General features: G+C 28.4%; 2 protein-coding genes and 1 long non-coding RNA gene across 3 annotated transcripts in view; 1 reads left to right on the top strand and 2 right to left on the bottom strand.

The window, feature by feature from the left end:
• LOC101235191 (cytoskeleton-associated protein 5) overlaps positions 1 to 18,903 on the top strand; it is an 84,093-nt gene extending 65,190 nt beyond the window's left edge. The window contains exons 38-42 of the mRNA XM_065791662.1: positions 9,415 to 9,568; positions 9,659 to 9,709; positions 12,583 to 12,650; positions 12,869 to 12,952; positions 18,468 to 18,903. Of these exons, the coding sequence (XP_065647734.1) occupies positions 9,415 to 9,568; positions 9,659 to 9,709; positions 12,583 to 12,650; positions 12,869 to 12,952; positions 18,468 to 18,554 (444 nt within the window). The 3' untranslated portion in view covers positions 18,555 to 18,903. The remainder of the gene's footprint in view (positions 1 to 9,414; positions 9,569 to 9,658; positions 9,710 to 12,582; positions 12,651 to 12,868; positions 12,953 to 18,467) is intronic.
• Positions 18,904 to 39,435: 20,532 nt separating this feature from the next.
• On the bottom strand, positions 39,436 to 40,374 carry LOC124812054 (melanopsin-B-like). The gene has a single exon (XM_065789889.1). It carries the CDS (start codon positions 40,372 to 40,374, stop codon positions 39,457 to 39,459), a length of 918 nt encoding a protein of 305 aa, XP_065645961.1. The 3' UTR covers positions 39,436 to 39,456.
• A 5,681-nt stretch (positions 40,375 to 46,055) lies between these two features.
• On the bottom strand, positions 46,056 to 58,177 carry LOC136076576 (uncharacterized). The gene is made up of 2 exons (XR_010636392.1): positions 58,106 to 58,177; positions 46,056 to 46,247 (listed from the first exon to the last, which is right to left on the bottom strand). It is a non-coding gene; the product is annotated as an uncharacterized LOC136076576 (long non-coding RNA).
• Positions 58,178 to 64,581: the final 6,404 nt, after the last annotated feature.

Here is a 64,581-nt window from a genome sequence, read left to right as displayed (position 1 = left end):
CAAGCAAATACGGCACTGCTGAAATTAAAAACTATTTATCAGCCAAAATTATCTCCCTAGAGCATTCCTTGGGGAAACTTTTATACCTTGTAACATACTTCAAGTTTCATCTTATTGTTGCTCACATTCTATTCAGTTTATATTTTTGAATAAAATAAATAACAATTTTTGGTAAAAATTTCCAAGACAAAATAATTTATCCAACATTTTCAAAAAAGTAAAAATGTTAAGAAAAAGCTAATAATCATAAATTAATGTACCTGTAATGTAAAAATAAAAGTTTAAACCAATATTTTCAGGAAAATTGTTCATCTTGCTACAATACCCAACTATAATTTTAATATTCCAATAAATAAATATTTTTAGGCGTCTTTAGAAGGGGTGCCGGAAATTATCTTCTTGCCAAAATTACCCTACTTTACCCAACTACATTTTCAAAAGATAAAATTACAATTTAAGACTAGATATAAATAAGAAATTAAAATTTAAAGACATTACAGAGAAGTATTAACAGACAAGTAGAATTGTTACAAACCAATAAAAATTATAATACCAATTATGATACCATAAATAGCATAAAAAACAATAAGTAAATAAAACAAACTAGATTGACAAATTTATATTATATTGACTAGTTTGTTTGTTTAAAGATCTATCCCATTTAATATGGAGTACTTCTTTAATTTTCAATTTGTTTTTGTTAGAAACAGTGTCTAAAATTTTAAAACAACTATTGTTACTTAGATTTTTACAATTAACAGATAAAATTAAATGCTTATAAACATTAGATTGTTTGTCACTTGTAAGATGCTCATGAATCCCTGCCTGTTAAGTGTCCGGAGGTTTCTCCAATATAACTGGCATTACATCCACACAAGAAAATTTGTAAATAACATTGGATTTGAGCAGCTTAGGAAGTGGATCTTTTATATATAAACTGTTTTGTAATTTTTTTAGTGAAAATTAAATTATGACATCTTTACAATATTTTTTAATGATTTTATTACCTTTAGATTTAGTAAAATTTGAGTAAAATCCTATAAATGGAAGCTTATAATATCTTATATTAGGGTTATCAATACTATTTATATGAGATGGATTTGACTTAATAAAAGAATATCATTAATGCAAGCGTTAACAGAATGGTGTTCTGCAATTTCTGGCTATATGCATAAAAAGTTCTAGGATTTAATCATGAATAACTTATGAATGAATAATTTATATTACTGGTTTAATAAATATTATGATTTAATTTGATTAAAATAAAGGATGCATTACAAATTATTAATTAAAATAAAGGATGTGTTACGATTTATTGATAAAATAAAGGATGCATTACAAAGCCAATTAAAGCTTTATCAAGTTGTTTAAAAACAATTTGTGAACTTAAAGTATTAAGTAATTATGGTTTTAGTATGATTGTTTATACCAGTCTAATCCTATCTTTGGATCTATTTTTATTTTTTATTGTTTACTTTTTTTTTTAAATATGATTTAAACTGAAGTTTGAATTGAATAGTTTATCCTAAGTTTATGATATAATTTCAATATTATATATATATATATATATATATTTAGAATATATATTTAGCAGCAGGCTATGCTGCTAGATATTTTAGGGTATGCTATGGATAATATGTCAAAGGAGTGTTGCTTCATCAACTGAGAGTTGAGCATGGGGCTGAAATCTTTTCTTTCATTATTCTTTGTTTGTTTATTCTTTTTCTGAAAAAGCTATATGCTAAAAAGATTAGCAAAACTAGTAAGCATTTGCTGATCTATATACTCTATATGATAGCCTGCCTGATGGCACTGCATATAACATGAAATTTCCAATTGGTTTAAATTTCCCAAAGGTTTAAAAGGTCATAGTAAAAAACAAAAACTATATCAGTCACAGATTTAAGGTATTAACGCTAAATAAGTAGAAAATGTAATTAGTATGCATGATAAAGAAATTAATTAAGTTGATTGATTTTTTTAATATGAAAAAAGGCGCTGTTGTTAACTAGCAAGATCATTCATTCAAAAGTTAAGAAGTTTTTATTTTTTAGTTGATGTCAGTTATTCTCAAGTTTAGATGATTTTTCAATGTGTTTATTAAATTATTTTTTTAATTTTTTCTTGTTATTCAAAAGTTCTTTATTTACATTTTTACTGTTTATCTTAAGTTAAGAATTTTACAAAAATCTTTGCATAATAATAAAAAATACACTTCAATATAAGTTATTAGCATTTTTATATTAAATGAATTAAAAATACTTTCGGTAAACTGAATTAGCTGTAACAGTGCACCAAAAATAAATTAAAAAATTAAAAAAAAAAAAAAAATTTGCAATAAAATGTATCATTTTTGTTATACTTGGGTAAAATATAAAAGAAGATAATAAGATAGACATAAATTTTTATGATATTTTTCAATTTTATTTACAAATGCAAAAGTTCAATTTTCAAAAATAATATTTATAAATACTTGGTATTTAAATGCACTTATTGAATTTACTTGTTGCCCTCGTGCAGTGAATGAATCTCGCTTTTCCCCTTAAATGCTTTTGTTGCTTATTTAAATTAATTCTATTATAGCATATTATAGAATTAATTTAAATAAGCTTTTTTTTTTGTTGCTTATTTAAATTAATTCTATAATAGCATATTACAACGAAAGTTCTTTTAACTAACATTCTATTTAATCGAAATTCGGCCTGCCAAGCATATTTCTCATTTAAAAGCTATATAGAGCTATTAAAAACTTTCTCATTTAAAAGCTATCAATTTAAATAAGTTTGTATACTGTTTATCGCTGACAACATTTTAAAGCCTTAAATATCATATTTAATGCAGTTTTAATTCACTATAAATTTATTTAAATTTACACATAAAAATTTATTTAATAACAAAAATTATGAAATTACAATTAACAAAAATACAAATATGTAAAATAAATTCAAAAATTTTTTTTTTGAATTTAAAATTTTTAGTTTTAAAATACTAAAGTTAAAAATTAAAATTTAAAAGTTTAAATATTCAAAAACTTTCCATATAATATGCAGCATTTTTATCGACAATTGTCAATTAAAAAGTTGTTTCAGTTATTAAAAAAGTTATAAGAGGATTGTGGAAACTGTCAAAATAGTTTTTTTAATACTATTATAAATAGATAATAGATAATAAATATAAATATAAATAATAGAGAAAAATAAATATAAATAGTAGATAATAAATAGTTTTGTTAATACTATTAGGCATTTTTGTTTACATTTATAACTTAAAAATGGTATAAAAATAAATTTAAAAGACAACATATGTAAATAGTTGTTTAAACTTTTTAAAATAGTATTTAAAAACGATGTACGCAATTAAAATAGATCTAAGTATCAAATCCATTCATTCAAATTTTAATTGCGAACAATTGTCTTTCGCTTGTCTTGCTTTCTTTACTATATCACACAAAGACGAGAAGTGATTTAAATATGAAAAAACTTATTTTACCAATTATAATTTAACATTTACAAAATATAAAAATATTCCTGTTATGAGTAACTCACCAAAAAAAAAATTTTTTAAATGTATTTATGTATCTAAAAATGTTATGTTTCCACTAATGTGGAACCTTAATTTGCTTGTATAAATTAGAGTATAAAATAGAGTTAAAAAACCATTTTAAAATGGTTAAAATAAAAATGTCAGAATGATATATATATATATATATATATATATATATATATATATATATATATATATATATATATATATATATATATATATATATATATATATATAGAACCCTTAGATGTTGTCCGAAAGTTTTTTCCATATTTTGTTGACAAAAAGTAAAAATTAAAATGCAAGACCGGAATTTTTTTTTTTTAATAATGATAGACTGCCTGCCCCAACCAAACCCTCAGTCGATGTAGCAGCACTCCCTTGCGGGTCAGGCTATTTGTCAGTCGATGTAGCAGCACTCCCTTGCGAGTCAGGCTATTTGTCAGTCGATGTAGCAGCACTCCCTTGCGAGTCAGGCTATTTGTCAGTCGATGTAGCAGCACTCCCTTGCGAGTCAGGCTATAAGATAGTCGATGTAGCAACACTCCGCGCATGATTTACAGTAAAAAAAATAAAAATAAAAACATTTTATTAAAAAAAATAAAAATAAAAACATTTTATTAAAAAAAAATTTAAATAAAAACATTGTTTATATTGTTAAAAACATTCAAAATGTTTTAAAAACATTCAGAATGTTTTTAAAAACATTCTGGTCAATTAAATTTGCGTTTTTGTGGGTTTTTTAAAAAACGATTAATTTGTAATTAAATTAATGGTTTTTACTTTCGTCCAACACGGAAATGTTGGACGAAAGTTAAAAGTAATTAAAAGTGGCGTATATGTTGGCGTAAGAATCACTTTTTTCCTTCCGCTCTTCCCAAAGCCAACAAACTATAGATCTATATATATATATATATATATATATATATATATATATATATATATATATATATATATATATATATATATATATATATATATATATATATATATATATATATATATATATATATATATATATATATATATATATATATATATATATATATATATACAGTGGTGTGAAAAATAGTAAGACCACCAAGAAAAAAAGCTTTTTTTTTAGTTTATACCACTTTTTAGATTCTAAAAAAGTTGCAGCACTACTTTATTTTATTATAAACGTGCTGTGGGTGTGGCTGAGTATTGAAATTATTAATTTTAATTTTAATTTATTAACTTTTATTGTAGAGTTATGTGTTTTAGTAAACATTTGGTATATTTTGCCTTGTGAAATGTAAGTTGCAGACAAGTGAATATGTATGGTTCAAACGAACTATAAGTGATTTTTGTTAGATTATTGCTGTTGTTAGTGATACAGTTTAATATTTTTCTGATTTTAAATATGTGATTTTGATTATTTAAGCATTTTTTTTTGTCAGATTATATTATATTTTCAAAATATGGGTAAAGTTGCTGACCCTAGTCCCAGAAAGCGAGGCAAAGTTGAAGCATTATTAAAGTTGGAAACATTTTCACAACGGGAAATTGCCAAGAGATGTGGACTAAGTAAAACAGCAGTTTTTACCATCAAGAAACGATTGGACTTTGGTTTTACATCCTCTCCAAGACGTTCCACTTCAGGACGAAAACCAGTCATGACGCCACGTGCAAGAAGGGTTCTGCTTGCAAACGTTCGAAAAAACAGAAGAATGACCAGCAAGCAGCTCCAGGGTGTGCTGCAGGAGCACCAGATCAATGTCTCAACAAGTTGTGTTCGGAGATGGCTGATACAAGATGGATTTGTAGCACGTCGACCGCGCAAAAAACCGCTCTTGACCAATGCTCAACAAATGCGACGGCTGCAATGGGCCATGGATCACAAAGATTGGACCACAGAACAATGGAGAAAGGTATTTTACCCTTTACCATTTTTTATATAAGAGCTTACAATCATGTACTTTAAGTTGAAGCAAAATGTAACATATTTTTTCATATAATAATGATGTTTAATATCATTACCCACTAGTGCAATTGTTTTATGTATCGAACATTGTAGCAATGGCTATGTTTATTGCATGAATTCAAAATGAATTGAACATGTAACCAGTGATTACAGGATGTTAATCTAATGTAAGCTCAAGGCTTTTACAGTGTGTTTGTATTTTTAGGTTTGCTTTAGTGACGAGTCTATGTTCGAGATACTCGATGATAAATGTCAGTACGTGCGCCGTCGTTCTGGGGAAGAATTTCATCCGCAATGTCTGGTAAAGACCGTCAAGCATCCTACCTCAGTAATGATATGGTCAATGATAAGTTCCCATGGTGTAGGAGCCCTTAGAATTGTTGAAGGCAGAATGAATCAACATCAATACATCAACATATTAGAGAAAAGCCTTCTACCTCAACTTCCAATTCATTTTCCTGATGGTGATTTCTTTTTCCAACAAGACGGTGCACCGTGTCATCGGGCACTCTCTGTTACAAACTTTTTGAATCGTAATAATGTTCCTATCCTACCATGGACTGGTAATTCACCTGATATGAACCCGATAGAAAACTTGTGGATGATAGTCAAAAAGAGAATTGCCGACAGAAAACCAACAACAAAAGTCGCATTGATTGAGGCGCTCATAGAGGTTTGGACACATGATCCAGAAATACAAGACATGTGTCCAAGACTGATTGATGGAATGCCTAAGAGGGTTGAAAAACTTATTGCAGCTAGAGGAGCATCCACAAAATACTGAACTATGCCCATTTTATGACATTGTGTGCGTGTCTTTAAAGGAAATATTCAAAAAATTTACTTTTTCAACAATGGTCTTAATAATTTTCACACCACTGTATATATATATATACACACACATATATATATATATATATATATATATATATATATATATATATATATATATATATATATATATATATATATATATGTATATAAAGAGTGTTTTTTTTAGAGGTATAGAACTTTAAGTTGGCATTACTGTTCAAAATGGCGACCGATTTAACAGGTGACAAGTGATTTATTCGCAGTTTGGTTTGGCAATTCATCATGAATAGACTTACGCCTGAACAACGCTTGCAAATAGTTGAATTTTATTTCGAAAATAATGGTTCTGTGCAGAATACGTATCGCGCTCTACGTCCATTTTATCCTCGACAAAATCATCCATCAAAGCAGTTAATTCGATTAACCATGGAACGTTTTCGCACCACGTTTACTCTTATTGATAACTTGCATCCCCAAAGACGCCGTACGGTGCGTACAGAAGAAGCTATTGCTACTGTAGAGCGTAGCATTGCGGAAGACCCGAATGAGTCTATCCGCCATCGAGCACAGGAATTGGATCTGTGTCCATCCACTGTATGGAAGATTTTGCGGAAGGATCTTAGTATGCGTGCTTACAAAATCCAACTCGTGCAAGAATTAAAGCCAAACGATCATCAAGCAAGGCGTAGATTCGTCGAATGGGCCCAAAACGAGATTGTCGTTGTTCCGGATTTTCATAAGTGAATTTACTTTAGCGATGAAGCGCACTTCTGGTTGAATGGTTACGTCAACAAGCAAAACTGCCGCATTTGGAGTGAAGATAATCCTCAAGTGTATGTCAAAACACCGTTACAACCAGAAAAAATGACTGTTTGGTGCGCTTTATGGGCTGGTGGAATCATTGGTCCGTACTTCTTCGAAAATGATGATGGCCAGAACGTTACAGTCAATGGTGATAGGTATAGAGCCATGATTACAAACTTTTTCATTCCTGAATTGAACAACCATGATGTCCAGGAGCTGTGGTTTCAACAAGACAGCGCAACATGTCACACAGCTCGTGCCACAATCGATTTATTGAAAGACACGTTTGGTGACCGCCTAATTTCACGTTTTGGACCTGTGAATTGGCCTCCAAGATCTTGTGATTTAACACCGTTAGACTACTTTCTGTGGGGCTATGTAAAGTCATTGGTCTAAGCGGATAAGCCACAAACGCTTGACCATTTGTAATACAACATTGGCCGTGTTATTGCCGATATACGGCCACAAATGTTGGAAAAAGTCATCGAAAATTGGACGTCCAGATTGGACTACATCCGAGCCAGCCGTGGCGGTCATATGCCAGAAATTATATTTAAAATGTAATGCCACAAGGTTATCTTTCTAATAAAAAAAAATTCTTGTCAATCGAATAATCCATCGTTGTTTTATTGCAATTTAAAGTTCTATACCTCTAAAAAAAACACCCTTTATATATATATGTATATATATATATATATATATATATATATATATATATATATATATATATATATATATATATATATATATATATATATATATATATTAAGAAATATGCATGGATTTAAATATAAAAAACAGCATAGATGTTAATATGTTTAACTTTTTTAAAAACGATTGCCTAAAAGAAAAAACTTATATTTAATGTTTTAATAAATAGTTTTTTTTAATAAAAAGTTAAAATTACACTTAATGCTTATTCTGATTAGTTTTATTTATTCTGATTAAGGTGGTAGTACCCTTAAAGAGGAAAAAAATTTAAAACTTGATATTTTTTAAAGGAACATTTATGTTTTTCTGAAGTGTTAAATTAAATTATTTCAAAAAGTAACAAAATTAATTTTTTTTTTAAACCTCCTGCTTGGTAATTATGCGCATAAATTAGCAAAATTTAGGGGAAAAATGGACTTTTTTTTAACAAGAATATCTAGGAAACCATTCATGTTTTACAAACCAAACTTTATAAGTAGTTTTATATATGTTCAAAAAATGTGCTGAATTAAAAATTATACAATAAACAACATTTAATAACTTTAAAATCATTAAATTATATCAATAAAAAGAAAAAAGTATAAGTACAGCTTGCTAAAATTCAAAATTTAATACTTTAACATTAAAAAAGTTGATTTTCTTTGGTTCAGCACATCACAAGTACACTCAAGAGTAATTGCTGAAGATTTAAAAATTTCATTGAGCGGTTAAAAAGTTATCTTTGTTAAAAAATTAAAAAACGCAATTTAAAAAAATGCTAAAATTACATTAAATTTTTTACACAATAAAAACCACCGCTACTGTATGCAATATCTTCTTCTTTATTATGTTGGTCAATAAAACCTTTCTAAGGAACAATTTAGTCATAAGCACAAAAAAAAACTATAAAAATTAGACTTGTATTTTTCAAGATATTGCAAGAAGTATATCTCCAAGGCCCGTTGCTAGGGCACTTTATGATACAGTACCTAATCTATTCAGGCCTTTTAACTTATTTTTTTAAACTTTTTTTTATTATTATAAGAGTAGACATAATAAATGAAGGAAAATTGTAAAAATTTAAATTTTGAAAAAAAAAAATTTCAGCCGGTTTTTTGGGGTACTACCACCTTAATTTATGCCAAAACTATTTGATTCAAAAATAAATATGTTTTTTAAAAAGCAAACTTGGACTTTTCTAATTAAAGCTATTCTGATTGGACTTTTCTGAAATGTTAAAACTATTCTGATTGGATTTTTCTAAAATGTTAAAACTATTCTGATTGGATTTTTCTAAAATGTTGAAACTATTTTGATTGGACTTTTCTAAAATATTGAAACTATTCTGATTGGGTTTTTCTAAAATGTTAAAACTATTCTGATTAGATTTTTCTAAAATGTTAAAACTATTCTGATTGAATTTTTCTAAAATGTTGAAATTGTTATAAGAAGCTTAGAAATAACTTGTTTTAAATATATAACTCTTTTGTATTGAACAAATTACTTGCTTTTGTCAAGAATTTAAGGAAATTCTCTATTGAAACTTAAAGTTTTATGTCTGCCTTCAATCATTAGCATTCAATGTATATGTTTTTTTAGTTTTGAATAATGTTGTTTAGGGTATACTTGAACTCCATTACTTTAAACAGCAATATCCAGATTATGATGTCAATCCATATATAAAAAATACTTCACCATTTTTTCAAAATTTTATTGACCGTTCACTAAAAACTATTGCTACAGAAGAAAAATTAAAACTAATTAATAATAGAGGTATTGATTTTTTACTATTAGTATTATAGATTGATATTGCATGGTATTTTGTGGTTGTATTTTTTTAATCTTAAAAAGAAATTTGTTTAGAAAATTCATCTCAATCTGCATTTAGCTCTTCTCACACAACTTCAGGTTCAGGTTGGTTTTATGATTAAATATTTTCATTAAAGTTCAACTGCATATATATATATATATATTTTTTTTTTTTTATATATATTTATATATTTAATATATATATATATATTTTTTTTGTTTTTTATATTTGCTCTTTTTTTATATTCTTTTGGTATTTTTAAAGAGAAAGAAAAAACAGAGATTCTTTCATAAACAATGAATGTACCCTGCTCGAATTGTTTCTTGTTGCAAAAGCCTTTTTCAACTAGGTTCACCCAGGATCTTGTTTATTTATTTTTGGAGTTATAGGGTTGTCTAGGTTTCTAATAAAATAACATTAGAATGCAAAGCAGAAGTAGCATAGTGTGGCACAATGTGTGTATTAGGGATTTAAAATTTAAGTTTAAAATTTGAAGTTTAATCAGGTGGGGTAATGTATATGCATATAAAATATTAACTTATGTCATTAATATTAACAGTTTAACATTTACGTTTAAAATTTATTTAGTTCGCAAAAAAGAAGAAACTTGTGTATTTTTTTTGACAATATGTTTGTATTATGATTTATTATGATTTATACAAGTTTATTTAACTTGAAATTTCATTTTTTTTTCATAAAAATTAGTTTAGAAAGTATTTTTAAAATATCAAGAATCTACAATTGAAAAATAGAAACCAATTATTTATTTATAAAAATGATATTTATACAGGTTAAACTTTTTTAATTATACAAACTGTTATCAACATGTATCTTGTTTAAACATGAATTTAATTATACAAACTGTTATCAACATGTATCTTGCTTAAACATAAATTATACAAACTGTTATCAACATGTATCTTGCTTAAACATAAATTTTTTTAAAATAACAAAAAGTATAAAAGTATAAAATTATTAATTAATTAAATTAATTAATTAATTAAAATTAGTAAAATATGTAAATAAAATAATATTAGTACAATAGTGGAAAAGGCTATTATAATAGTATGTTAGTATATAATGCTGTTTATTATGCTGCTAAAGAATGTTCTGTACCAAAAGAAACATTAAGACAAAAAAGAAAGGTTGAAGTGAAGGTTGAATTGAAAACAATGAAGTTATAATTGTATCTGCTGTTCATTATTGACAGTGTTATGGTTTTCCGCAAGATTCTCTTGTATTTTGTAATTTGTAATCCGTAATCTGATAGTGCACATTAATAAAGATAATTTTTTTAAAATTGGAATTGAAATAATGATAATAAAAAAAAAAAAAAATTGGAGCAGCATGTAGATGAATGGAATATTTTAAAACTGGTATTAAGACTGGTAACTAGAATTTCTATATTATCTAATTTATTATTTATTTATTTTTAGATTTTTTTTTTATTTTTTATCTATGTATGTAAACTGAATAGTCTTTGTTGTTAAATATGATACTTAAAAGTATGTAAAAATAAAACCATCTTCAATTAGGTTAGATAAACACTTTATGCTATTTGTTGCCCATTCAAAAACAAATCTTGATCTATAATGATTATGGTAGTCATTAACCTATGATACCAGAAAAGAAGTCATCAACATCCATGTCCATAAAATTTGCCTATGATCAAACTGCACACAGCAATTACAACCGTTAGACAGACATGTGATTGCTTTTTCTACAGACAGGCATGTGATTGCTTTCAGACCATTAAAGAGTTAGTAAAGAAAAATCTTAAACCAGTAAAAAATACAAAACAAAAATACTTATAAGAATTATAAACATCAAAATCTGCTATGTGAAAAGTCAATCATATCTCTAAATGTATCTACTGAAACAACAGTAATAATAGAACAACAGAAATAATAAATAAAAATGGTTACAGGAAAGTTGTGGAGAACTACTTACAAATAAGTCAAGCAACGGTTATGGAAGGAACAAACAGCTTGAAAGGTTAAAATGGTTTTTATAGGAAACCAAGTAAAAAAAAGGTACAAAAGTAATACCTCTGGAGTTGCTTTGCCCAAAAAAGATCATGATCATAAAAATACAGATATTGGCAAGATAACCCCAGTAAGCGAGGTAATGTGACTAGGGTCTATATAGAGCTAAATACATAAAAACTTTACATTAAAACTTCATTCAAAACTGCTTCCTAGAACTCTTCAAAAAAATTTTTTCCTTAAATTTACCTAGTAAAAATAAAAAGCTTTTTAAAAAAACATGCTATAACAATCTCATGGAGAAACTAATCTGTGTTACACAAAATTGTTTGTTATGTAATATTAATCATATATTTTTTTTTTTTTATTAAACAACTTCGCTTCCAACAAGGCTGCAAGCAGCCACTAATTAAAGTTGGAAGTTACTGAAAGAGAAAAGATGAAGATTGCAGAGCAAGATAGCGATTGACGGACGACTTAAAAGATTGCAAATTAAATGAATCAGGAAAGCAAGATGAAGGAAGCGAATTCCAAAGAGCTGATGTTCGAGGAAAAAAACTAGACGAATAAGCGTTTTTGGAGCACTTAGGAACAGTCACAGAAAAAGGATGACACTTAATTGAATGACGAGTAACACGAGAATGAATTATAGTAGATGGAGTAGATGGCACAAGAGACGCTAGTTCTTTAGAGCAGTGCCCATTATAGTATTTGTAGAAAAGAGAAAGAGAAGCAACATTACGACAATGTGATAATGGTTGGAGGTTGGCTGCGAGAGCAGGTCCAACAATGTTTACAATGCATTTTTGCACCTTGTCTAAAAGAGAAAGGGCATAAATATAATAACTATAATTCAAAAATATAATAACTATATTTAAAAAAAAATATTTAGTAAATGATTATCAACAATTTTCATGTTTCTAATTAAGTCTTTTTCTAGTATTTGTTTATTTTATTAAATTATTTTTGTATTGATTCACTTCAATGTTTAGAATCAGAAAAATATATGGATAGATTGCGGATTTTAAAAGAGAAATTTCAAAAATCAAGTCAAAGTCAGGTAGTGAAATTAATTATGAAATAAGGTTATTAGCTGCAACTATTTATAATGATGACCATGATGATGATGATGATGATGATGATGATGATGATGATGATGATGATGATGATGATGATGATGATGATGATCATGATGATGATGATGATGATGATGATTGATGATGTTGGTTTTATGGAATATTGCAGTATAAATAATACTTGTTTTTAAATAAAATCTAGCCATCCACCAGTTCTATATCAGATGAAATTCTTAACGAACCCCAAGTTGAAGTTAATAAACCTGAAAAAGAAGATCAAATCAAGGTTTTTTTATTTTGTTTTCATTATTAATTAATTATTTTGTGTAGGATATCAACTATTATGCATATTTATTAACTATTTTATATATAATATTAAATTATTTCAGATTTTAATGAAAATCACCTTTATGAAGTAGGTTTCAAATAACAATTTTTGTTTTTAAATATAAATTTTTTTTAAACCTAAAAGAGAAAGCACTAAGATAATCATTAGCAACAAGCATCAACATTAGATGAATTTTAATATTACAATATAATTTTAATGTACTATAACAACCTTCGGAATTAGTAAAAATAAGGTCGGAAATAAATTGCCGACCTCAAACTGTTAGAGGTCGGCAAAAAAAAATTAATACAAAGGGTTTACCATAAAACATAGAAACGAGGTCAGCAATTTTTTGCCGACCTCAAACACTTTAAGGGTTAATTCCGAGGGTTGAGTTAAAAGGTTTCTTCAATGACTTTACAAATGTTGACAATAGAATGCAAATGCTTGAATCTGTAATCAATGGTGAATTTGTTTCTGTATCTTTTTTATTGGTCTTTAAATATTGATTTAAATATTGTTTTGAAATGTTATTTTTTTGTTTCAAAAATTTTATGTTCCAAAACATAAAATTACAACACTTCTGAAGAACATGAATGCTATCTAGTTTAAAATCTATAGTTTAAAATGTGTTTTTTGTTCTTTGAGATTTTTCGTTCTTTGTGGTATTTCAACATTCTTAAACAATAGGGTGTCCCAAAAATATTTTTTTTTTGAAAAAATGAATTGTGCTATTACAAAATAAACCAGAATGTTTAAGTTTACTAGTTATAAGTGCATGTTTAAGTTATTTGCTGGAAAATTTATGTTACATATGTTGAAGAATGATGGACAGAAAAGTTAAAAATATATAGCAAATTCTTTAAATATAGCTTAGCTAGGTTTTAGTTAGATTTTTTAATTTTTTGGCTGGTTCGAGGCAACAGGCATTCTGCTTCATTTTGTTATGATATAATAAAGTCATATTTCTGAACAGTCACTGATGACTTCCATATGATTTACAGATTATCTAAGTGTTCCAAAAGTGGAAAATCTCTTTTTGCTGCCATCTTGATCTGGGCATGGGTAGGAAGTGATCGGGGCCCTGCCCCGACTCAAAATGAGACTTTTTGCAAACCCGGCCCCAGCAAAATTATAAGATTTACCAGGGGTTGATAGCTGGAGCTAGAAAAAAAATTATAATACTTTTTATATTATAATTTTATACTTACATTTACTGTTTATTAAATACTGGTATATATTTATATATTTTTAAACTCTAATTTACTTCCAACAAGATTGCAAGCAACCACTATTAATTTAGGAGTTACTTTAAAACAGAGGATAGGCTAAAATACTAGGAAAGAGTTAACTGAAGACTTAAAAAGTTGTAGGTTGTATAAAAAAGAAAACATAAGATGGGTAGAGTTATAATATTTTTTTGATGTGCAAGGAAAAAAGCTGGGTTTGTAAAAAAATTTTATAACATGAAGGGACAGATGCAGTAAAAGGGTGCAACTTGTTGAATAAGAAGCCAAGGAAGAATGAATTTTTGGTTTATCAGAATAGAGATGATAGCTCTTTTGAGCATTGGCCATGAGTAGAGAAACAGCATGATGATGATGATGATGATGATGATGATGATGATGATGATGATGATGATGATGATGATGATGATGATGATGATGATGATGATGATGATGATGATGATAGAGATAATGATGATGATGATAGAGATAATGATGATGATGATGATGATGATGATGATGATGATGATGATGATGATGATGATGATGATGATGATGATGATGATGATGATGATGATATGATGGTAATGATGATGGTAATGATGATTATGATGATCATATTGATCATAATGATGTTTATATATGCATATATATACAAAATACAACACCAATTTTGAATAAAAAAAAATATATTTTAGAATGTATAAATGTTTATGCAGCCCCTGTCAAAAACCCGGCTTCGGCCCGGGTTAGATTTTATCAAACCTAGCCCCAACTCTGGTCAAATATCAACCACGGTCGCTTATTAGGCATGGGTTACCTGGGCTAGGAAAAACAAGATCCAGCTTTTGTAGATAGTGCAGCTAGTGTTGTTGACAAATAATCTATTCTAGGTAATTCTAGACATTTTAGACTTGTTCTTCATAAATTCCTTAGAAAATAAAAAAGTTTTATCTACTTTTTCTTGACTTGTACCAACTAAAGCCACTTTATTATTTACTGTTAACTTATATGCTAGGCATTTTTGCATGTTTTTTAGTAGTGATTAAGCAAACTCAGGATAATCTTTACTTAAATCAAACACATTCTTAGAAGCTGCCAAATCATTAGCTGGTGCTTTAAAACCTAAAGTAACCAAATAAATTGCATCTGCCATAAACCTTGCTTCTTCGCAAGCTTTTGGCTGATGAGGTTTTTACCTGGAACATGTTCACTAAGGTAGTAAACATAGAGCTAACAGAGAATCTTGTAGTTTTCTCTCTTGAAAAGCCTTCTGTAACATAAATTCTTTTTCTCTGTGACTTAGTCTTAATGCCAATCAGTGAGTCATCAAATGTGTTATATGTACTTCAATATTATGATGGCAGCGGCAGATTTGTCTAACAACATTACTCTCAATAAAAAAACTTGCTTTTTACTTGCTTTTTAGTCCAGTTTGCATTTCTGGAACTCCAATTTAGTTTATTTCATCCTTTCATTGTATTTCATAATTTTATTGTATTTCTCAGTGAGTCTAAGAATCTTTTGACTAAAATATTATTACATAACTGAAGTTACTAAAAAAGCTAAATATAGAAATAATCCCTATAAACTGTAATATATTACTAAATGAAAGTAAAAGATTATCACTTTCTTGAATAATAGTTATACAATTCGGCCTACATTTTTATGACAGGTACATTTCAACTATTAAAACCTTTAAAAAAATATGAAAAAAATTTACAATTTTTAAAACTTCCGCGATTTACAATAAGCTCTTATACTTGTCTAAAATCAATATTTTTTATATGTTTTGACATTTGATATTTTTGATATATTTTGACATTTGGTATTTTTGATATGTTTTGACATTTTACATATACAATAGCGTGCAAAAATTTAGAAACGCAGAGTTTTTTTAGATCACATAACTTTTCATAAACTTTCAAATAAGCTGAAATTTTTACCAAATGATAAATAACTTTTCAAATAAGCTGAAATTTTTACCAAATGATAAATTACATTACATTACAATAAACATGATTACATGAGAGTTATCATTTATAGTTACGTGATAAATAGTTATATTATTTCAATTCAAAATACAAAATATAAACCAAAGAATTGTAAAATTTAACAGTTAATTAAAATTTAATTGTTTTTAACTAATTCCTGGTTGATTTCTGAAGATTCTCAATAGGACTGAAATCTAGGCTCTGTGAAAGCCATTCAAGAACTTTGATTTGTTGTGATTTAAGATATTCTTTGGCAAATCTTGCAACATGCCTTAAGGTGGCTCATATAGAAAAAATACTCAATAAAAAAAAAAAAATTTAATTTTTTTTAATATACCATTTGATTCGAAATTTATAATTCTTTCAGAAAATATATACATTTTGCATAAAATACTTAATAATATTACCTTACTTAAACTTTTTTTATTGGTCAGTTTCATTTTTTTGCTAATAACTTCTATTTATCGGAAAACTTTGGTCATGATTTTCATAGCTTTTAAGTTTTATTCTTTTTTTGAACTTCAAAACATGATATCTCGAGATTAAGAAAAGCTTTTTGGCTGAAATTTTTAGTGTATGTTCCTTAATCATTAAGATTTCAGATGTACTAAAATGATCAACTAAGAATAGTTTTATTAATTTTTATAACACAACACCCGTTTTTTATTACGTAAAAATTTGTGATTTTTTAAGTATTGCGTCCCGTTTTTGATATTTTAACTATTTTTTTATTCTTTTAGTAGAAATGAATGAAAATAATGTAATGAAGCTATAACCAAAAGGTTTTTGAGTTTAAACCAAAATTAATCAAGAAACATTGTTTTGAATTTTTTCAAATTTGCGTTTTTTCCCTCTTATTTTGTTGAAAGTTGCCTAAAATATAATTCATCTACAGTTTTTTTAATGAACTTTGAGTTTCTTATATCATCAAAAATAAATAAAAATATACATGAACCGTTGCAATTTATTATATTAAGAAATTATTTTTTTCTATATGAGCCACCTTAAGTGATTGTCTTGTTGTAAAATCCATTTGCTAGTCATTTTATACTTTGAATGTGGCAGCTTAACATTCTTTATGATGTCTATATAAACTTTCTGCTCCATCATACCAATAATACCATAATACCATGTGATGATTGGGATCCACATTGTCACAACTAAAACACCCCATAACATTTCCTCCTCCATTTTTAACATTAGGTAACTGATATTTTGAATTGAGTCTGTCTCCTATTGGAAGTCTGAGATCTAATTCTGTCACTACTGAATAGCATAAACTTTTTTTACTGAATAGCATAAACTGATTTTATCAGAGAAAATAATTTTTTACCAGTCATTAAGTGTCCAACTAAGATTATTTTTCGCAAATTTTTTTCTGGCTTTTAAATTTCTGCCATACAGATTATTTTGCTGTATTCAATGTTTAATTGTATTGATGCTACTGTTTGTGCCATGAAACTGTTGCATAATTAAATTTAGTTTGACAGCAGTCTTTTGAAGAATATTCTTAGAATACCTTACTAATAATCTATCAACCTTTTCAGTTGTAACTTTTAAAGCAAAGATTGCTTTCAATAGTTTTCTGCTTACAAAATCTTTTTACTATCTAACTTGTTCTTGGTTTAGAAACATTTTGAAAGTCAAAAGTCTTTCTGTAATTTTTTTTCCCCACAGCTTTTATAATTAATTTCTTTATTTCATTTGAAACATTCTTAACCTGAAATTCTTGTCCATGCTTTTAAAATATCACTAAGTAATTGAATTATAAAAGGTTAAAATTATTTTGGCAATTAGTTTTACTTTACTGCTTTCAAAACATCTCAAAGGCATTTAATAATAGTAATAGTAATAGCATTTGAATTGCAATTAATTGCACTAATTAATCTAACTCTTCAAATTTAAGAAGTAATAAAAATGTGATAGTAAAGAAACTGTGAAATCCTTTTTAAAACTTTTTTTGTTTTTGACTAAGATCAACTTTTAAATAGCTATCATCTATGAGAAATGCATTTTAATGAATATAACAACTATAAGGGTATTTTCAATGAAAATTTTAAAAATTGATTAACTCTCTGGATCAAAACTAAAGATTTTAATATTTTGCATACCTGCAAAATATTAAAACTATTAGTTTTTAATATTTTCCAGGGGCTTTTTTGGCTGACTCTGTATATATGAACTCGTTTAAAGACCGTGGCGTGAGAACTGTAAATATGTTTATGTATTTTTTAATGGTTTTTGTTTTTTTAGGTTGATGTTAAGGTAGAAGAAAAAAAAAGTTTTGACCTTGACGATATAAAAAAACGTCTTGCACTAATTAAAGGTAGCAACCGTTAGCATGTTTCCTAGAAGTTAGCGAAAGTAATTGTTTTTCGAAAGAGGTTTGCATGATTAGCCAACGCACTGCAGCAGCTTTGTGGATTTTGCAGATAAGATCTCTTAGTCAAACAAATTCTACTCTAAACTTAATTAATTACTTGACAAAGGTTTTTGCATTATTGTGACCAATACTTTCATATGATCGTTTTTAAATATCCCTTTACAAAATGCATTTTTCTACACATGAGTTAACTCAATATAGATGGTATATTTTTTCTAGATGTAAATCTCATAATTTTGAGCTTATTTGATCATCTATTGTATTTATAGCTTTTAGAATAATTTATTTGAAAATACTTCTCCAAAATATTATTAGCTATAATTTATTTATATGTATGTATGTATGTATGTATGTATGTATGTATGTATGTATGTATGTATGTATATATATATATATATATATATATATATATATAATTGCTCTGTTCTTTTAAGAACATTGAGCACTCTATTGTGTAGAATACTTTTTAAAGTTGTTTAAATATATATATATATATATATATATATATATATATATATATATATATATATATATATATATATATATATATATATATATATAACCCTGCTATTTAAGCAAGTGAAGTGTTGCTCTAAATAAAAAAGGAGGGGGTTGCATGTCAGGAATAAAATACCTAAAATAATCATAAAGTCTATATGAAAAATATTTCTTCATATATTCAAATCTTAGTTACTTGCCATGAAATGGTTACTTAGATTTTTTCAGCAGTTTTAAAACAAATGTTAGAGTTTTGGAAAAGAAACTGTTATTAGCAATATCTATAGACATTGAAAAACTTTTATAGAAATTATTTAAAATCTAATAAGTCGTATGCTTAATAAGATGCCAAGGGAACGTTTTTTTCCTGGTTTCTGTGCGCGAATTTCCGTATATACATATTATGGCAATTCCACCTTGCAAAATTTTTTGAAAAAAAAAATTACTATAAATGTGGAAATCTTTATATGTGAAAACAAACACATTTTTATAAAAAATAGTTAACGAAAATCTAAAACTAATTCGGGCTTTAAACATGATAAATTGGGAATAATTGTGCGAACATATACGTCACACTTGAATACAGCATGTTGCAAAAATTGGCTAAAATGTAAAGAATATAAATATTAAAGCTTAAATGTTTATGGATGTCACTCATAAAATATGGGCGCTAAAAAAGACTCAGATCAATTCACGATAAAAAAGTGTTAACTCTATATATTTTATTGCTTTGATTGAAAAAAAAAGCAACATTATTTTAAGAATTTTTAAATTACCAATCAATTTATCATTTGCTTGAGATAAAATAATTGGTTTTGTTAACATTTCTGTTTTTTTTTTTTTTTTACTCTGATCTTTAGTGAGAATAAAGTTGTGCCATTTTGGAGACCATAAACTAGCTTAGAGCTTTGGTTACAGACTTTACAGCACGTTCAATTGATCGAGAGTTTGGAAGATGTGTAAGTGACTAGACCTCTCCAGCTTCTTTTGTGTTAATCAGATCAACATGTTTAAAGAAATTGTGATAAGAGGTTCCACCTCATTTTGACATACTTGTACAAGGTTTACTAATTTAGTTTAAAGTTTATTAAATTAGTTTAAGGTTTACTAAATTAGTACAAGGTTTGTTAAATTAGTTTAAGGTTTATATGTTTAAGGTTTACAAAAAATCAAAATTATGATATCTGAATGTGAATAAAACCAATGCAACTGTGCAACCAATATGTCATTATTTATTTTATACACACTCTCATCAATTAAGAAGGGCTTATTTGGAATGTTTCCAAACAATTTATCAGCAATTTCAATTTTTTGACTTCGTATAAGATCCTTCATACCCGATGGTACAAAATGAATTTTCAACAAGCTGTTGGTTTTTGGTGTTAGTAGATGTTGTGAGTACTCTGTTTTGAGACAAATTTTTTCAATATTATCATTGTCTTGTTCAACTTGAAAAATCACAATTAACTTGAATTTGTTTATTGTCAAAAGTCATTAGATTGAGTCATAATAAACTCTTTTATAGCATAACCATAATCTTTGAAATAACTGCATGATTTCTAGACATATTTAAAACTTCAATAAATAGCTCAGTGTCCCCAATAACTTGATAAACATCAAGATATTTCGTAAAAAATTATCCAATATTGAGTTAAGCATCAATATTTCGCATTACATCCACGCATATTATACCTGGAATTACTCCATTTATTTTGTTCTCTAAGTTTTAAATAACTCAAAAATAATTTTATATGACAATCCAGCACACGTTTCCTTGAAATACTGTCAGGGATTTTTTCTTTTAACAACGAATATATGTCAAGATAAAGCTAACGTCGTTTTCAACATGGTTGGCAATCTTTAAACTATTGTCTTGTTTTTTCTGATATCATCCTGATAGATTTTAAAAAAACTTTATCAGTCATTAACATTAAATTGTATTCCTGTTATACTTAAATAAAGTAAGTGATTTTTAAAACAATATTCCTAATCAAAACTAAAAATAATAAGGTGTCCCACTGATTTACAGCTTTTATTTTTTAATTTATAGTATAATGTTGTTTTGGGTACTTCAAAATCAAATCAAATATATTTCGATAATAAGTTATAACATTTCAAGGAAATTTACAATAGTACAAGTACTTATTATTATTATTTTTTTTTTGTTCTTTATTACAATATTTAACACAATATTTACAAACATATCAATAAGAAAAATTACATGCAAAGAAATCGTTAAAAATAAATGAAAATAAAGAATAAAGATAAAGAACGCGGATACTCAAAGAAGACCATACAGGTCTTATCACCGAGAACCGCTGTTGAAGAACTTTAAACTTAGTAAATATAAATAAATAAATACAAATTTTAAACTTTTTCGTTCGTGATGCAAATTATTTGCAAATATTACGAATTAAAATAAAAACTAAAGTAAACAAGTAAATAATAAATGACTACTGTGCAAATAATGTCAGTGCAACTTTTAACAAAATTCAAATAATGGTGTTTAAATATAGTTTCTCACATAAACTTTAAATCAATATTGTATAAAAGTAAAATATAAACAAAACTGGGTACAATTAAAAGTATATAAAAATATTTTTAATTGAGAAAATTACTTTTTTTAGTTTTCTTTTGAACATATAATAATTCCATTCATGAGAAAAATCAAAATTTTTTAAAATTATTTGGTTCCATAAAACTTATGTAAAGTAAATACCTAAATATATAACAACTTTATAGTCAATGATGAAAATAGTAATAATAACTATAAGATAATAATAAGAATAACAACAATAATAATAATAATAATAATAATAATAATAATTGTAACAAAATGATAACAATAATAATAAAAGGAGAACTTCATAAATAAAGACAATAACAGCAGCAGCAAAAATTTAGTAAATAATGATAGCAACAACAAAGATTTAGTACGAAGTAGAGTAGTAGTAGTAGTAAATAGTCATAAATATTAAAAATATCAAAGTATGTTAACAATAGTTATTTGAAATAGGCTACTACAATAAAAAGATGTCTATTATTTATTATGTATTATTGCAATGTTTACCAGGCAGCAAGAAAAACATTTTTGGATAAAATTGAATATTCCAAGTACTCTAATTTTGGTTATATTTTAGCTGAGTGGAAATATATATCCCTTTTGTAGTAAAAAACATGTTAGTTTATATTATTTTGAGTTTGTTCGACATTCGAAATTCGACAAACAATTTAATAAAATACGACACTCGAAATCGGACAAATAATTCAATGAAATACAAAAAATCTTACCTGATATTCACAATATAAGTTTTAGTTTTTGCATTATGTTAAGTAATATAAAAATTTATTTAACTATGGTAAAACTTCTATAAGAAAAATAATTTATCACATTCTCGTTAGTTAAAAAACCGGCAAAGAAAAAAATTGAAAACAGTTACAGGTTTAATTCAATGTCATCCGCAAATTCAATGTTACCCAGATTGAGAGTATGAAAAAGTTTATTTTACCGTTTTGCACACAGCGCGCTATAAACATATTTTGTTCAGCTCTTAATATTTCTTTTGAAATATTAAGAGCTTGAGGGGACAGGGAAAGTGGTGTTAAGTACGTCGGCTGATTTAGAAATCCTTCCATTCCCCCTCCCCTCCTTTCATTCCCTGCCCCTCTGTGTACGTACGCATTTAGTACAACATCAATCCTTCGCCTTCCTCAACGCGTAAATATTTCAAAACATTAAAAACAAAAAAACTTTTAGTAAATTCGATATTTCTTTGTAACTTGAATAATGTTGATTTTTTAAGCTCGTGAAATTCAACGCTTTTGTTCAAAAAAGAAAAAATCAAGATTTCTGAAAAATGGAGAATAAGAGATTAAACCGCGTACGTACTCGCTATCTTTTACCCCTCCTCATTGAAGGCATTTGTACAATTTTGGGTAATTCCTCTTCCCCGTATATCTGCGTACTTACTTTATGGAAGACACCTAAAACGATTTCTGGCCAATTAAAGAACATCTCTAAAGATGTTTAAAAACTAGTTGTCTTATTAAACAACAAATAAATCTTACACAATATTTAATAGCTTTAATAGCTTCATCGCTTTAAATCCTTTTTAGCAAAAGCATTTTTAATTTTATAATAATTTAAATTTAATTTAAAATATTTTTAATATTTATGACTATTTACTACTACTACTCTACTTCGTACTAAATCTTTGTTGTTGCTATCATTATTTACTAAATTTTTGCTGCTGCTGTTATTGTCTTTATTTATGAAGTTCTCCTTTTATTATTATTGTTATCATTTTGTTACAACATTGTTTAATTGGTAAATCGCAGCCGGTGATTTTTTAAATAATGGTTGCCGAGTAGTTCTTTAAATTCAATTAAAATGCAAGCGCACTATTTGAGCTGGAGAACTCAAAACGAGTTCATTATGGCAAGTAGTGAAACTGTTTTCGCTTCTATTATCGTAAAGGTCCATACGGTCATTTATTTTTCCACTTTTGTTGATGGAACTCTGGTCGTGACAAATCACTTTCGTTCTTCGATTTGTCCGCTTAGGATCTGACAACCAAAGGATAGTAAAAAAGCGTTTTTTGAAGATAGATAGAAAATCTGGAGAAAAAAAGGGTTCTGACATTGCAAAGGAGTTTAGAGACGTTTTGGATCAGAGCCGAAATGATTTAAAAAACTGTAGGGGTCAGGGCTATGATAATGGAACTAATATATCCGGTGCATACAAAGTGCAGGCCATCACTCTCGAGAAAAATCCTCAAGCATTGTTTATGCCTCGCTGTGCAAATAGTCTCAATCTAGCTGGTGTTCATTCTGCGGAATCCTCTACTGTAGACAAGAACTATTTCGGCAACATCCAATTGTTGTATAATCTTTCTAGTAGTAACCCCATGTGCTGGAAAATTTTGACTGACAGTCAAAAGTTAAAAAAATATAAAACAGGCAAGTGGACAGTCTCTTCACCAAACATCTCAATCAAGATGGAGTGCGCGCATAGAGGCTGTACGGCCATTGTCGAAACGACCAAAAGAAATATTAAAGTCTTCGAAAGAACTCGATTTAGAAGATAATCAACTGACTTTAGTTAAGGCACTCAAAAAGTTGATTCAATCATTTGAATTTATTATCTTAACTTCTTTCTGGTTCAATGCTCTCCTATGTGTCAACAATGTTTGCCTCCTTCTTCATAAAGAAAGCATTTTTTTGGATGACGAGATAAAGTTTTTAAAGACTCTAATCAATGATCTTGACCAACTTCGTTCTTCTTGGCCCCAAGTCCTAAAAGAAGCGAAACTGTTAGCTTTATTTAGGTTTCAAAATGATTTTGCTAAGAAGTGGACAAGAAAAAAGAAAACACTTTACTGCGAATCGATGAACAGCCCACTTCCACGAAGACAAATCAAAGGGTTTTGATGTAAACGTATTTAATGTTGCTCTTGACACACTGCTCCAGCAGATAAGATACAGAACAATAAAAGCTCGATATATTTTTGTGTATATGGTGTTCTCCATCTCCTTCAAGTGATGAAAAAAAACTTAGTCAGAAAAAAATGCAAAGTCATGGCAAACCAGGACTACGTAAACAAAGAAGGAATTGATTGAAGAAATCCGTCATGTAGATGGTCTGAAGCCATTATATACTTTTGGACAAATAGAATCTCTTTTTTCTAGCAAGTTGCTCAACAGAATCTACCAGTAAGGTGTTCAGTCAATATTCCCTTCGATCTGCATTTTGCCTCGCATTTTTAATACAACCCCGGTTTTAGTGGCTGAAGGAGAGTGCTCTTTCAGTAACTTTTCTCTCATCAAATTAAAATTGCGATCAACAATGGCTGAAGAATGCCTTACTAACCTTACGGTGATTTCAATTGAAAACAACCTTACCAAGACTTAATCATCAGAAAATTTCATCTTCAGTTTCGCAAAGAAGAAAGCCCGAAATATATAATTCCATTCATTTTAAATTATTTTATTATTTTCGTTTTATCATATATAACCAAGTTCAAACATAGAGTGTCTATGTGCAGCGATAGTTAATTCATAAATAGTTTTTGTTTTAATTAAATTGTAATGTGATAGTAGACATACGGACGATAAATAGTGAAATTCATGCTTAATTTAATATACCCAGGAATCCAAAGTTTGGGGCACCGAACAAAAATTGACCTTGAGCATCACAAAATCTCTGTGCAGGCCTCAATATATTTTACAAGAAAAAATAAAAACATAAAATTTTTTCATATAACTATGACCTCTACGCCACTCATTAGCCACTGCGCATGTAAATTGGTTGTCGAAGAAAAATTCTTGCATTAACTAATACATAGTTCTCATTGGTTAACCTTTATCACTTTTATGTGCTTTAATGCATCCATATAATCTAGATGTTTTCCCAAAACGGACACTCATAAAAACAATTTTCAGATTCTACCAAAAATTTTTAACTATCATATAAAAATACAATAAACCAGCAAAAAGAATAGTTGTCATATTGACGTGGGTACCGAAACTGAGCATTATACTTAAGAGAGTTTCGTAGAGTAGGTGAAAAAACGGTTTCTTGCTATGGTAATTCTTTGCTTAACATTTTATGTCGCAATAAATCAATATTGCATGAAAATAGTTATCCTGGTGTCTATCAGTTAGATTTTTCATGTGGTGCGAGTTACGTTGGTTAAACAAGAAATAAAGTTTACACGCCTTAATGAACACAAGAACAATATAACTTAAGGTAACTGAGACGTATCGGGTATAGTTGAACACGCCCAATGTTGTAGTGGTTCAATTAACTAAATTAAACCAAAGATAATTTCTGTTATTGAATCAATTGAAATACAACGTTTACAATTCTCTAAATTGCAGGAGAAAGTCTTAAATCGCGACAATGGTAACCTAGTGATGACACGCCATTGGAGACCACTTTTAGTTAAACTTAACAAGTCTAAGTTTGTTACGTTACAACAACATATATATATATATATATATATATATATATATATATATATATATATATATATATATATATATATATGTGTGTGTGTATATATATATACGTACATATGTTGTTGTACACCCCACCAGAAAAATATCTATTCTTGACATCATCTTGAGTAACGCCCCTAAATTCTACGTGTCGAATACCCTTCCTAGTTTTTGTAATTCAGATCACCTTGTTGTAGTTAGTCAACCTCCTCTAAATCTCTATAAATCTACTCGCCCGGTTCCCCACAAGGTTGCTTACCGGTCAGGTATAATTGCTGACACTGTTGCACTGATACGACCTACCAATGAAATACAAGTTGCTTGCAACAACTTTAATTATTTTATACTCTCTGCCCAAGACATCTGCCAACCACTAAAATCAACAACGCTCGTTAATCTTAAGCCTTGGATGACACCACTTATTCAAGGCCTTATAAAAGAGCGTCAAAAACTCTTTTTCTCCGGGTACTACAAAGAGTGGAAAGCACTTCCAAATCGAATTAGTAAACTAATTACCAAAAGGAAGAGAATCTATAACAGGCGCTTCACTATTGGAAAAACAGATTTTTGGTGTGAAATCAGTCTTGCTGATAAAGGTAAAATCACCACCCCTATCTCTGAGACACTAGCAAACCAATTAAATGATCATTTTCAAAGTGTCTGGACTGGCAAGAAACAACCCAAACTCTCATGCTTCATTAACCGAGAGGTAAACCCGCCTACTACCCCCATTTTTACCCTTAATAACATTGCCAACCAACTCAGCAAACTCAAACCAGGTTCCTCAGGACCAGATGATCTCTCTCCATTTTTACTCAAATCTGCTCGCTTTGAAATCGCCTCATCACTCTGCATCCTATTTAACCGCCTCATAGAAAACAGTTACCTACTTGACCAATGAAAATCAGCAAACATAATACCGATTCCAAAAATTACTAACACACACTCGTCTAATGACTATCGACCAATTGCCATCACATCCGCATTATGTAAAGTTTTTGAACGTATTATTACCATACTCATTGTCCATCACACCAAGCACTTATGTGTCTCAAACAAACAGTTCAGTTTCCTTCCAGGCCGAAGTACGATAGACGTTATTATTCAAATTATAGAGGACTGGAGTCATGCGAAAGATAACAACAAATCAATTTATGCAATATTCTTTAATTTCGAAAAAGCTTTTGATCTTGTCAGTCATGACAAGTTACTGTTAAAGTTAGTGAACATTCTACATAGCTGGCTCACCTCTTGGATCGCAGCTTACTTATCTAACCGTCAACAAAGAATTAAAACAAATGATCACACCACCGACTGGAAATGTATTGAAGTAGGTGTACTTCAGGGTAGAGTACTAGGTCTAATCCTGTTCATTTTATTTATTTTCGACATTACCGTCTATCTTCCACCTGAAACCATCCTCGAAAAATATGCTGATGACATACTGACCTATATAATTAATGATAAAGTTCCTACCAACCTACCTCAATATATTGTTGATGGCGTCGCTCTTTGGTCTAAGGTAAACGAAATGAAACTTAATGACCCGAAATGTAAAATCATAAGAATTATTCCCAGATGCTCCTCAATAATACTGAACTTGAAATAGTCAGTAACTACAAATACCTTGGAAACATGCTCAATGAGAATATTGATTGGGATGAACAATGGACAAGAGTTCACAACAGTATAAAATCAGTACCATATCTGCTCAAACGTCTTAAGCAAATTGGACACACTCAGCCAAACCTTGTACGGGTTTACCGATCTTACGCTATTAGCCACTTGATATACAGTGCTCCTATTCTCACTTCGTGCAGTGCTGCTGCAAAAAGAGAGATCTAACATTTTCATAAAAATGCCCTGCAAATTATTGGAATTGATGTAACCAATTCAAGCATCTTCAATATTATTTTTGACATTGAAGAGTTACTTGACAGGATCTGTATTAATATACTCAAAAAGATCCTTACAGACCCATACCATCCTATAACCACTAAACTAACTCAAACCAACAGCAGAAACCCGTAGATTCCCGTATGCTCTTAACACCGCAAAAACTACTACTTACCAAAAAACTTTTATTCAAAAATATCTCTGTATCCTTCGTGATGGCGTCAGTGACCTCTACCTCCCAAGCAATATTAGAAGCTCTACTGCCTTTTCAATGCATAAATAATATGTTCCTCCCCTGTATTCCTAGCAAACTTTTAATATTAAAGGACAGATAAAATTGTACAATTTATTACTTGTAATGCTATTCAATTTTAAATAAAGATTTATAAAATAAAAATAAAATAAAAAAAATTATATATATATATATATATATATATATATATATATATATATATATATATATATATATATATATATATATATATATATATATATATATATATATATATGTATGTATGTATATAATTTTATTCTTAGTTCTAATCTTAATTTTGTCATACTCATATTTGCCGTTTGGTAAGAGCTGTCCAAAAAAAGCTTAAATCTTAATTTTTTTTAGGCAATGTTTTTATAATTAGATTAAAATATTGTTTGTTGGCTTCCAATACCTCGTCAAATGCTATAATAAGGCCAGTATTGAAAAGTCGTTTTTCAAAAGGAATTTTTTTTTGTAAACTAAATTGGAAATTCAAAAAAAAATTAAGATAAACGTTTAGAAGGGGGAAAAAATACCTAACATATTAAAAAAAAATATCTATTTAATTTTGAGAAAAAACGATGTTAGTAAAATTCTCAATTTTTGGTTATAGGCATTTAAAACTTGTGTCATGGAAACATTGGTTCCTTCCGTGAAATAAGTTTCAATGACTGTAATGCAATATCTTTACCTGAAACTAAATAGGTCATTATTGGTAGCATGTTAGGTATTATTGCCCCCTTCTGAACGTTTTTATTTTTTTTTGAACTACTTATTTAGTTTATAAAGATCATTCCTTCTGAAAAAAAAGAGTTTTCAATCCTGCCCATAATTAATCAGTTCTTCAGCCATTTTACAACATCACCAAGTTAGTTTTAGCTTACTTGGAGATATTGTAAAACGGTATTTTTCCTAGTGTTGTATCTGAAGACAATTTTAAAATTTTCTAAAGGGTCCAAACAGATATAGGTTGAACATTTAATCCAGTTAGTAGGATTATATTGTAGGTTGTTTTTATTTTTATTATTATTTATATTTCTTGCTTAATCGTAATACTTAAAACGTCTCCAATGTCTTATAAACACAATAAAGTCCAAAAAAAAAATCCAATAAAATCCAAAAACGTAATTGAAAATCCAAAAAATACTTTGTTTGAACTTAGTGGGATATTGATTAAACTAGTATGTTTAATATTTTTTCTGATATACACTGTTAAAACCAGTCAATCCACATCTTTTTCTGATAATTTCAAAATTTTACTGTGATTTTCTTTCCCCGCTCAATTGTTTTTAGATTATCGCTTGCAAGTAAGCTCTCAAAATAAAGTTTATTTATTTTTCCGTTTTTCCGTTTCCTCTTCGCTATTTAATTACACAGATCTTGAGCATTTTTTTGAAAAACATTAGACGCATATATGAAAAAATTGATACATAGTGCTTCATAGCAAACAACTTGGGATATTTGGTTCCTAAGCTAATATCGAGGTGCTTTTTTCTGATAAAGTTCCTTAGTGTATCTTTGGTGTCGAACAATTTAAATCCATAGGCTAATAATAGGAATTTTAAATAAACACAAACCTATCCACCAACAATTATCCACAACAGCCGTGACCCAGTGGTTTAAGTACTGGCTCAGAACCCAGAGGTCCGAGGTTCGATGCCAGCTCTAGCCCAACAAGCGACATTGGTACGGAAGGAGGCATGAACCTCTTGTTAAATGCTCTCCCGTGATGCTCTGTGATAAGATCGTAAGAATTTCTGGGAGCACCTAAAATAACTACCAAAAAAAAAAAAAAAATTCTAAAATATATATTCTTAAGTTACGTTTAACTTAAAATGATGCCCAGTATCGGTTGTCTATTGGATTAGATATCGTTCCGTTTGGAAAAATAACACCATTATACGTTAAACGTATAATGGTGTTTAACTTATGTTAAACATTAACATACTTTTGTAAACTTTTTTTTAAAAATATTACGGACCCAATATATATATATATATATATATATATATATATATATATATATATATATATATATATATATATATATATATATATATATATATATGTACAATACTGACCAAATTATTACGATAATTGAAAAAAATATCAAAAATAGACTTTTCTTGTACTTTTTGTCATTACAATGCATTATAGTAAATAAGTATTATACTTTATATCATTCCTGGGACCTGGACCTGTGGAATTTCAGTGCCTGCATATTAGATTTTGTGCTTAGAAAATTTAAAAAATACGTCGGTAATGTTCTTAGGTATGAATATTCATTTTTTTAAATTATTTATAATTAGGCAGGGATTAATTTACAAGCAGTCAAGCCACCAAAAATAACTCGATTTGAAACCAGACCATCAACTTAATGTACATTGTCTTTGTTGTTTAAATATTTTTTTATTTACTTTAGTAGCAAACAGAAAAAAAACTTACTTATCTCCCCGTAAAAGGGGTCAGATAAAGGTTCTCTTGGATAATACAGAGCTTACTTAATGTCAGATAGCTTTAAAATGTGAGGTGACTCAGAGCATCGTGTCAAGCATAAAAAAGAACATGTAGTATGGCTCAACTGGTACGCCAAAACGTAAAGAAAAATGAAAAAAAAGTGGATGTCTTCTCAAGAAGAAGATCGATCTTTGGCAAGACTCTCTAAATCTAACCGCAAGATGACATTACGCAGATTGATGGTTTAAATGGACACTTTAGGTGTTCAGATGAGTAGCAAGACTGTGCAAAGAAGATTAATTGAAGCTGGTTTGAGGGCATATCGACCGAGAAAGAAACCACTGCAATTTTGAATCTTCAAAATTGACAAAATCGACAAAATCGACAAAATCGACAAAATCGACAAAATCGACAAAATTGACAAAATTGACAAAATCTTCAAAATTGCAATCTTCAAAATTGACCACTGCAATTTTGAAGGAAAGATTACGAGGCAAACAATTTGCCTCGTAATCCTCGAGGACAGTAAAGAACTGGAAAATGGCGAGTTGTCTAAATTTTTGATTATTTCCATACTGTCCAGAAAAGTAATTTGTAAATTTGATAAGCGACAAAAATTAAATTAAACTTAATTTAAATTACTAGAATAAGATTAATTGTAATAACTGCAAGCCTACAACAGTAGTCTGTGTAATTCACTGTATATGTGTATGTGTGTGTTTAAGGTATGTATTTTGAATGAATCAACACTGGAAATATTGGACAACAACTGCCGCTATGTAAGAAAAAGACCAGGAAAAGAATTTCTTCCACAGTGTCTGGTACAGAAGGTCAAACATCCGATTAAGATCATGATTTGGAGCGTGATATCTTTCAAAGAACCTGGACGTCTATACATTGTAGATGGCAAGATGAGTGCTAAACAGCACAAGAAAGTTACAAAAACTTGTCTGATTTCTCAACTATGGGACGGACTGCATTTACATGCAAGATGGGGCACCCTACCATATGGCAAACATTGTCTAGGATTGCTTTTTGACATGGTATGGAGGTGATGCCCTCCATACCATGTCAAAAAGCAAGTAGTCCTGATATGAACCCAATTGAAGGGTTATAGCACAATTTTAAATACAGAGTAAAAGAGGTCACCACCACTAATAAACGTGACCTAATCGAACGCATTGGTCATGTATGATTTTACAACCCGGATATTACACAGTTAATTTCAAAATACTATACAAATATGCAGAATAGAATTGCAGCGCTTATAAAAGTCAAGAGTGGTGCAACCAAATAATGAAAACATATGGACAATGAATGAATTGTTCACAGTACATGTATGTTTGCTGAATTTGGGCTTATATATTGAACATGAGAAAAAAAAAAGCAGTTTTAAGTTTAAAAAAACAATTTATTTGTCAGGTTTCTCAAGCACCATATATTCTTTTTCTGGAACGGCAAAAGACAACAGTTTGTTAAGGATGTTGTTCTTAACTCGGTATCTAGATCTCTATCAGCAAGAGACAAAACCACAGGGTGGGGAGCTAGATACCAAGTGTAAAGTAGAAGGTTCTTGTTGAGAATTTTCCGAATATCTGCATAGGCTTCGTAATCATCTGACATTTGGAGCTGGTAAGCTATATTTAAAGCTCTTAGTTCATTTGAAAGAGATTGAGTTGCCATAGGACTCTTCAGAAAAAATAGACCATGAAAAAACACAATGTAATTTGTAGCAGTGTTTATGTTCTTGAGAGTAGCAGGCACTACTGCACTAAAATTTTAATTTCAACTGCAAGTTGGTGCAAAAGAGTTCCTGGTCTAAATGCATCCTGAGACCATTCAAATTTGACAACTCTTTTAATTTTATTAACTTCTCTATGTTTGCGGCCATAGCTTCTGAAGTAAAACATAGAGGTGTTAGCTTGGACTTTTTGTTGTACCAAAAACAAGCTCCATGACATGCAACACATGACTCTCATATATGTGATGTCTGCACAACAGCCACAGAAAAAGCCTCCTCAAAGCATGAACAATAGCATTCCTTATAGCTTCTTTGTTCTTTCCTTTGTTGCTAGCTGTGTTCTCAGCAAACACTCTAATGATTTGATCTGATAGTATTCAGAAGTACTTTGTATATATTTGCTCATAGTATTCAGAAATACTTTGAATGGCTATAGCCTGGTCGCTTCCCTTGGAGTTTTTAATATTTGGTATAAATTGAAGTTATATTAATTTGATCATTCATTTCAGATGAATTTTTATTGATGAAACACAGTGTTAAATGAAAAAAAAATTTGTCAAGTAATTTTCCACTAATTTTATATATATATATATATATATATATATATATATATATATATATATATATATATATATATATATATATATATATATATATATATATATATATATATACAGTGGTTTTCATAAATTTAGACGCGAAATTGAGAATAGAAATTTTTAGTTTAAGACAAAAAAAGTTATTCATAAATTTAGACGCACGATACATTAGGAGGCGTAATTTATGAACCAATCAATATTTTGTGTATCCGCCATTTTCTTTAATACAACTAAGAACTCTTCTAGGCATTGACTCAACAAGAGTTTCGCACATCGTTTCTGTGACCCTATACAAGTTCTCCTTAAGGACGTCCTTCAGCTCGCCAAGTGTGGAAATTTGAACCTTTGCCAATTCACGGTCAATCCAAGCCCAAATGTTTTCAATCGGGTTCAAATCAGGTGAGTATGGAGGCCACGGTATTATCTTGATATTATTATTGTTGAACCACTCCTTTGTATAGTATGCAGTATAGTGCAGTAGCGCCATCTTGTTGAAGTTTCCATGGTTTATCATTGAGCATAAGCAGGTCAATTGATGGAATTAGGTTGTTTTTTCAAGAACTTCTACGTATATTCTAGAGTTGATTTTTCCGGTGTATGTTTGGCACATACCAACATCTTTGTAATTGAAGCATGGCCAGATTCCTATCGAGCCTCCTCGACTTTGTAAAGTCGGTGTACCTGGCATAATACTTTTTGTGAGCCATTCTTTTGACTGTTATGTTAGATTTGCGATTGATAGACTCAAAGTTACTCTCATCACTCCACATAATGTTTTTCCATTGTTCTATTGTCCAATACCTCCTTTCACGACACCATTTTGGTCTCCTTTGTTTATCAAATGGACGCAGGAGCGGTTTTTTTAAAGCAGAGTAGACTCCAATCTTGTATTTGATAAGTATTCGGCGGACTGTGCTTTGAGAAATAGATGTATTTCGCGTTGTTTTGAATTCTGTGGTCAATCCTTTGTAACTAATTTTTGGATTAGCTCTGACAGCTCTATTAAGGGCACTATCATCCTTTCTGGTGGTTGACAAAGATCTACCTGGCCTCGTTTTCTCGCTAGCACCACCAGTATGAAGAAAGTTTTGCTTCGTTGCCCGAACGTATTTCTCAGAAACTCCAATTAACCTGGCAATTTCTCTACTACTTTTTGGTTCCTACTTTAATGTGAGCAATAATTTGCCATCTTTCACGTTGAGTGATACGTCTTTTGCCCATTTTTCGCGTCTTTTTAGTACAAAACTAACTTAACTTTTGTTTATTTATTAAATAATAATTAACTAATTCCAGGTAAGTCATATTTATATAAGGTTTTTTGACAAAATCAATTGATTTAGGCCTATTAATGAGAATTATGGGAAAAAAACTACTAATTAACTATCAATTAACAGGATATTAGACTTTTTTGATTGTGCGTCTAAATTTATGAATAAAATAAAATCAAGCTTATCAATTAACTTTTTTGTGTTAATTGGTATAGAATTAGTATTCTTGTAAGAAAAATGAAGGTATTCTATAATAGAGTTTTACTTCCTCTATTAAATTTTATATCAAACATAGCGGTAGCACTTTTTTTTTATTTTTATTTTAAGTATTTTCTTACATATATGTAAAAAAAATGAGTGCAAACTAGGTTTTAGAATCAGCTAGCCACAAACTAGGTTTTAGAATCAACTATGACGTTAACAACATCTCTCTCTCCTTTTATACATAGTCTATAACCCCCCCCCCCCCACTACATTTTTAAAGATTAAACCTTAAGTGACCCCAAATCATAAATAATCGAACTTCCCATAATAGTCAAGTATGGCATAGCAAGGTCTTGCGTTAAGCAAGGAAGTATTGAAATATCTAAGTTTTATTAAACTATAACTCTAATATCATGATGCTTTTATGACAGCAATTTTTTTTTGTAACATTTTGATTGGTAGGTAACACTGGAGTCTTAAAATGAAACTCAAACTGAAATTATATTTTTTATATTAAACAGTTTACAATAATAAAAATGTTTATTAACGGAAATAAAGTATTAAACAGATTATCATGAAAATTTTCTTACAAATCAAATTTACTTACAAAGTTCAACTGTTTTGATCAATCAAAAACTGTCAAATTTTATATAATGGTTTAATCTATTTATAGATGATGAACTAATATATTTAAAGTTGATGAATTAATTTATTTGAAGATGTTGAATTAATATTTTAAACACTTAACTTTCAAAAGTTGTAGTTTAAGTATTTTCATACCATGTTTTGTTTATCAAACTGTTTCATGCTTCATTTCCGTAATCTTTATCTTGGTAATAATTATTTGTTGATATATTAAACAGAGTTGTAGTTTTATCTTTGCGATTTCAATGTGAATCGTATTTCTGCAAAATTTAACAGTTATAAAGAACTGCTTTGAATGTTTTTTCTGCGCTTTCTTAGTTTGTCATTAATTTATTGGTTATGCGTTTTAAACGTGAACTATCCAATTTCTATGCAACTTGGTGCAAAACTAATCCTGTTAATCCAAAATATTCTGTAACGCCAAGGATTCTATTTTTGCCATTGTTGAAATTTATTACAGCTGAATAAATAACAATTTCTATTTTTTGTCTTCCAACCAATATAGATTTGGGTACACAAGACCAAATGATTGGGTTCAAAGCCTCGTTTACATATTGTGTTTTGCCATGCATGCACTTATCGAATAAATCATCTGCTTTAAAGCTTTAAAAATTAGATTTTTATCAACAGAGGAATTAAATTTATTGACCTATATGTCTCACCTTTGATCAATAATTGCACCAATTTCCAGTATCTCGTGAGAAATTTATGACTATCAAAAGGATTTGGTGGGTCAGTGAAATGAAAAAAAATAAACAATTTTATCTTTTTCATAGCACAAAAATTGACAATATTATTACGAATGACCAGATTTTAGTAGTTTTGCATAGAGTCAATACACTTGTAAGTATATTGACTTTATGTAAACAACTGGTAAGTTACTAGATAAATGTATTTTAGTATTTTGATAAGATTTTACAAGATTGCGCAGGGCGCTTCTGTGAGTGACCAATAGAATCGAATTTGAATGGGATAACATTATAACTTTTGTTTGAATCAGATTTTAAGGCATCATTAAAGAAACTATTGTTACGGCGTCCCAAATATTCTTTATAAATCAGACCATAGTTTAGTAATAATAAACAGCATAAGCTGATTCGATTGCCTCTCAGGATTTTATGTGATTAATTTTGCAGATGTGGTTAAGTTTCCGAAATTAGTTATTCGGGGAACCCTGTTCGTTTTCCCACAATTTGCAACCAAAACAATGACTTTGTTTTGCATCCAGACACTTGTCTCCTAAAAGTTACTACTCTATGTAGTGAAGAATAGTATATAAAACTTTGACTCATTCACAACTTGAACATTTGACACGAATTAGGTGTAAAAACTCTTATATTTTTTAATTTTGGTCATATATTGTGATGTTACTTCAACAATTTGGACACGTCTATTCATAAAACATATTTTCAAGAATTGCAAATTATACCACCATAAAATAGTCATTATCAAGATGATGTGTTACTGCTGATCAAGACAAATGAATATTTATATATAGTTTCTTTTGAATTGAACTTAAAATCTAGAAAATGTTGTATACGTATATAGACTTACATACGTATACTAATAGTACATACATAAATATACATACATACCTATAGGATGCAATAATAAAAAAAGAGTAAACATATCTTTAGCCGAGAAAAAGTAGGTCGTATGTCTATCATTTATGTTTCTGAGCAAAATAAGGCTTAGATTTTAGTATGTAAAGGCTTTTTGCAAGAACCTTTTACTGAATATTAAAATATTTCCTAAAGTTTTATCAATTTAATGATTAGATTTATTGGCCACACACTCCACTGTTTAACAAAGACTTATTGAAAGTAACAAGAAAAAACACAAAAAAAAGACGTAAAGCCTTCTGACAATATATATGAAGCTATAAAAATATGACTTTTTTTGTCATGCTATATATTTTACTTTCACGCGCCTGTTTTTAGTTTGAAAATATGCTTTTTAGAACAATTTATAAGTAGAGCAAAGTTGATGTTTTGCCTGTAATAAGAATGAATTAAACGGATTGTATTGGACCGTAAACATTTTGAACTGTAATAGAAGCGTTGTTAGGTAAGTTTCGAAAAATGAAATGCTTCAAAGTTAAAACTTACAAAAACGGCATGGCAGGTTATTTAAATATTTTGAGAGTGAAATTAGTGTTATTTAAGATGCTATTTTTATTAAAAAAAAGATGAAAAAAATCGCGTCGTTTTAAGATCTGGGAACAAAAATGCCCGAAAAGTTCACTCCTCTCACCCCCAAACGTGAGAGAAATGAGCAAATAAAATATAAATTTTAGCATGTTACATCAATCTTAAATTTATTGACAGGTTTTTAATTTCCTTTGAAAACTTTAAGTGTTCAAATGTTATGACCATTTAAAATTTAACAACCCCCTCATTTTGGGAGGGCGGAACTTTTGCAAGGCCATAACTTTTAAACGTTTAAAGAATATCATATAAAACTTAAAACCTGTTGATAAAACTAAATTTAGTTTATATTTTATTAACTAAATGCGTTCACGTTATGGGTAGATAGAGCAAATTTTCAGGGGTATTTTAAGTGTCCAGTCACCGCAATTTTTTTCGAAAAATTCTCATTTGACAAAAGTATGAAAATACTTCAATTTAGAGTTTACACAGTGCCTGAAAATGTCATATCTTTAACATCAAAAAATCTAGCCATTACTACTGGTTTTAAGTCCAAGAATGTATTCACGCCTCTAAAATAGAAGTCATAGAAAAATCGGAGATAATTTTTTTTTTTTTTTTAAGTCTGCTTTGAAAACATTATTATTTTTATCATGCATGAAAAATAGGAAGATCGAAAAGCATATCAATGTCTGTGTTGCTTCATTATTTGCATATTTTATGAAAAGAATGAAGTATTAAAATTTTCTTATTAGACCATGTATATTGAATAACAAAGGGATATAACATATGTTATGTAAACATAAATATATATATATATATTTAAAATTAGTAAAAAACACTTATCTAACTTTTTTCTTCTACTTGAAGTTTCACAATTGCTGGATCATCAGGAAGAGAACTCTTCCTAATTATTTATTATTGCTCTGTTCTTTAAGAACATTGAGCACTCTATTTGTAAAATACACTAACATAATTTATATATATATATATATATATATATATATATATATATATATATATATATATATATATATATATATATATATATATATATACATATATATATATATATATATATATATATATATATATATAAATGCGATATATATATATATATATATATGTATATATGTATATATATATATATATATGTATATATATGTATATATATATATATATATGTGTGTGTGTGTGTATATATATGTATATATATATATATATATATATATATATATATATATATATATATATATATGTATATATATATATATATATATATATATATATATATATATATATATATATATATATATATATATATGCGAAGTTTTTAAAATGTTGGAAGAAAATATAACATAATTACATAATTATATGAGGTAATAGTTTAGCAATATCTTAATTATCTTTTTATAACTTTTAAAAATGTTTTTGATTATTTTTATTATTTTAAGTCTTTACAAAAAAAAAAAAAAAAACCAAAATATGGAGTTAAAACATAGTAGCAAATATATTAGCAGAAATAAAAAGTATTCTTGTGACACCTATAATTTTATATAGTTTATTTACTATATAAAGCCATATTTCAAAACCATCCCTGAAAATATTATCTATACTTTTTTGTATGTCCATTTATGTTAGGGTATATATGTTTTGGTATGTTTGATTTCTTCATAAAGTACCAGAAAAAACAGATTTGACGAATTACATTAAACTTATAGCTACTGTTTTTCTTATTGAAACATTATTATCACCTAATTTAAATATATTAAAAAATAAAAAAAAGACTTTATGAGTAATTCGAGGTCAAATATTAAAATAACATCGAAGTAACTTTGATTTACCGTCATCTGGGGGCTTGAACTTAAAGGCAATAAAAAATTTAAAAAACTTAAAAAAGATTAAAAGATAATCATAAGGAAAAGGCAGGTTATGTCCAGACTATAAAATTGAAGAAATAGACTTACAAATTTTAGCGGTTTTCCTCAAAGGGTCATTGTTACAGGGTGAAAATAATAAAAGAAAATTTGTAAAACATATAAATTTTACTTTTTTTCCCCTTATTCAAATTAATGATAGCACAAAATTTTGTATAAAATCATTAATACCTTTAGAATTATTTGTCAACTTAAATTACAAATATTATTTGTTAACTTGGTTGTTTTCCTGATTTTTTTATTAAGAATATTTTGGTAGCTTTAAATCTTTTATTTAAAAAACTTTTCTTAAATAAACCGTCCTTCCAATAATAAATAAATGGATTTACTAATGCCGACAACTTCCCGAAAAAAGAGGCTACATGAAGAAGCCATTGTGGCACTTTTAATGACGTAAAAGCTGAGAAACAACCAATTGTTGCGTATGGTGTCCAACAGACTACAAATGATAACACCATTATTAAAAATGAAAAAAATGCCTTTCTTTCTTTCTCTTTATACCGTTTTGTTTCATCATTATCTTTACCGTAAGTCACACAAAAATATTTATACTTTGTAGTAATCACTCGAGCTGTAAATAAACATGACGCTATAATTGATATAAGAGGAATAACAAACCCAAATGCCATCAATAAGATTAAATAAAGCTTCTCCACACTTGTTTTCGGAGCAAAATTAACTGAACATCTAGCACGCGTGTTTTCTAAGGTGTAAGAAGAAAATCCCAGAAAGGGTAAGACCGCCCAAATGAAACCATAAATCCATGAAGCAACTCCAATTCTTATAAATAGTTTTTTGTAATTAATTTGATTACTATCAAAACATAGGCTTAGCAACACCATTCTTGAAAGAGCCATTGCAGAGAGCATTGCAATTGTTGTAAACGAAGGAAAAGCAATAAAGAAGGCGGATAATTTGCACAATGTTGTAGCTTTTTGCATATTTGCATCAAAAAACAGAGCTGGTATATATCCAGCAATACTTTGTAATAAATCACTAACACATAAATTAATACACAAGATAACATAGTTGTTTTTTTTGTGTTTTTTGTATAAAAAGTATAAAGAAATACTATTAGTGAGAACAGCAACTGATGTAATTATAAGCAAAATAATTTTAACTGCATCCATAGTTTTCTAAACTGCAATTCTTTTTTTTTTGTTCATTACTATTTAAACTGCATTCACGGTTCTTCAAACTGTACTTAATTTTCTTCAAAATATTTTTTTTCAAACAGTTTTAGAACTTTAAATAAATAAGATAATTTTAAATTTTCTTGCATCCGTTATACTTTGAAGAACTTTTATAATTAATGAAATAGTTTTTAAAATTCTATGATTGCAGACAGTGTCTTGCAATGAATTTATAAACAAATAACGAAACATAGCTATAAATAATTTTTATTGCTATTGTTTTTATTTATAGCTATAAATAGGTTTGTATAGTACTGATTACATTCAAAATAATAATATTGTCTGTAAACCTAATAAATTTAGATTTGCAATTATATTGAGTCGGTAAAAAAGTTTGTTACCCGCCTATATTATCATTAACTAATTGCAAAAATGAACAAGTTTTTAGGAAAGGTTTTATGTAGTCTAAAATAAATAAACTCTTTTTTATGCAAGCAAAACAAAATTTTATTATTCTATTTGTTAAATAAAACATAAAACCTTTCCTAAAAACATGTTTTTATAAGTTCAAATTTTCTGCCTACTCAAGTGTATGCTCAAATTTGTTTAAGTACGTGCTCTATTTGCAAACAAAATTCAAGTGCATATTTAGACACACTTTGAAATGCATTAATAGTTACATACAAGTTCATATTTAATGAATTAAATAGTTACATACTACCGTATATTTTATCAGGTTCAAATATTGCCATTATTTAATCATCAGCCATTTTTAAATTCTAAAACACCTTAGAATCAGATCAAGTCACCTTTAGTTAAAAACAAGAAAAGAAAAGTTACAAACTCTTTTTATTCAAAAAAGTTGAAAAATAATTAAAAAACTTCCTTTATATGCTCTGCATCAGAAATTCTTTGTTGTACATTAAAAATTCCTGTAGAAATAGTTAAAATAGAGATCTAGTATCTCATTATTGTCTCTAGTATACAACTTCAGAAATTTTTTTCTTAAAACCTTTCTAGCACTCTTTTCTAACAGAAAGATGTACAAGAGAGAAGTCTCCTGTACATCTTTTTATCACTCCTATCTAGTACTTCACTCAAGTACTTCTTCTTACTTCTCTTTTGCAGTGCCCCTCTTTTGTATTAAGTTCTAGTTCAACTCCGTAAATCTTTTCTATAGTACTCCTCTCAAATATCTGTTGAATATCTTTTTAATCTCTACTGTGTTATTTATCGCTTGCATTTCTCCTAAGTACTTCACACGAGTACAACTTCCAAACCGTCAACAACTTCTGACAATTTTACTACAACTTTCAAAATATCAGCACGTCGCTCTCTTTTACTTGCTATACTTTTAGTTAAGATGCAGTATTTTTTTATAAAACTCGTGTAGTTCCGTCAAATATCCTTTGTGCAATCAATGTTCTAAAATGGTGTTTTTGTACTCAAAACGCTTTTTCAAGTCCTTATTTTTTCAACTGTTATCAATTGACCTTGTTTTTAAGTTAAGTTTATCATCAAAAACCAAATGGTTTGAAAATAACTATTCGTCTCCCGGTTCTTTATAAAAATATTATTGTTCGATTATTTGAAACGATTTCGGGACTCAGTAAGAGTTGTGAATAAGTCTTCGTCAATTTTGCTTTTTTAAGACATTTTTATGAGAATTTTTTTCACTGGAGACACAATTCTTTTAAAGTATCCTCTCCTATCACCTATCGCCTGGAATATTGATATGCTATAGAATTCCTTTAGATGATGGAAATAATTGTGTTTCCATTATCTGTAAACAATTTTATTGGTTTTAGCTTCATGTTTAAATAATAATTTAAACTAACCTTTACCAAAAATGAGTTTGCCGTCTATATAAGGTTTTATGGCATTTTATTTGCATTTTTTTATTCTCAGTTAATTTCATAATGATATTCTATGCTTTTTGAATGCTTTCGTTGTTTTTTTCTAGTAAGTTAGCATTGTAATTTTTTCATTTTTATCATTTAGTAATAAATTTTTATAGTTGTATTCCATAAAATTAGAAGTGAGTCTGTAACTTTTTTTTTTAATTGGAAATGCCTTGTTGTACATTTTGTAAATTGGAATTAAAAATAAATCATAGATATTATATCCCACGCATAGCTATAATATAAGACTCAAATCAATGTAATCATTTAATAAAACTTGAAATTGACTAAATCATGATTCTTCATTAAGCTATTCATTGAAGTATCACTCAATATTTTCATTGCCGCCATCATTTAATGCCTTTGATAAAGTTAAAAATAGCTGCAGTAAGTTTCTAGTGAGGTTTTTTTATTCTTTAATATATTATTTTATATATATAAAATATATATATATATAAAATATATATATATAAAATATATATATATATATAAAATATATATATATAAAATATATATATATAAAATATATATATATAAAATATATATATATAAAATATATATATATAATATATATATAAAATATATATATATATATAAAATTATATATATTTTATATATATAAGTATATTAGCAGTTCACCTATTTCCAACTTAGTAATTTTATTCCTTTTATATTTTAGTATTTTTTAACTATTAATAATTTGAAAATTTAATCTGCTAATATTTATTCATTTCTCAGAAAACACTTTTTGCTAGCATTAAGGTAAATTATTCTAAAAAGATTGAAAATACCCGTTAAAATAAAAGAGACTATAAAATGGAAAAAAACTTTTGCATTTGGTCATGCTGAAGTATCAATAATGTTACCGTTTGTAATTTTTAAAATTGACAAATACAACTTCCCGTCATATATTTCACAAAAAGGAGATCGATATTGTTGTAGACATAAATATTGCTGGAATTGAAACATAAATAAGTGTTTTCTTAATACTTCAACTCAATATAACACTTATTCCATTGTTGAGCTTCAATTGATAAACGAGTAGAACTTTTTTTAGCAAATATTTTACTCAAGTAATTACTTATAGTAAAACCTAATATGACATATTTTGCTTTGATATTTTTAACATATTGTTAGAAAACGATATATATTGACAAAAAAATGTCCACTTAATGGAAAAATACTAGTTTAACTAGGTATTTAACATTAATTAATTTATTATTTTTGAGACTTTAGTTAAAAGGAATGAAAGGTTAAAAGTTAAAAGGAATGAATACACAATAAGTGCAATTTTATTTCAATAAAATAGTTCACTAATTTACGTTGTAGTTTTTTTATATTTTTTGGTTTTCTTTTTCATTAAAAAAAATGATTACCTTAGTATAGCTAAAACCAGGGATGCAAGGTCCTATCAGTTTTAATGAACTCTGGGACTCCGGATTCCGGTACTGGTATACTTTAGATAACAAATTTATTAACTTCAAGTTTTCATTCGATAGTGGTGTAGTGGTAGAGCGTTAGCCTAGAAAACAAAAAGTTCTGAGTTTGGTTACCGTGCTCAACTTGTTTCTCCGCGCATTACCTTCTCTTATTTAATACCTTTCTAAAAATTACATAATTAGTTAAAAAACACAGAAAAAATAGTTATTAACCCTTTTGTGACAAGAGACTTAGATTGCGGTTCGAAAAATCAGTTCCTAAACGACGAATCATCCGCATTTTTGATTCATCGACACAATTGAATATTACGAAACACCTATTGCGATTGAGGAAAACTTTAAATAAGTCTCTGAAATGAAAAAAATTTCTTAAGTTGATGCTTCATTGAAGCATTGACTTAACAATGCATAAAGAAACGGTTTGACGCAGCTTTAAACTGTTTGCTAATTGCATTTGTTGATTACATAAAAATCAATTGTGAAAAATAACTAAAAAATAAATAAATTATGCTGATATAAATAAGATAGCTGTAATTTTTTTCATAGTACCGATAGGGATAACCGTATTATTCGTGGTGCCTTTTGTGGATCTGAAATTATTTTAGAATGAAATAGCCAAGAACTGCTATTATATATATCCTAAACCCTTTTCTGAAGATTTGTCAGCTCTAATGTTAGTTTTTACCTTTCCCATCCATTAAAAATATATCTAAAAATTTAGGTTTTTTCAGTGATCCTTTTGCATCTGAGTAGCAAACAGATAGTGACTTGAATACAAAGTTTAAAACTGAAAAGAAAATTTATGAGAAATTATCAAGAGACACGAACACGGAATCTGATAGTGAAATTAAAAATTACATTCATTAATTTCTTTTTGTTTTAGGGAAGTTCCAGTTTTTTGGGTGCTATACAAAAACATAAATATCTTTTGACTAGATTATCATTTTTCATCTTTTATTTTTGTTTGATCTCCACTCTAAATGCCCTATTCAATATCATAAATGATATTATTTTTATAAATTTCTCCGTTATTTATTTGAGATTAGTTAAAGAAATTATTACATTTCAACATGGCATATTCTTGATCAAGTAACCAAGATAATAAAGTATTTTCTTAAATTTTCAATATTTTGAAAGCCAGTTTTCTGAAAAAAAGACAATTTCTTATTTGTAAAATTCTGAGGGTTAGTTTTATACCATTTAAGGTAATCGTGATTTAAATTCATCATGCTCTGCAATATCGTAATGAGGTTTTATTTAATATAAATGATAAATTATGGAAACTCAAAAAATATTACAAATTTTATTCTATTTAGGTGCTCAGACACATTTGATAGACGTCAATTGCCGCACTTGTAAAATGATACTTCCTTGCTGAGTTTAAAAAACTTAAGGTGGCTCGCCCCCTTAAGTCTTTTTAAACACAGTTTAAAATAATAAATATAAAAAAATATGTTTTTTCAAACATGCTACTATGTGCTTTGAAAATAACAAAAAATACAGTTATTGTAATCAATGCAACTTTCTACCCCTTAGCAACCCCATACCAACGGTAAAAACAACTAATATAATTATTGCTTCTTCAAAATGTTCACTTTAAGTTTTGAAGTATTTCTCAGTGTTAGATCTATTATGCTTTTCTAATGTCCTAAAAAATATGCTCTATTTCATTACTCTAATGAAATTTAACTGAAAACTATCTGCCTGAGTTTAACTTTTCCATCTGAAAACCTAGATATGACAAACAAAAGAATATCTAGATATGAGAAACAAAAGAAAACTATCAACCTGGATATAACAAAAGAAAGAAATTTAGAAATTTAAAGAGAAAATATCAGAGGAAGGAAATAGTTGAAGCAAGCAATCAGAAACATGTCCTGACGTTAGTATTATCTTTTTCCATCTCCACTTTGAAAAAGTTGATTTATTGATAGTGTTGTGTACCTGAGAATAATATTTTTCTTCTTGAAGTTTCTATATTGAAGTTTTATAAGTAAAAAAAGTTGCAGAGAAAACAAAAGTTATAAAAAAGATTTTATATTACCAAATATTTTTATTTCAATAAAATTGCCTTACAACACAATACATATAAAAGTTTAAGGTTAGCGAATGGTTAAACTTCTACCATCATTTCAATTTGATGCTTGCATGAACTAACGTTTGGCACTTTTCGGTTTCCATATTTTTCTGCCTGTCAAGCTGATAGATTTAGCAATTACAACCAAGTCACCCAAAAATAGTAAAAAGTGAAGAAATCGTAAAATAAGTAAAAAATTGAAACCATAATAGCTAAAAGTAAAGTAGTTGTAAAATAAACTATAAAAGTAATAAGATTAAATAAGAAAGTAAAAGATTTATCTCTTCTACATTAATTAATACATGTTTATACATATTATAAGGAATAAACTGCAACTGATTTTTCAGTTTGTTTTTCCCCAATTCAAGATGGTTAATTTTAAAACGTCCCAGGTAGTACCACGCTCAACAATACTTTTAAGACGGAGTGACGTCACGCCGACTGGATGGATATCTAGATTTATGTATTTATGCATATATAGAATTATATAAATACTTAAATATAATTATACGTATATCATTCACTTGTACTTCAAATGATATAAATATAAAATAAATAATGTAAAGCATATATGATTCGAGATCCTTAAATCTACTATTAATATAAAATTAATAAGTCATAGGTTATACCTCGTTGAAATATAATATTTGCTGAATGTTATAACCTATGATAATATTCATTATTAAATAGTATATGATAGTATAATCTATAGAATATAGTATAACTTATGACAGTATATTACATAATATAATAATATTTGATTTTATTTTAAAAGTAAGTAAATGTTTTTTGAGGATCTCAAATCATTTGTACTTTATAATATAAAGTATAAATGATTGGAGATCCTCAAAAAATATTTACTTACTTGAAGTAAAGTTTTGTTTTAAAAGTAATACTTTTAAAATCAAATCAAATATTATGATATTATGTAATATATTGTCATAAGTTTTATATATATATATATATATATATATATATATATATATATATATATATATATATATATATATATTTATATATATATATATATACATATATATATACATATATATATATATATATATATATATATATATATATATATATATATATATATATATATATACATTATATTATTTATTTTATATAAATTAAATAATATAATATATAATAATAATATAAATAAAGTATAAATGATTTGGTACCTCAAAAAATATTTACTTATAAAAGAAATCAAATATATATGCTAGTACAATTCGTTTTGCAATAAAAGATTTCTTATTATTCTTTAATGAATTCCAATAAAATTATAACAAATATAAATATATAAAAAGTAATAAGGAAACTGACATTTATTAAAAATTCAAAGATTTTCATTTTTATTAATTTTTTTATACTTTACTTAAGAATAAAAAAACTAATAAAGATAAATATGAACGGCATCACCGGCGCAGTGATACTGGTCATCAGCCAATAAATCCCATGCATGGACCAAGCATGGAGAGTTTGATGGGTAGAGTGTATTGGGCATTATTAGAAAAGAGTAGACTCTAGTTTGCGTCAAATAACTAAAGATTTTAAAAGCAGGTTATTTAGTAATGATTTAAAAATATATGGAAAAGGAAAGTTGACTGATAAATTTATTAACACTTTGTAGAACTTTTTTGGAATCCCAGCTAAAATTGACATACAGGTACCGTATGAGTTTATCTGGGCTTACAGAAATGGGATTTTGACAGGTATTTGTTTTGGTTTCCAGAAGGGTTCCATATGGTTGAAAAATCAAGGATATTTGCTTGATTGCCCAACCAGCCAATATATATGGATATTGGTTGGCATATCTGGTATGGCATATATTAGGTCAGTTTTTGTGGGATCTGTCTAGAATCCGTGTTGAAATAATTTATGATTACCAGAAGTTAATACTGAGGCAAATATAAAAAAATATGTGTTATTTATTTAAACAACTTTATAAATTATTTATGTATTTATTTATAATTATAGTTGTTCTATTATTTTACGCTTTTAATTAATATTTTTGGCCTATACATCATAAAAATTATTAAATAAATTTTTTTTTTTAATTTCATTTATTTTCAGGGCCGAAGACACTGGTTGTGGGAGGGGGTTTAGTGGGCATTTGTCCCCACCCCTCTCTTTTCTGAAGGATTTTTTTTACCCATTTCTTTTCTAAAGGATTTTTTTTTTATTAGAAAATTCTGGATATAGAGGATTTTTAGAATTTGACGATAGTGCCCCTCCACTTGGAAACCTGTGTTGTCGGCCATAATTTTTCGGATTTGTTAAGTTTTATTAATAAATATTTTTTGTGAACATTTAAGATATTTCATGTTTTATTTTATTATTAAAACATTAAAAAATGGTCATAATGCAATCCATTAAATCTTGATAAAGTAAATAAATTAACGCATATATGTTAGCATATCCTCTATTTTAAAGTAACTCATAACTAAATAGTGGTTTCTTGCGATCTTGTTGGAAGTAAATTAGAGATTAAAAATATATAAATATATGTTAGTATTTAATAAATAGTAAATGTAAATATAAATTATTATACAAAAATTATTACCATTTTTTTTTAACCCTTTCTATCAACTTCTGCTAAACCTTATAACTTTGCCGGAGCAAGGTATGGGGCTGGGTTTTCAAAAAGTCTAACTTTTAGCCGAAGACTGGGTCGGGCCCCGGTCACTTCCTAATTATATTCTGGTGTTATTTTTTTAGAAGACACTTTGCCTAAAGAATTGTGTGTAAACTTTCTGTGCCTGCCAGTAGATATTAGAATACTTATTAATCCATCCTTATATAACATCTAAATATTTTGTATCTAATTTTTGCATATTATATGTAGGGATGCATGAATTTCAATTTTATGTTAGCCAAAATTTGCTTTAAGTGTTTCCGAATTTTTCACAAAGCGTCAAGGTCATCCTCTGCCTTAATGATATTAGTAAACTCGTTGATGGTTTAAAAATAGGTATAGTGGTTTTTTATTATTTTCATATTTCAATAATTTCAGCATAAAATACACGTAGGTATTTACAAACATATGACATTTAAGACAAGCCGAAAAAGTTGATCAAAAAAGAAAACAAAGTTATCATCAAAGTAACAGTTTGTTCTCGACAATTTTTAAAACGTCATCAAGAAAAAAATTGATGACGTTTTAAAAATTGTTCTCGACAATTTTTAAAACGTCATCAATTTTTTTTTTAATTCTGAAAATTTTAGGAAATTTTATAGATAGGAAGATATGCTTAAATCGCTGGCAATTTTGGTAGTAGATTCACTTTTTCTGAAAAAAAGTAAATACGTCGTGAAGGGATTTGATTCTGATATGTCACGTGACAATTAAACTAGCTTTTGATTAAATTTTTAAAAATCTGTATTGGTTTGGCAAAACCAATATTTATAATTGAGCCCATGAGATGCAAAGTGATAAAAGTCACCTTTTTCAATATTTTGAGCTATTTCCACCAATGGTTAGCATTTTGTTTATTCTATTACATGGCAGAGTGGTATAAGTCTAATGATATCGATAATGACGCTTTTTTTATTTACTTCCTCTAAAACAGTTTGATGATTTATGATATGATGTCAACTAAATGCCTCTGTATCTCAAAACGAGATATGAGATACCACTATGCATCTCAGGGGTTCAATTAATATATTTAGTAGCATTGCTGTTTAAATAGATATATGATGCCATTGTTAACCAGTTTTATTTTATTTTACCTAAAAACACAAACTTTTGAAAATTATTTACTTACACCACCAACCCCAACTATCACACACCAACCCCCCAACTTTATATAGACCCCTAAATATACCCATTAATCTTTGCTACTCAGAGACAGTTGATTCTTTCTTTAATATTCAATTGATCACTAATTTATCAACAAATAAATTGGGAGTGTCATTAATTTATGTTGGTTATTACAAAAAACTTATCCACTTTTGGTGGGTGACAGTGGCAGAGGCATCCTTTCCAACATCTAAATCATTTTGTATTTACCCGAACTACTCACAAAATGTTTTTATTTTTTTCAGCTTTCAATTGATACCAAATTTATGTAAATTGGATCATTTTTACGGAAGTTATGATTAAGTTGATAATTACAAATCGCGTTCACAACATTTTTCAACTTCCCGATATAAATTTTGTGCATAAAAAACTCATAACTTTCTTAAATGACATCGAAAAATAAAAAATTAGGTACCATTTTTTTAGTTAAAAACTACTTTTAACAATATCTTTGATTTTAACACCACACGTATAACGTCCATTTATTGATACACTTGCCACATGATGTTCGAAGATTTGGAGTGCTAGACAATATATCTTCTTTTCCTTTTGAAAGTTATTTAGGAAGGCTTAAGAGATTAATTCGCAGTCAATAGTCTCCCATTAAACAGATTGTATTTAGATTGTCAAAGGGCCACTGACAACATTCTGAATCAAATGACGTTGATTTCAATTCTAAATTTAAAAAAGTACACTACAAAGGTCCAGTTTTATAGCCATTATGCCACTTCTCACAATTTAAACAATATTTTGGTTCTCAATTCCTAGTTTCTAAATGGAAAATGGAAACAACTGCTTTGCAATAGACAAAAAATTTTGTTTAGTTAAAAATATTCTTGCTGAAAATTATTTAAATGACACTGATGCTTTTGTTTTTTATGTAGAGTTTGAGCGTAAGGAGCCTTTTTTTACAGATCCATTTGACTCATCTTTACTGTCTGTTTTCTATGCTGAATAACTTTTATATCTTGAAAAAATTTATTCTTTGAGAAAATTAAGAACTAAATATTTTCTGTTGCCACATAAAAATGGTTTTGTTGTAATCCCTCAAATGCATTTTTACTTAAGTTAATATTTTGTATAAAAACTTGAGTCCTAATAAATTAATACATAATAAATAGTTTATATATTAATGTAAATATTACAGTTTTGTATTTAATTAGCACTTGTTATAGTGTAGTCAACTTGAGGGTCAACCTGGACAAAATTTGTAAAAAGCAGTGTTTGGTACCGTTAGAACCGCAATTTTATGTACATTTTGCAGAAAAAGAAATACAAATGCAAAATGATTTTATTCAAACAAATTGAACCACTTGTCAAATATGTTTCTATCTTCTACTTCATCGACGTTGTCTCCCTTATCGTTGTTATTAAACAAAGACATTGAATTGTGACATTCTATTCCATGAAACTGTATGCAAGCACTCATGCACCTAATACCATGCCGTTTACAAGGACAAGCGTTGTTGCTAGATTTCTTTGTTGTAATACTACAGTTACATCGGATAATGCTAAGAATGTGCTCTGGTGCTGCAGCCTGAAGCCTGAAGCGAAATAAAATTTTTGAACTTATTTTACACATCGAATAACATATAACATAACATAAGTTACTCAATCAACTTTTATTTTTCATTACCTTATCTGTCATTATTTGGACCAAGATATTGCTTTGATTTCTCCATCCCCACTCAGTTGGTTCAAGTTCAATATTCAACCATTGCAAAATCTGCAAGTGCACTCTTAAAGAATGATATCTTATAGCATCTTTTGTTGGTGGAAGTCTTACTGGTTGAATTTTTTTAAAAGATGATGTTGTCATTTGCATATACTTATATTTTCTCATCAATATAAGGCTTTCTTTTTCGTTGTTTCCACCTAAGGTTTGATTTCAAAAAAATATGAAAATAGTTTTATTTTTATGCGAATCTTTTTTTATCAAAATTAATCTTTTAAATGCTCTACATTACCGTAAGCTTTTATAGCAAATTTATTCCAGCAGATGAAACTTGTTCTTGCGTTGCAAAAGGGTCGTTGAATACCAGACAAACCTTTTTAATTAAAATGCTGTTTTGTTCTACTAGCTTCATGGCAGCAGTTTTTCCTTGCCAAAAACATGAAGATGTAGTATCACATCCGCCCCAAGCATGAATAAATAGTAGATTGCTTCTTACATGAGTTGGCAATAGTGAAATGCATTCTTGCACACAATGTTTCTTGCACACTGATCAATTCCATGTCTTTTTTGATGCCTTTACGAGCTTCATGGCGTATAAAAATATTGCTCATTGATGGCTGCCACATGTTTAAAAGTAAAACAAGTATGTCTGTATCATAAGCAACAACGGTAGTATGATTTCCTTGGCTTGCATTTTCAAGACTTTTCAAAACTATAGTTTTATCAGCGTCATCTTCACATCTAGTGCAATCATGACCATGTAATATCAAAGCACTTGATAAAGAGCTAATTAAATTAGCTTTGTTGTTTTTATTTGATAAAAAGTCGGCTTGCAGTTAAATTCCGCTTGATGATGTAGAGCAAGATCTGGAAATTTTACTTTTACTCGTCTTTGGTGCTCATGATCTTTCGTCGAAAGTTTGTAGCCATCAAAAACCACAGTTGTATTTTTTGCATATTTTCGGTCAATATAACTGCAATACTGTTGAACTATATCACCAAATGTAGAAGGAATTTTCCAAAGGACATTGTGTAGTAATGCTCCCCCGTCTAAAACATAGTTGGTTTTGTTTGGCTCATTTGATTGTTCAGTTGAAGAATTACTTTGAAGAACTTTACTAAGTAATGCTTTATTAGATTTCCTCATAAGACCATCTTTAAAAAGCGATGTTGGTTCAGGTGTTAACTCATACTCAAAGCAACTTGTCTTCTGATCGTTTAGCTAACATGATAAGTCTTTGAAAGAGAATAGTTGGGTTCGCATGAATTGTTTCATTATTAACTTAAATTCCGGGGTGTAACGTTATAAGACTTTTAGCTTTTTCAAAACCTTTTACAACAGCTTTGTTAACAACAACATTGTCAAGAGCCATTTGAATCTTTAATCATATCTTTTCGGCATCATAACAGTTTACACCACCGCTTTCAGCGGCAGTTAATCCCGTAAAAATGCATCGCAGTCTTGGGTCTTGGCAATTAAATGGGTTATACCGACGAAGTTGTTCTATTATGACTTTAAGATCTTTTTCATCCCTAGTTTGTCGTGCATCACTACACTCTGTGTGTTGCAGACTGGTTGTATAATCTTGGTTAGTGACCATTGTCATAGCTTCATGAATATGCATCAGTTCATTGTCATGAACTGATGCACATTCATGCATAGTATTGACCCAAAGATCTCTAGTACTTGTGGCCATACCTCTGCCATGTGTTGGCCCTCCTCTGCTTTTAATCGTTTTCATCATACTTTGTTCTATGAATAAATCAGGCCATAAACCTGCCTAATAACGATTACTTCTTCTGATACAACAATATCCGGTCTTACGGTACTGTATATATAGTAAAGGGTGATCAAGTTTTAAGGATAGTATTTTTTGAAGGTATAAACGTGCGCTCTAAGCATAATTAATGTGTCCTGTTGCTGCAAAAAGATTAAGCATTAGTCTCATAGCTTCTAAATGTTCATCCCAGTTACCAGTCCTTTCTGCTCGTATAAACATTTTGATGATGCTAACATAGTAAAGATACTGAATCCAGAGTTTGGCTGTTTTTGACTGTTTTTCTAAATATATTTTTTGTTTATCCCGTCGTTTTTGTACTACTTCAATTATTGAAGATTTGTTGACATCATTTACTTGTCTTGATAGATTCCTTCTAAAGCAGATTGATCATATGCTTCCAAACTTTCTAAAAGAAGTGTAGTCATGGCTGACTCAACTAAAAAGTGTGCACAAAGTGCTCGTGCTACTGTTTTACCAGAAATTATATGGCATACTGAATTCTTTGCATATATTGGTTCTAACAGTCATTCAAATCCTAAACCTTCCATGATTGTCCCAATTGATCCAAGAAAACTCATTAAAGTATGAAAACCCCCTTAACGAACAACTATACCAAGATCTTGGGAATTTGCAATTTCAAATGCCTTTATCCATAAAGGTTGGTCAAATGTTACACTTGGTGGAACACCTAAAGCCTTCGCCTGATTTTTTACAAACATCAAAGAAGAATAAATACAGTTTTCGTCTGATGGATTAATATTGATTATAGGGAGCATAAGAATGTCACTTTTTGGTGGATGATTTTCATTTTTTTGATGCTTTTGCATAAAACCATTCCATTGTGGTCTATTTTTAACTGAACGAAATGTATTTAATAAATGCCACAGAAGATCAATTCCAGTAGATAAAAGTATGGTTGAAGGTGACTGAAGTTGAGAAATTGGCTTGAAAATGATTTTAGACAAACAAGACACTTTTGGAGTATCGTACGAAAGAATTGGGATCATATTCTGGGAGTGCATTTCTGTTATTCGAGACATAACTATTTTAATTCGAATTGGTATATTTGATGGTTGATTTAGATCTTTTGTACCAACTGCAATAAACCCCATGCCATGCAATGTATCTTTATCATCAATAGTGCAGATGTTATGGTCAACATTGTCAGCTACCCATTGGGTAAAAGATCCTTTAAGTGACGCTTCAATAGCTTTCTCTTCACTTCTAACAACTGAATGCTTGTATCGAGTTACCTCAAACGGACTAATGGAAAATCCTAGTTTGAATAGCTGATTTATTAACCATTTAGAGCCAAACATATGATCTGCTTCTACACCTAATCCAAAAAGCAATGGTAGTATTTATGATCTTGGCCTTACAGCTTTTAAAACTGCTTGACCTATTGAGGATTGCTTTAGCTCTTCTTTTATCAAAACTCTCATAAAAAGACGAAGAAGAGGAGTTAAGCTATCGTGATAATTTTCAATATTTAAGTTGCAAGGTTACTCTTTGGTATTAAAGTTTTGAGCATTTATTTCTACTTTTATCAGCTTTGCAGCTGTTTTAATAATTCTTTCACATTCACTTATGTTTTCTTGTGCCATTTCTTTTATAGACTTCTGAATTATGAAATTCGCAGTATTTTAAAAATAAATAAGGTTTGGTTTTCCGTCGCTTTTTACGAATACAATATCATCACAATATCGAAGCTCTAACTTTCTTTTCATTTGTTTCATCGAATAAACATTGTCATCCGATCCTGCTAGTTCAATCATTTTTTTATGCATATCACACGTTGTTATTGGGGTCATTGCACCTTCAAAATACATGCAAAGTTTATCGAAGTTTTGTGACATTTTACTATCCTCCCTACGACCAGGTTTTGAAACAGATGAATTTGATCTAAGAAAATTTAACCAGAGAAACAAACAATAAATAAGTTATATTATAATTTATTATATTATGCCAAGTTCAAAATTAAAAATTTTCATTTTATCAGACTAACATACAGTCTATTCATTGAAAATAGTTGATAGCATTTAGAATGATACACAGCCTCACTGGCAACCAAATCAACGCATCCATTCAAACGGTGGCCAACACTAGATGACCAATCATCGTTTCTCTTTTCACACATTTTAATAAGATTTTTTTTGCAACATATTGTTTCTACGTGGGTTATATTGGCACGATCTAGATGTTTAGGATCCACAATAGCAAATGAAACAGTTTTTTTTCCATATAAAATTTTCCTAAAAAAATATTATTTTTATTAACACTACCGAAAATTCATTCAAAAATTCTTTTTTACTCTTTTACCATTTGCCATGTACGTTTATATTATACATAATTTTTATATATTTTTATACTTTTTAGTATATTAAGCGAATTGACATTTCATTTAAAACTTACTTCTGAGCGTAGCTTACGTTTCTTCTTTAGAGGATTTTCTGTGGTTGACAACCTTCGCTTGTTTGTATAATCTTTTCTGCAAACAGAATGAACCTTGATGCTGGTTTTTCCGTTCAAAAAGTTGGTTAGTTGGGAGTCAGTTCTAAGCTTTGAAAACTCAAATATAGTTTTTGTTCCTTTTTCTCCCACAGTAACAAGTGTAGCATTGGTTGTTTCTTTACAGATAATGCAAATATCGTCATCCCTTTTTTCGTAATTTTAAATAATATAAAATGCCTATTTCTAAAGAAATATTTTGCGCATTAGTACTAATGTGTCAGTAAATGATTAATGCTCAATGTTTTTGTACAAAAAATTTAAAGTTTGACATTTTATTTTTGACATATTTTCATATATTAGGCATTAAATAGATAAAAAAGGCCTAAAGCAATATAACAAAAACTTGTTATATTGCTTGTTAAACTTGGTACCTAATCCCTTGTATTAAATAAATAAATAAAATTCATTTTATATATTGCTAAGAATTAAAAAACAAATTATGCAAACTTACATTTTATTTATATAAATAAACAATAATAATCAAACTCAGCATAATTAGGAATTCCATTAAATTATATTATTGTCAAAAATGTAAAATAGTGACCCTAAGTAAAAGAGTCATATCTTTTTTCCCCAAATAGGTAATCGGTGGACTTTTTCCTGCTTAAAGTACATAAAATTACGCTTCTAATGATACCAAACACTGCTTTTTACAAACTTTGTCCAGGTTGACCCCATTTTCAGTCTATTTTGACTACACTATTAATAATCATGTTTTGTTTGGTGTTATTACATTTTAAATGGTATATATATGCATACATATATTTTTTTTGAAAAATTTATTTTGAAAGTTATACTTGTCTTTTTTTATTTTTAATTTTTTTAAAAAAAAATTCAAGTTGTTATTAAAAATTATTTTTTTATTTAGAAAGTAAATATTAATAGAAAGTTTACTTTTAAAAACTTTAATTATGTGTATTTAATAAAAAAATACACAATCATTATAATCAAAAGTTTTATAGCATTTCTTATTTCATATCGTATAAAAAATATAGTGGCAAATCTTTTTTGTTTGTTTTTTGTTTGAAAGTTTACTTTTGCGTAAACAAAAAATAATTATCCTTAAAATTTACATTTAAAGTTCTTAAAATAAGTCAGTAAGTTTTAGCTAACAATGCTAGTATAAAGTAAAACTTATTTAGTAAAAATATGTTTGCAATTATTGCATTTGATACCACTTGTGAGACAACGTACCATTAAAATGGCTCGAGGGAGTTTATGTTAATAATATCTAGTTAATGATTACAAATAACACATCAGTAAAGTACCGTTGGCTACCATTTAAAAGTCCCAACACAGCTGGGATTTTTAAATGGTAAGGGTGCTGGGATTAGCTTATTAATTTATTTTGCATATAGGTGGTTTTCTTCACATAATGTACATTTATACATGACTATTTATCATTTTTTATTGTGAAACAAATTTTTAGACATCTCAACAATGCTTGTCAAAAAGCCAAAATACCAAAAGACACATCCAGTTTGAAAAATGCATATGAGGAGACAGAAGAAATTAATGACTTCTTTATTTTATTTATAAATGAATCAAAACATTGTATTTAAATGAGCACAAAAATTTTACTTTAAAAAAATTTACTTTATTATTTAAATTTTTTGTCATTGTGCTGAAGTTATTAATATAATACAGTTTTTTTTATGAAATATGCTCGACTTATGACAGAAGGGTGAAAATGAGGATTCTGAAATTGATCAGATTGTACAAAATGAGGATTCTGAAATTGATCAGATTGTACAAAATGAGGGTTCTGAAATTGATTAGATTGTACAAAATGAGGATTCTGAAATTGATCAGATTGTACAAAATGAGGATTCTGAAATTGATCAGATTGTACAAAATGAGGATTCTGAAATTGATCAGATTGTACAGTGTAGAACTAAAGTAATTTTTTTTTTACAAACTTGGTTTATTTGTTTTTCGTTATTTAGAAATATATTGATACTTATTACTTGTAGACACTAACATTATTTGATTAATTTTGTATTTAAAAAAAAAAAGAGGATGCTAGAAAATTCAGCTCCAGCTAGTAAATTCAGTAAAAAAGCCCCAGCAACCCTATTACAAACTCTTATCAAACAGCAAATCCAGAGACAATCATCGGTTGCAACAGCGAGTTTCATTATTGGTGTGTATACCAAGGTTTATTTATATATAATATAATTTTCTAAATAATGATATAGAAATTCATGAAGTTGTAAAAATTTGGCTCCAACTTTTCATAAATATAATTTTATTGTAATTTTCATTAAAAAAATAATGTTATTAAAAGCTGCCCAAACCACACAAAGTCTGGAGTTGTGGAAGTTACAAAAAAATTTGAAATTGTTTGAATTAAATCTTCAAAATGATTATCTCATTTTTAGTAATGTGTTTTAAAAACTATTAGGTGTGCTTTAAATAAATTAAAAAGTGTTATGCTGACAGCTAGAAAAAATATTTCTATAATTAATTTTTATTACCAATTTGATTAGTGATGAACATTCTAATGATTTGAATATATGGAATAACGAATAATTTTTACCTCATATTGCTTTAACTCCTGAAAGCGCAACATCAGTTTCACTGTTGAGTTCTAGTATTGCAGGTAATTCTCTAAAGTAACAACAAAATTTACACATTTTTAGATCTGGACAAACTGCTAAAATTTAAATGTTTTAATATGAAGCATTCCTTAAACGGGTTAAGCATTATTATGAATAAATTATGCATTATGATGAATAAATCATTCGAAACTGGAGTGTTTCCTGACTTGTTTAAAGATGCTGAAATTGTACCTATTTTTAAAAGTGGATTCAAACTAGATCATTGTAACTATTGACCTATATCTTTACTTTCAAATATTGGCAAACTAATTGAAAGATTCATGTTTAACAGGCTAGAAAACTTTTTAAATCAATCTTATAGTCTCTATAGCCTTCAATTTGGCTTCCGCAAAAGCACTGAACAAATCAAACACTCATTGATATAACTGAGACAATACGCAAAGCCTTGGATCAAAAACAGTTTGCTGCTGGAGTGTTTGTTGATTTGCAGAAGGCATTTGATACTGTTGATCGTGAGATTTCGCTGTCTAAATTAAATTATTACGGTGTCAGAGGAGTTGCTCTCAAATGGTTCAAGTCGTACCTGTATATGCGCTCTCAGTTTGTAAGCATTGGAAACACTTCCTCCAATACTAGATTTACATGTATTGGTGTTCCACAAGGTTCAATCTTAGGTCCTCTACTCTTCCTTGTTTATGTAAACGATCTGCACACATGTGTAAAATTCTCCAAAACATATCATTTTGCTGATGATACCAATCTTCTTATTGTTAGTAAATCTCTTAAAAAACTAAATAAAAATCTTAATCATGACCATGCATGTTTGGTACAATGGCTACTATCAAACTAAATTTCCTTAAATACCAAGAAGTCTGAAATAGTTATTTTTCAATCTCAAGGCAACAAAATTACAAAAAAACTTAATTTCAGAATAAGCGGTAAAAAAATTATTAGTGTAGATAAGATCAAATATTTAGGCATTATATTAGTTGAAAATCTATTGTTTTACCAACAAGTATAAGCAATATCTTGCAAACTAAGTCGAGCTAATGGAATGCTTTTCAAAGTAAGGCATTTTGTCAACTACGAAACATTGATAAATATTTGGCATGCTATATTTAATTCCCACCTAGGTATGGCTGCCAAATATGGGGGCAAAGTTCATCTACTCAAATTAAAAATCTTATAATATATATCTTATATATCTTATAATAGATATCTTATATCTTATATTTTTTCAAAGATGGTCGGTTAAAGATGGCGTCTTAGTTGAGCACGTGTCTTAAAATCTGTATATTCTATGATATATTTCGTTCCTTGTGAATTATATTATAAAAAATATGGCTGCAGCAGTATCAGCAATAAAGAAAATGCTGACTCAAATGTTCAATGAATACAAAAAAAATGCTGACTCAAATGTTCAATGAATACAAAAAAAATGCTGACTCAAATGTTCAATGAATACAAAATGCTGACTCAAATGTTCAATGAATACAAAAAAAATGCTGACTCAAATGTTCAATGAATACAAAATGCTGACTCAAATGTTCAATGAATACAAAAAAAATGCTGACTCAAATGTTCAATGAATACAAAAAAAATGCTGACTCAAATGTTCAATGAATACAAAATGCTGACTCAAATGTTCAATGAATACAAAAAAAATGCTGACTCAAATATTCAATGAATACAAAATGCTGACTCAAATGTTCAATGAATACAAAAAAAATGCTGACTCAAATGTTCAATGAATACAAAAAAAATGCTGACTCAAATGTTCAATGAATACAAAATGCTGACTCAAATGTTCAATGAATACAAAAAAAATGCTGACTCAAATGTTCAATGAATACAAAATGCTGACTCAAATGTTCAATGAATACAAAAAAAATGCTGACTCAAATGTTCAATGAATACAAAAAAAATGCTGACTCAAATGTTCAATGAATACAAAATGCTGACTCAAATGTTCAATGAATACAAAAAAAATGCTGACTCAAATGTTCAATGAATACAAAATGCTGACTCAAATGTTCAAATACAAAAAAGAAATTGAAAAATACTAAAACAACAAAAACTTTGTTGACATTCTGAGTATTTGAAAATAATAAACGATCGATTGGGATTGATTGAAAACAAATCTGCTGATAATGTAAACAAAATAAACAAACTAGAAAAAGAATTAAATGAGTTAAAGGAAAGTCTAAACTTTCACGAACATTTAATTGAACAGAAATTCAAAACGGTAAGTAACAACTTAGAGAAAGAAAGCCCAATACAAAATATTAATGAGAAAAATAAAATACTAGAAGATCGCTCAAGACGAAATAATCTTAGAATTGAAGGGATTACGGAAAGTGTTAACGAAACCTGGGATGAGACCGAAGATAAAGTTTTAAAATTATTTTCTAAAACTTTGGAAGTGAATGAAGTAGAGATCGAACGAGCCCATCGCACAGGGTATAAAAAAGACGGAAAAACAAGAACTATAATTCTAAAATTACTAAGATTTAAAGACAAAACAAAAATTCTGAAAGAAGCCCACCGACTCAAAGGACTAAACATTTATATAAACGAAGATTACTCTCCAGAGACTTCAATTATAAGAAAGAAGCTATTTTCAGAGGCGAAGCTAAGGAGAAAAAACGGAGAGAACGTCGCTGTAAGGTACGACAAAATGGTAATCCTGCAGTTAAGCGGCCTAAAATAATTTTATTTTTTCGCTTGTTGCGCTCTCGTCAGAGGATGCTTTTTAAACATTAGAAATATTAAGTGAAATAATAATAATAAAAAAAGATGCTGCCCCATGCCAAACCCTTAGTCGATGTAGCAGCACTTCCTTGTAGCAACAGGCTATAAGATAGTTGATGTAGCAGCACTCCCTTGTAGCAGCAGGCTATAAGATAGTCGATGTATGTACTGAAGCCAATAAATATTCCTTTTGTTTATATTAAAAAGTCACTACTTTGAGCAAGTCTTCGCACGAAAGCGCATCAAGCGAAAAAATAAAATTATTTTAGGCCGCTTAACTGCAGGATTACCGACAAAATTATTAAATTCAAAAGTGATTTTACCAAGAAAGATCTAAGTAAGTAAAAATATTAATTTTCGTTTTCAAAAATATATTTTTATTTTTTTTAATACAAATGGCTGACAAAACAAATAAAACAAAAACCTATAAGTTTTTTGATAAAAATAATTCACTGCTTTTGAATAAAAATAAAGATCCTGATATAAATCTTTTTAATGAAATTGAAATTGACTCTTGTTACTTTAATGTTGAGGAAGTTTCTTGTTATTTTAACTCAACGCAACCATTATTTTCGACATTAATCCTAAACATTAGAAGTCTTAAAAAAAACTTTGAAAATCTTAAAGCTATGTTACGAAACATAAACCATGAATTCAAGGTAATATTATGTCTTTTAGAAACTTGGTGTCAAATTGAAGATTCCGTTAACTCGAATCTTCAATTACCAGGATACAAATCAATTCATCAAACCCGAGTTGGTGGCAGAATATGTTTTTTAATTCATAATTCAATTTATTTTCAAAAATCAGAAAATCTTAGTAATTGTAATGCGGAATGTGAGTCGTTAACTATAGAACTACTGATTCATAACAAAAAAAGTGTTTATTTAACCGCAATGTATCGACCACCTAGCTGAAATATAACAACGTTTAAAAACTATTTAGAACAGTATTTAGTAAGCGTTAGAAATAAACAAATATACTAAATGGGGGATTTTAATATAAACCTTTTAAACCTAAAAAATGATAATAAAGTCGAACGCTTTCTAAACCTCCTCTATCAGCACAATATTTTACCATTAATTAATAAACCAACTCACATAACTCGTCAAACTGAAACTCTCATAGACAATATTTTTACTAATAACTTCTCGAAATATCACACTCAAAGCGGAATCATAAGAACTGATATAAGTGATCATTTCCCAATATTTTTCACATCAAATTCAATATACAAAGAAAAATCAATCAAGGAATCAAACAAATTAATAAGCGTTACAAAAAGAAAGATAGATAAAAATACCATTGAAACCTTTCGTAACTATCTATCACTGGTAGATTAAGATCAACTCATCAACTACAAAGACGAATTTAACGCTTATGAATATTTTAACTTAGAGTTCAGTGATGCGTATGAAAAAGCGTTTCCAAAGCAAGAAAAAATAAGTAAACTTAAAAGCATACAAAGTCCATGGATTTTGTATGCTTTTAAGCATGGAAAATACTTATAAAAAAACTTACAAAAATGAAAACAAATACAAAAATTATAAAAACCTCTTTGAAAAAATAAAAAACAAGCAAAAAAAAATTATTATTCTAATTTATTGCAAACCAATATCGGAAATAACAAAAAAACATGGGATGTTATAAAAGAAATAATAGGAAAAAAAAGATTGACTCTGGTAATACACTGCCTAAACGTTTAAATACTAATGATAAAAACATATTTATCAGCGATAAAAAAGAAATTGCTGAAAGCTTTAACAATTATTTTATAAACATTGGAAAGACGTTAGCAAATAAAATAACTCAAATTAAAAAACTATTTAAATCACACTTAAAAAAAGTAGACTTTACAATGGATGAGTATGACTTATCTCCTGATGAGCTTTGGAATGCTTTTGAAACCATACAGTCCAGAAAAAGTTCTGGTCTTGATGACACAGACTCTAAAGTTGTTAAAGACGTTTATGACGTTATTGAGTATCCCCTAATGTATATCTTTAATCTCTCATTAAAAAATGGAGTTTTTCCTGACCGCCTAAAATTAGCACGCGTAGTTCCAGTAATTAAAAGCGGAGATGACTCGACTTTATCTAACTACAGACCCATCTCCATACTCCCATGCTTCTCAAAAATATTGGAGCGCATAATGTATAATAGACTCTTTACATACCTTCAAAATCATGACATCCTCTACAATAACCAATACGGATTTAAAAAAGGCCACTCAACTGAACATGCTGTAATAAAATTAGTTAACGAAATTTTAAGTGGCTTCGACAAAAACAAACACACCCTTGTAGTGTTTATCGACCTTTCAAAGGCTTTCGATACAGTGGACCACGAGATCCTTCTATACAAACTTTATAATTATGGTATAAAAAATAAAAATTTAAAATGGTTCAGTTGCTATCTAAAAAACCGTAAACAAGCCTTATTTTACAATAAAACATACACTCCTCTTGAAATCGTCACATGTGGTGTTCCCCAGGGGTCTATTCTAGGACCTCTGCTTTTCCTAATCTATATAAATAACATATTTTTATCTTCCAGTATATTGAACTTCATTCTTTTCGCAGATGATACTAAAGCTTTCTATACCCACTCTAACATTACTACACTTTTTAATACAGTAAATCAGGAACTTGAAGAGTTGAGCGATTGGTTTAAAGCAAACAAACTTTCTGTCAACATTGAGAAAAGTAATTATATCTTTTTCACAAAACCATACAATTCAGACAAACTACCATTAAAACTTCGAGATATTCTATTAGACAAAGTTAGACTAAATCGAGCGTTCTCAGTTAAATTTATCGGGGTATTCTTAGATGAACATATTACCTGGAAAGACCACATTAATATATTAAAAAACAAAATATCTAAAAATATTGGAACTATGCATAAAACCAGATATATTTTAAATAACGCATGCCTTAAAAGTTTTTATTTATGCAATATTGCCTGGGCTAGTACCTACCAATCAAAACTAGATTTAATATATCAAAAACAGAAACAAGCATGCCGTATATTAACAAACGCAAATAGAAATGCTAATTCTAAACATTTAATGAAGGAACTGAGAGTTCTTAATATCTACGAACAAAATATCTATTGCGTTCTTCAGTTCATGTTTAAACTCAAAAATGATCTGGTCCCTGAAGTCTTCCATAACTTTTTTCGCCTTATTAATTACAAATATCAAACAAAATACTCTATCAAGAACTACTATATTCCTGAAAACCTCTTTAAGACAATCTAAATTCTCAATATCCAGCAGAGGACCCCAATTGTGGAACTCATTTCTAACAAACAAAATAAAAACGATAAACTCATTCCAACATTTTAAATGCGTTGTAAAACAACAGCTATTAGACCTCAACATTACTGAAACAATCTCTTATTTTTAAAATTTTTTCTTATTTTTAAAATTTTTCCTTTTTCAATTTAAATCTTCACTTTTTCTTGAAATTCTATTATATTACTTGCTTGGTTATTTAATGATGTTCATTTTAAAACAATTAAAAAAAAAAAAAAAAAAAAAAAAAATATATGTATTATAAGTATTTTATTATATTTGTATTTGGTTTATATTTTGTTATATTTTGTCAACAACAAAAATGGGGCAAGATGATAAGACTATTGTCTTCTGCTGCTCCAGTCATATATTTCACGGTAAAATGTTGTTCAAACTTATATTAAT

Source organism: Hydra vulgaris, chromosome 02, assembly GCF_038396675.1.
Source record: "Hydra vulgaris chromosome 02, alternate assembly HydraT2T_AEP".
NCBI lineage: Eukaryota > Metazoa > Cnidaria > Hydrozoa > Anthoathecata > Hydridae > Hydra > Hydra vulgaris.
This window is presented reverse-complemented; position numbering and strand designations above follow the sequence as displayed.

Bases quoted from the DNA above. Each gene is read 5' to 3' on its own strand.
- LOC124812054 (XM_065789889.1), bottom strand. From the start codon at position 40,374: ATGGATGCAGTTAAAATTATTTTGCTTATAATTACATCAGTTGCTGTT.